The sequence below is a fragment of the Macaca nemestrina genome, chromosome 7, assembly GCF_043159975.1.
Source record: "Macaca nemestrina isolate mMacNem1 chromosome 7, mMacNem.hap1, whole genome shotgun sequence".
NCBI classification, from domain to species: domain Eukaryota; kingdom Metazoa; phylum Chordata; class Mammalia; order Primates; family Cercopithecidae; genus Macaca; species Macaca nemestrina.
Genome location: NC_092131.1, coordinates 89387125 through 89443621, shown reverse-complemented (window position 1 = coordinate 89443621; position 56497 = coordinate 89387125). Strand labels below are relative to the sequence as shown.

The following is a 56497-nucleotide window of genomic DNA, read 5'->3' as shown; positions in this document are numbered from 1 at the left end:
TGCCCCCATTCTCTCAGTATCCTTTTCTACCATATCATAACTGTTACCAAACATCCAGGTGCTTAGGAAGGTTATATAATCTGCAGAGTTCACGTATCAACCACTTCAACTGCTGACGAAGCTACAAAACACATTTCAGTAAATAAGCATGTTAAAGAGCCCTTAGAAGACATCAATAATGTTGACTACTGTAATCAATCCAGTAGGAAATAAAAATGTTTGTTATTGCCCAACTGCAGCTTACAGTTTAAAAAAAAATACTCTTCAAAATATTTTCAGGAGCCTCTAGTTTAAGAAAGTTACTATGGCTTGGGGTACAATCACTACAACTGATACCTAGCAGAATGACAACAGTAAAGGCTGAGGAAGAAGTTTCAGACGTTGTCCAATTTCTGATTGCTACCTTGTTTTCTTAGAAACTTACAACTTCAGACAAGAGAACATTAATGCATTAATGAGGCTACCAAAAAAAAAAAAAAAAGAAAAAGAAAAAGCCACATAGGCAGTGTTGTCACACATGGATTATAAAATTATATATTCCAGTCATAGTCAGTTAAAAGTACATAAGCAAATGTGATCTAGCAGACAGCCTGGGAATCTAGGGGACCTAGGATATCGTATCTAATTCCCTGAGTTTGAGTCTTGCCATCTGTAAAACAAAGAAATGAAAACTTTCCCAGAACAGTTAAGATTAAATGAAACCTGTGGAAACACTGGATACTTTGTAGGCTTTTAAGTGTCTGTCTAAAAAATAATAATTCACTAGGAAACTGCAAAGAATAACTGTAAATTTCCATGTTTAAGTCCAAATTGTGTTGTAAGCATATTTACTTTAAGCAAGCAAGCAAGGTAAACTATGTGCACAAGCATGATTTTTGTTGTTTAAAATGATTTTCAATGTATAAGGTGACTCAAATGGGATCTAATAAGGCACCTCACTTCACTTGGTCAGGAACAATTTCCTGGGTGTCTGACCAAGAAAAGAGATGAAGAGAAAGAAGTAGGTTTACAAAGGACAAAAAAGGAAGACACAGGATTAGAATGGGTTAACAAAGCAAAAAATAAACCTTCCCAAAGTGAGCAATGAAGCAAGTGGAAATAAGGAAGGTTGAACAGTAGATTAGGATCCACCAAAAATCCTCATGCTTAAAGGAAGCCGAGCCCCATTTGTTATACACTCAATACGCTCTGTTTGTGCTAACTACATAAAGAAGATGAGGCGGGGCAATCTGGACACAGACCTGGACACTCTGACCTCTGGCACAGAAGGGGGCTACAGGAGTGCTGGGGGAGAAAGGCAGCAGGGTAGTGGAGTCATACCAAGCAACAAGAAAGATAAGGTAGTACATTTTTCACAAATTTCAATTTTACTCCCTTCCCTCATGACACACACACAAAAAGGATGGGAGGAAGAAACTGAGATCACAGGGAAAATAGTAAGAGACATTCAAAAGGGCAGGTCTTAGAAACTTACTAGTTTGGGGAGGTCAGAGAACAGTAGCATATAAAAGAACGCTAAGACAGTTCCCAGGTTTAGGCATGGGAGACTAGTTTGATTATTTCATCTTGTCCCACTCACAATGACAAGGAGAATTATTGAGGGAACACATGATGGGGCTGATAGAGTGCTAGGAGGTGGATACATGAAAATGTAATTGTCATCATTTTGAACAGCCATGTCACTCCAAGTAAGATTCCCTAACATATATGATATACAGACAGATATATGAGTTTGAAACTCTGGAGATGAATGCGAATTTAGGAATCCCTGGAACACAGGTCATGACTTCAGTAATGGGAGTCAAAGATTACTCAGAGAAAGCACAGAATGAGAAGAGAAGAAAGAAGTAGGCCAAGGAAGAAGAGATCAGAGGAGACCAAGGCAGGGTGATAAGATCAAAACAGAAGAAAGGAATCTGATGGAGGTCCCATTAGATTATCATGTCCCTTCCCAGAGGACAGGGACATGCCTTTTTTTGTCTCTTATACCCAATTATCACAGGGCCTGGCACAGAAGCCACTTAATGTTTTTTTTAATTGTGTTCTACTATTCACAGTTTGCTGTATCCACCAGGTGAGAAAAAAGTAAGTATAAATAAGCACAGATACGGATTTTTTAATACTGTATATTAAAGGGGCCAGATTATACACAATATTTTATGCCTTACTTTTTAACTTAATATATCTTAGAAGTTTGCACATGCTTATGGAAGGACTGGCTGCATTTCTTTTGATCTACAACAGAATATTCTATTATAAAACTGCACACTACAATTTTTATTTAACCAACTCTTTATTGGTGGACATTAAGAATGGAGGAATGTTTCAACAAGGGAACAATCAACAGTATCAAAATACTGCAGAGGGGTCAATTTGGGGACTAAGAGAGGAGCCACTAGATATGGCAACTAGGAGATAAATTTTAGTGCAATGATGAGGGCAAAATCCAGATTACAATGAATTCAGTGAAAAAAGGTGAAGACATGTAGCTTATTCTCTCAAGAAACTAGGCTATGATAAACTGGCAAAGGCTGTAAGAGTGGGAGGTGAGTCGTTTCCTCCTTCGTGTAAATATATTTACTTTTAAAAACACTAGGCCCAATTTTATATCCTACTTCATTTAACTTTATGAACATGTTTATGTAATGTTTTAGACAGTGAAAAATAACTCATTTCTGCTATTATAAAACTGTTATCTTTAGATGTTCACAAGCAACTTCCTAAAAGGAGGTAGCAGTAATGGAGCTATGTCTATTATTCTTTCCCATCAACCCCCTTTCTGGAGATGTAAACATGTGTCTATCTAGCTTTTAATTAATTTTTACCTCTTATCTTCATGGCTCTCCATATAAACCTTAACCCTTTTTTCGTATATGTATATGTATATGTATATGTATATGTATATGTATATCTAGAGAGAGAGAGAGAGAGAAGAGGGGGTCTTGCCATGTTGCCCAGGCTGATCTCAAACTCCTGGGCTCAAGCACTCCTTTCACCTTGGCCTCGCAAAGTACTGGGATTATAGGGGTGAACCACTGTGCCCAGCCTCAGCCTTAACTCTTAAAATATCTTCAAACCCATGTTCTTCAGTTCTTATTTTTAAGAAATTTGTGTTTAAACCAACTATAATTTATTTTGACAAAAATTGGAGTTAAGACTCAAACTTCCTCAAATGGTCAGCTCTCCTAAGACTATTTACAGAATAATCTATCTTTTCCCTATTAAGTTAAAATACCATCTTTATCTTATACTAAATTATCATTAGCATGACTGGTTCTAAACTTCCATTGGCTTTATCTGTCTGGCCCAGGGCTATTCCACAATATTTTATTTAATATCTGGTTGAACAAATCTATTCTTTATTATTTTTTATTACTTACTCTTCTAAACAAACTTTAGCATCATTTTGTCAAGTTCCAAAAATAAATCTACAGGTTTTTTTTTTTTTTTTTTTTTTTTTGAGACAGGGTCTCATTCTGTCACCTACGCTGGAGTTCAGAGGCATGATCTCGGCTCACCGCAATCTCTGCCTCCCAGGCTCAAGTGATCCTCCCACCTCAGCCTCCTGAGTAGTTGGGACTACAAGTGTGTACCACCACACCTAGCTAATTGTCATCTACCTGCCTCAGCTTCCCAAACTTTTGGGATTACTAGTGTGAGACACTGTGCCCAGCAGAAATTACATTTATAAATTAATATGAAGACATGGTGATAACTAACATATTTATAATATGAAATCTACTCATCCAGGGACATAGAATGCAAATCTTTCATTCCACTCAGCAAAATTTTGTCATGTTCTTGATAAAAGTCCTGCACATGTAAGTTTATTCCTAGCTATTTAATTTTTGCTGAAATACTTGAAAAAATACTTTACCACTATATCTCCTATGTGATTATAGCTAATATTGGGGAAGGCTATTGGTTTTTATATAACAGAGCTTTTAACTAGCAATCTTAAAAACTGGGTTTTTTTTTTCGGTTGGTTCCTTTGGATATTTTTAGGTAAACAATCATGTCAACTTAAAATAATGATTGTTAGTTTTCTATAAAGATTATGACATCATAGGAAAATACAGTAAATGCTTTTTATTTTTTTAATTTTTAATTTTTTTAGAGATGGAGTCTTGCTCTGTCGCCCAGGCTGGAGTGCAATGGCATGATCTCGGCTTACTGCAAGCTCTGTCTCCCAGGTTCACACCATTCTCCTGTCTCAGTCTCCTGAGTAGCTGGGACTACAGGTGCGCCTGCCACCATGCCTGGCTAATTTTTGTATTTTTAGTAGAGATGGGATTTCATCGTGTTAGCCAGGATGGTCTCGATCTCCTGACCTCATGATCTGCTTGCCTCGGCCTCCCAAAGTGCTGGGATTACAGGCGTGAGCCACCACGCCTGGCCTAGTAAATGCTTTTTAAAAGAATATAAAACTATAGAGAATACGACCTCAATTATTTAAACATATGTATAAGGGTTTTGTATTTTACTAGCAAAGAAAAAATATATAAGGGTAGAAAATAGCCATCATGTCAACAGTGATTATATTAGGTAGAAAAATTATGAGAGACTTTATTTTTTTTTTCTTTTCTTTTCTATATTTTACAATAGATTGCTTATGAGTTTTATATGCTTATGGTTGCTTATGAGTTTTATAATAAAGGTTTTTAAAATTTTTGCAACATGGTAAGTTATACTTCTTTATATACTAAAAACAAAAACAAAACTTTCTATTTGAATACCTTTGACTTTTATTGCAGACTTACAGACCCTTGAAAGAAAAGGCAATTCCCTCATACTAGTTCTGGTGTGACTCTACCCATCTCTCCCTTCACTTCTACCTTGGTCTTTTTTCCACCTCCCACTTTGGCTAGTCGTCTCTACTCAAAATGCTTGCTTGGCTTAATGGTTAGAATTCAGGGAAAAAGAGACCTTGAATTTCTAATCTAAACTAAGGTTATACATGAGGGAAATAATAAAGGGAAACTAGGTAGTAAATAAGATTTGAAGGACTTAAAATACCCAGACTTTAATTCCTCTAAGATTATAGTCATTAATCATGCTTTTATATCATATTATCTCTTAACATTTAATTTCTAAATATAATGTTCATGAGGAAAAGAGAAAATAGCTTGGCTTCCTTCCTTACCGAATATTGTTCTTGGTATCTTCTAGGTGTTCCAGAAATGATGTCAGATTTGGCTCATCAGAGTCCACAAACCATATTGGTGAAGAAGATGCATAGGATTCCTGTTTAGCACAGAGACACCTTTGTTAAACGTTTACATACAGACTAACCCAAATATGCAATTAAACCACACCACTAAATGGCAAGATGACCATGGATTTAAACAAAATGTATGGGGGAAAAGGCAACACATTAAAACCCATGTGAGGAGCTGGACTTTTGAGACAGCCATTCTCCTTGCATAGCACTGTCTGCTGCTACAGCTCATAGAAGTCAACAATTTTCTTCAACACTGGTAGGCAGCCTCTAAATGGCCCCGATCACCCTCACCTCCTGCCATTCATACCCTTGTAAAATTCCTGCCCCTGGACCTAGTGACTCACTTCTAACAAAGAGAATGCAGCAAAAGTAATAACATCACTTCTGAGATGAGGCTACAAGGAGACGATTCCTGCCTTGGTCACCCTTCTCCTGCTCTCTCCATTGCTCCCTCTGATGGAAACCAGTTGCCATGTGATGAGCTGCCCTATGGAGAGGCCCACATGGCAAGGTATTGTAAAAGTCCTCTGACCAATAGCCATCTAGAAATGGAGGCCCAGTCCAACAGCCTGTGAGAAAAATCCTGCCAACGTGAGCTTGGAAATGGATTCTCTCCCTATCCTGCCTTGGGATGATCATAGCCACCACCAACACCTTCACTGCCTGGTGAGAGGCCAAGCCAGTAAACCCAAGGTAAACTGCACAGAATCCTGACCCACAGAAACTGTGAGATAATGTTTGTGGTTTTAAGCTGCTAAATTTGTTACAGAGCAATAGATAACTAATTCAAACACCATACAATTATAATATTTTATTCTATCACACAAACCAAATAATACTAAGAAATGCCATTACTATACATATATTTTTGGAACACAATTACATGTGATTTTTTTAAAAAAGCTAATGAACTAAGCTTTTACCCACTAACAGACATTTACTCTGTTAATTTGTATTGTTTTCAATTATAAATTGGGGAGAAGCCATTATTATATATTAGCTTCAGAACAACTAGGTTCAAGTCATGGAAAACAATTTTGCACCAACAACTTTAGGAAACACTGCTTTGAAAACTATAATCTGAATTATAGCTGAAGCCACAGAAGCCAAATATTTACCAAAGGTTCTTTTAAGAAAAGCAAGTTGGCCAGGCATGGTGGCTCATGTCTATAATCCCAGCACTTTGGGAGGCCGAGGTGGGTGGATCACGAGGTCAGGTGATCGAGACCATACTGGCCAACATGGTGAAATCCTGTCTCTACTAAAATTAAAGAAAAAAAAAAAATTATCCGGGCATGGTGGTACACACCTGTCATCCCAGCTACTCAGAAGGCTGACACAGGGGAATGGCTTGAACCTTGTTGCAGTGACCTGAGATTGCACCAGTGCACTCCAGCCTGGTGACGGAGAAAGACCCTGTCCCCCCGCCAAAAAAGAGAAAAAAGAAAAACAAGTTGTGTTGAAGGAGGACATCATTAACAGTATATCTCTTCAATAATGGTTTAGTTTACTATTCTCATTCTTCTCATTCCTCTCTTACTGTGTCCCAAATCTCTTTACAGGCTAAAAGAAACTCTTCAGAATTAATCCTATTCATAAAGAACACCACTTACTGAGTATTGCACTTTCTTCTTCAAATTCTTCAGCATACATTGGGAATACATCCTATGGATCATTTTTATGTGTTTAGTTTTAGGTTATTTATTTATTTTTTGTTTTGGCTAAAGAAACTGTAACTCGATTTAGGACCTCATTCCATTAGGTTAGTATTTGTCTAGTTAAGTTCAGCATAAGCAAAATAAAATACGTGTTGTTGCTCTGGACTAAAACCCCTCAAAACCATATTTTAAAAATTACAAAAAAAAATTAACTGAAATCATGTTTTTAAAAATCTTGCAGATGAAAAGATATGATATAAAGTAGGTTTAAGTACCTATTTCAATGGTTCCCAAAGTGCGGCCCTCAGACGCCCAGGTCCAAACTATTTTAATAGGAATACTAACATGGTGACATTTGCTGTAAGGGTGCAAATACAATAGCAGGTAAAAATGCTGGTACTTTAGCACAAACAAAGGCAGTAACACCAAACTACTAGTAGTCATGGTATTCTTCACTATGCACAGGAAAGGTTTAAAAAGGAAGGGCAGGCCAGGCATGGTGTCTCACGCCTATAATCCCAGCACTTTGGGAGGCTGAGGCAGGTGGATCACCTGAGGTCAGGAGTTTGAGACCAGCCTGGCCAACATAGTGAAACCCTATCTCTAGCTGGACATTGTGAATGTATGCCTGTAGTCCCAGGTACTTGGAAAGCTGAGGCAGGAGGATTGCGCCCAGAAGGTTGAGGCTACAGTGAGCTGTGATCATGCTACTGCACTCCAGCCTGGGTGACAGAACAAGGCCCTGTCTCAAAAATAAAAAGAATGTCTATGATGAAGCAGTGAAAATTTTACTACATTTTTATTCTTGAAAATGTCTTTTTAATATTTCAAGTGATGAAATTGGAAGTACACAGGAGCATTCCTACAGACTGCCTGAGAAAAAACCCTCGTGTCACTAAGTCGTGAAGTGAATTAAGCACTTTAATGAATACCATTTTTACTTGAAAGGATGACTGACAAACAATATTATTTCAACGTGGGTTTTTGGGAGACATTTTCTCAAAAAACGAGATTCTGTCATTTCAAGAAAAACAACAGACAGGCCATAATAAAATTCAATAATAAAATTGCTAATAATAAAATTCAAGTTTTTGAACAAAAAATTAGAATTTTAGAAAACTTATATCCACCATAGCTTTCCAAAAGTATTCTGATGAGATTGATGGTGATATTGATGAATGTATTTTGATACTGTATAATCAAATGTATCAACATGTAGAAGATCTTGGTGAACCATTATTTTCTAAATGACCAATGCATGATGTTATAATGTCATGCAAGGGTAAAAGATCCAAAGTTCAAGAAAAACCAAGTTTTGATGGAGTATCAAAAAAGAAGTCTAGGCAACATAGCAAAACCCTGTCTCTACAAAAAGATACACAAAATTAGCCAGGTGTGGTGATACACACCTGTAGTCCCAACTACTCTGGAGGTTGAGGTGGGAGGATCACCTGAGTCCCTGGAGACTGAGGCTGCAGTGAGCTGTGATCACACCACTGCATTCCGACCTGGGAGACTGGACATTGTTCACATTTTTTCAAGCAAATATCACACAATAAATTGAATGCAGATAAAAATGACATACCAAACATCAAAGAAATTTGCAAAAAATGTAAGATTGTGCTACTTTGGGTTTAGAAATTTTTTCATAAAAGCATTTATAACAAATGTGGTGAGCTTTTAGAGAATAGTTTAAGTATTTCCGATTTAATTTCTAGTGATAAATAGCAATACATATAACCTACATAAACCAAAGCTCCTTGGGCCCTCATATATTTTTAAGAGTGTAAAGGAGTCCTGATTCCAAAACTTTGAGAGCTGCTGCCTTCTCCTCCACTTTCCTTCCTTTCCTAGAATTTCTTCCTTGGAAGAAACATCCCTTTGCCATTCTATATTAACTTATAGAGTTCCATTGATGTCAGTTTTGCTACATCCCTCCCATCCTTCCACCTTTTGTGTAGACACAAAACCTGACTACAGGACTCGACCAGCCCACCCATTTCCAGTGATCAGCTGTCAAGGTGGGCGAAGCCAAGAAAATCTGGGTTTTCCCTGAGACTAAACTTCTCTTTCTGGGAGATCTGGAATCACAGGGACAAGGTTGGCCACCTTGGGGTAGTCAGAATTTATCTTGCCTAAACGGGGAGAGGTTAGGCAAGTTTCTAGAGAGCCAAACTGCTTTCTAGAAAATTAAAGATAATTATACTTTCTGCCACGACTGTGAGAATGCCCATTTTATTGCACACTTTCTAACATTTTTACCAAACTGATAAATACAAGTTGGTACCTGGAAGAAAAAATGCCAGGCATGGTGGCTCACACCTGTAATCCCAGCACTTTGGGAGGCCAAGGCAGACAGATCACCTGAGGTCAGGAGTTAAGAGACCAGCCTGGCCAACATGGTGAAACCCCGTCTCTATTAAAAATACAAAAATTAGCTGGGTGTGGTGGCAGGCACCTGTAATCCCAGCTACTGGGGAGGTGGAGGCAGGAGAATCACTTGAACATGGGAGGTGGAGGTTGCAGTGAGCCAAGATCATGCCATTGCACTCCAGTCTGGGCGACAAGAGTGAGACTTCATCTCAGAAAAAAGTTTCCATATAATTTGTTTCGTCTCTAGAAACCAATTCAGCAGTGAGAACTGAAAGCCACCACTTGGAAGGTTTCAAGCATTTAGCTGTACCTATTGATGTCTAAAGCATTAGTTAAGGTAGAAACACACACACACACACACACACACACACACACACACACACACACACACCATGTATTCAGTACCAGGAAACATGACTGACTAGACGGTATAGTTATCCAACAGAAAGCGCACAATAACTGAAGCCACTGTAGAGGAGTAAGTTATGACACAGATCTACAATATTGTTGAGTGAATAAGCAGATTACAAAAAAAAAGTCTGATTTTTCAAGGGAGAGGGAACATATACAAGCATAGGAGAAAAGATGAGCAGATGACTGGAAAAATACAAAATTCTGATAGTGGTACTTTCTGAGTGGTAGAATTATCAGTAATATTTTCTAGTTTTACCTAAAATTTTTCTAAATTTCTTAAGAAGGTTTTGTTGTCCATATTATAAAATATCCACCACCCCAGGAAACTTAACCTTCAGCACAAACTCTGCAATATGTTAAAAGTTTGTTCAGTTTTATATTTAAGAGACAATCTATTTTGAAAGACATCTAAAATGATGACCAATATTTAAACCTATGCATTAATATTTTTTAATCATATGCTTTAAATTTTGTAATTTTGATAAGGTTAAGCTTCATATCAATCTTGAAAAGGTAAGTTTTCCATTTGTCTTTAAAATATGACCTGCAATATGCCAGTTTTTAAACAGCAAATGGGGCTCAAAAATCGCAATATAAATTCAGGCAGTGTTCCTTACATAGAATGTTTAAGTGCTTCTAACACTGCTCTTTTTCCCCAGTTATGAAAACACATTACAATTATCTAGCATCTAATTATTCAAGTCCTTTGTTTCTCCTCCATTCTATTAGTTTTATAGTAATTTTAAGGCCTTTGAGGATGAAGTTGTCTGTGACGGCTACCACAAAGGTTACTGTAAGTGGACAAATTTCAAACAAGTTTATCACCACTACCATCCCCACTATAAAACTGTCTTAATCAAGGGCAACACATTTCAAGGTTAACCAAGACAACCTCGTTACCGGTCACTGCTTAAGAAAAGGATTTTTTGGTCTTATTTAGAAATAACTTTTTGTATCTATTTTTCTCTATAAATCCACTGAGACCAATGTGTGGCTCTATCTCAAGCACCAGCAAGCTAAACTGCTTGCCAGAATGTTCAGTTTTTGTATCTTTCCAAAGGTAGGACACAGCTCTCTTTTGATATCATAATTTTTTGAAAATTGATGCACAAACAACTTCTTGGAAGTTCAGCCAGGCATGGTGGCTCGCACCTGTAATCCCAGCACTTTAGGAGATTGAGGCAGGTGTATCACGAGGTCAGGAGTTTAAAACCAGTCTGGCCAAGATGGTGAAACCCTGTCTCTACTAAAATTACAAAAATGAGCCAAGTGGTGGCAGATGCCTGTAGTCCCAGCTACTCAGGAGGCTGAGGCAGGAGAATCGCTTGAACCTGGGTGGCGGAGGTTGCAGTGAGATGAGATTGTGCCACTGCACTCCAGCCTGGGTGACAGAGGGAGAATCCGTCTCAAAAATAAATAAATAAATAAATAAATAAATAAATAAATAAATAAATGTAAAAGAAAAGACAAGACAAGAAAGTTCAGACATACAGCAGCTGTAATTCTTCTGAAGGCTGGTTATGGGACGCATTACTTTCATACTTTGTTGTTCAATAAATGTGGGGTGGAGAATAAAGTAAACTGACAGAACTACCACATAAACTAAAATTCTAAGTGCTCTGACAACAAAAGAAACTTAAAAGACACACACACACACACACACACACACACACACACACACACACAGACACACACACGGTTTTCCCTGCTAATCATTTTACAACTGAACAATCAAGTAGCTAACCCAGAGCCCGCAAAAGCAGAGTAAAAATTCTAACACTTGGTGAAGTAAAAATGCACATATTCCCCTCTGAGCTAAAAAAAAAAATGCTTAAGTCTTCAAAGATAGCAGCAATTATAGCTACTGAGAACATCACTGTAAGCAAACTGAGGCAGAGAAAACAAAGGTGCTGATGAGGAATTGAACCACCTAAGCTGCAGAAACCCACTGGATGGTTTCCTAGGTTCGGAGTTGGCATTATCTTTCAGAATGATTTCTGAAAGAGACACATAATACTGTTACAAAGGATCTGGAGAAAGGGATGCTTGCTTTATCACTCTGGCTCTCCAATCATGCTTTACATTTTCACTTCTTACACTCTCTTTCATATGAAGTCAATTTACAGATTTCCATCAAGCCCTTAGAGATCTTTTTGTACACAAGTTCTTGATGTTATCTCTGCACTTTTGACAAATTCTTAGCAGCTAACTTACAAGGCAGTTAAGATTTTTGTTCAAGTACAATATAGTTAGAATAGGTTCATATACTCAATAAAACAAATATTTACTAAGCATTTATTGAGTGGAAGATAAAAAGCACAAAGCATAATTATAAAATATTTTCCCCTGCCACCATTAAAAAAAACGTAAAAAGGCTCACAGAATATAGCATAACATGACCAAAGCAAAAATAGCAAGGACTAAAGAGGGGAGGAAGGGAAAATATCAGCATGAACTGAATATGACCCAGAAGAGCCTTGATGGTCAGACATGTAAAGAAAAATTGGGTAGGGTTAAGGGGTGGAGGTCAGGGACACATTCTACAGGGGAAAAACAGCTGACACAGACGCCTGAAAGGAAAAGTGGGCAGAGCACCTGCACAGGATTCTTACCTGCCGCCTCCACGGTACAATGGGCCTTTCCAGAACACAGCAGCGCAGCCAGGCCCCAGGGAGAGGGATCACTCAAACAGCACCAGGGGCTGCATTCCAACTTTTCCTCCGTCAACGACTCCGTTTTCATTGTTAGTTTCTCCTTAAACACAAACTTAAAAACAACTGGCTGAATACGGGGGATCAAGGAAAACCTGACTGAAAAATGAGGCCTTAAAACTTAAGGGCCTTGGGTCCTAGTGCGGTGGCTCCTGCCTGGAATCCCAGCGCTTTGGGAGACAGAGGTGGGTCATTAAAGTCAGGAGTTCGAGACCAGCCTGGCCAACACGGTGAAACCCTGTCTCTATTAAAAACACAAAAGTTAGCCAGGTGTGGTGGTGGGCGCCTGTAATCCCAGCTACTCGGGAGGCTGACGCAGGAGAATCGCTTTAACTACTGAGATCGCGCCACCGCACTCCAGCCTGGGCGACAGAGACTGTCGCCCCCCCCCCCCCCAAAAAAAAAATTCTACCTCTCAAGTAGCTGGGATTAAGGCGCCTGACACCATGCCCGGCTAATTTTTGTATTTTTCAGTAGAGATGGGGTTTCACCATCTTGGCCAGGCTGGTCTCCAACTCCTGACCTCAGATGATCCGCCCGCCGTGGCCTCCCAAAGTGCTGGGATTACGGGCGTGAGCCACCGCGCCCGGTCAAAAAACCCGAAAATCTTAAAGGCCTTTTGCCTTCTGCGCCTGGGCTCAAACGACGCCAGAGCCGCCCTGCCCCGCCCTATCACGGTCCCGGGAGCGGGCCGGCTGACTGAGAGAGACCTTGAGTCCCTAGAGGACTCCTGCCGCGCGGGCTCCCACCTGGGGGAGCGGCGACCGGGGCCAACTCGGGCCGGCAGCCCCCAAGCCAGCCCCGCGTGAGGAGCCGGAGAGACGCGCCCTCTGCCTCCCATCCAAGCCTCGCGCAGTCCCAGGGGCCAGGGCCGGGCTAGTCGCGGGAGAAAGAGGCAGGGAACCGGAGCCTCTCCCAGGCAGGCTCCCCTTTGTCCCGGGACTCCGGGCGCCCCCTCTCCGCCCTCGCCGTGCCCCGCGAGGCCGCTGCCAGGCGCCTCACCCTGATATTGCAGTGGAGCCCTGAGCGGCGGCTGGACTCCTGGTTCTTGTGGAAGATAGAACAGCCAGCAACTTCAGTTTGGCCTTGAACCCTGACACCGACATCTTCCTCTCCTGTCCAGCGGGAGGGGCGCGGAAGGGAGAGCCTGTCGGGGGCAGCTGTCATTGCCGCGACCACCCAGCGACCGAGCTCTGGAGGCTCCGCCTCTCCCAGCCGCCTCGACCTTTGTGGGAGCGCAGATGGAAAACGGCAAGGGGCACAGAGGCCTCCGCGGGAAGCTGTGTGGCGGCCTGGGGGGCTGCTCCCTTTGTAACCAATTCCACCAACAGGAGGGGCGGCTCCTGTCATGCCGCAGCTTAAAAGGGCAACAGCACCACCGTCCCCGCCATCGCCCCTGAAAGGGCTGCCCCCACCCTGCCACCGTCCCCGTCACCTCTCACCCCTCACCCCTAACCCCTCAACCCGGCGAGCCCCGCGCGCACGCCTTTCACGAATCCAGAGCGTGAGCGGGCTGCCTGCTGCCCCCTTCTCCCCTTGACCCAGCACCTTTCTGCCCGACCCGTCTGGTCCCTCCCTTCCTCACACTGGAAGCTCAGGGCGGCACGACCACCAACTCGTGTGTGTGTGTGTGTGTGTGTGTGTGTGTGTGTGTGTGTGTCTCCCAAGGGAACAGAGCACTGCTGAGTTCAGCATGATTTTTAGCTCGTGGACTGTCAGCAAAATACAGTCATAAGAAGGTATATGCTGTTTTGTCTTGCAGTGACATCATGTTGCTCATGTTTTATGTTTTTCAGAGTTCATTAGTTTCTATTTGTTCTCAGTTAATATCCAGCTGAATAGATTAAGTAGAATACCCCCAAATTGAAAGTCACTTACATAAAGTCACTTACATAAGGTATAGTGAAAAATATGTCATCCGCTTAAACTATAGTTGAAGATGTGTATACGTTAGTTTTGTGTAGCCAACACTGGATACTGGGTAAGGGCACAGGATCCCGGGGCTAGACTGCCTGGGTTCAAGTTCCAACTTAGCCACTTGCTGGTTGTGAAATACTTGATAGCTTTAAGCCTCAATTTCTTTTTTTTTCTTTAAACGTATTCCCAAATGTGATAGTTTCAGTTTCTTGATCTGAAAAACAGAAATTATTCAATCAGAGTCTACAAGAAAACTAAAGTTTTTGAAGCCACTGCCTGGCTCAGGAAAGTCCTCAGCTTTAGCCGTTATTAGCTATGATTATTATTGTGTTGGCTACATGTGCATTAATGAGTCAGGAAAATGCTCAAGGATAACCAAGTATCCAAATTATCTCACCAGACTGAGAGAGATGCATGTGTGCATGTTCATATTTCAGCTCAGAGCCTTTTGACTAGAAGGTTCTTGAACTCAGAGGCCCAGGCACTATCAACTTGACTTGGCAGTGGAGCCATCACTTTTGTTGATCAATAAAATTGATATAATGCTCTTTTTATTTTTCTTTTTTTTTTGCACCAACCATGTGCCTAGAGCTAGCTGTGTCAAGAAGAGCATGCTTCAGTTGGCTGGAGTGAGCAATTCAACTTCTGAGGAATGAGAAATGTTAGAGTTGAGACAAGAAACACAAAACCTCAGGGTAAGGTAGGAATCACTGAAAGTCAGGCAAAGGAACTGGCATCCAGTAATGAGTTAGGCTTTGCCGGCGTCTGGCCCTACAGATGGCTCTTTGGAGAAGAAAAAATTAAGCCAGGCCCGAAGGCACAGATCCTAAGGGAATGCTGGCAGCTCTAGGCTGTCTATGGAAGAGAAGCAGAGGGTGGCACCTGGTTGAAAGAGGGGTCTGGGGGACATAGCTTGATCCTGTGTTTATAGATGGAGTCTGCTGATTCCTGCGACTGGGGAAGGAGATCATGCCCGGATCAGGGGACCTCAAATCAGAACTCTTCCCACCCACACCCCTTCTTTTCAGGGCATCTTTCATTGCAAACAAAAGATAAACTAGTTGGAAAGCTCAGCAGATTCTCACGGTGGTGCCTAGCAGGCCAGGCCTAGCTGCCCTTTAACCTGTGACTGAGGATAATGCCACTGGCCTGTAACCACACATTGGAAAATCTTTAATCCATGGACACGCCATGCCCACAGAGATAGCAGTGCATGGTTCTTCAGGTTTGGGGTGCTGTTCTGGCAGTTGCCTTATAAATATGCAGGATTAAAATGGGAAGCCCTGGAACTTAGCTAATCTTTACCTCCCCCCCCCCCCCCGCCAAAATGAAGGGGCGCTAGTTTTGTTAGCTTTATGAAAGATGGATCTGTCATTGTTTTTAGAACTTTTGGAGAAAGATTTCTTGGGAGGAAGCTATCCTGAACCCCCAGAGATTTTCTCATTTACTGGCATACCAGCTTTAGAGTCCTAGGTCTTCATCCTGGCTCAGCTACCCTCCAGCTGTGTGGCCTTTGAGAAGTTGCTTGACTACACTGAGTCTTGTTGTCACCTATGAGTGGAGGTTGCTACATTGCTACTGTGTGGAGCACCTACCCCCAGGCAGTCTTATAGGGTGATGGTGAAGATTAAATGCAATAGTAAGGCTGAAGGAGGAGGATCACTTGAAGCCGGGAGTTCAAGACTAGCCTAGGTAACGAAGCCAGACATATTTCTACAAAAATGTTTCTTAAAAAATTAGCTGGACTTCGTGGCTTATGCCTGTAGTCCCAGCTACTCGGGAGGCTGAGGTGAGACTACTTGAGCCCAGGAGTTTGAGGCTGCAGTGAGCTGTGATCGTACAACTGTCCAGGCAACAGAGAGAGAACCTATCTCAAATAAATGAATAAATAAATAAATAAAATAATAAAATAATGCATGCAATTAATACATTAGTACATGATCAGGCACATGATAAATGCTCGATAAATGGTAGCCCCAATAAGCTTTGTAATGTTTTGGGAGAGAGTGTCCTTTGGACTCAGCCCAGTGACAGAAGCATTTGAAGAGACTGATGTGTATGATGGCTATTTCCTACAGGTACAAGCCTGAACCTCCAGGGACCCAAGGCATTGGCTCAGTGGGGCACCTTGTTCTATTTACTCTTGGTTTGGTCAGCACTGATTGCCCTAGGGCTGAGCAGGACTGCCACCACAGATTGCCAGGAGTATCCCCCTCCCCAAGCTAGTCATAGGAAAGCCACTTGCATCATAAGACTACAGGAAATCAAAGGGAATAAAAAGCAAAATTTAGTCACCTACTCTCCAGTTGATGGGCAAAAGGTTTTTGTTATTTTGAACAGAGCTGTTAGGAACATCCCTTGTCCACATACCCTGTTTTATATAGGCAAGAATTTCTCTTGGATATAGAGTAGAATTGATGGGCTGGGAGGAGTGTGAATATTTAACCTTATGAGATGGAGCCAAACTGTTTTCCAAAGTGGTCATACCAGTGTATACTCCCAGCAGCAGTTCTTAAGAGATCTCAGGATCTCTATCTTCTGGTGAGGTCACAAGCAGTCAAAAAGAATGAACGCCAGCTATAAACAACAATAAGAATCTTAGCAATATAATATTAAGTGAAGAAAACAAATTCTAGAAGGATGCATGCAGCATACTTTATATAACTTAGAAAAGAAAATGTGTATATAGGCCAGGCATGGTGGCACATGCCTGTACTCCCGGCACTTTGGGAGGCCAAGGTAGGAGGATTGCTTGAGGCCAGGAGTTCAAGACCAGCCTCAGCAACATAGCAAAACCCTGTCTCTACAAAAACTAGAAAAATTAGCCAGATGTGGTGGTGCAGGCTTGTAGTCCCAGCTACTCATGAGGCTGAGGTGGGAGGATCTCTTGAGTTTAGGTGTTTAAGGTTACAGTGAATCATGATTGCACTGCTGTACTCCAGCCTGGGCAACAGAATGAGATCCTGTCTCTAAATAAATAAATAAATATATAAATAAATAAGTAAAATTTAAAAACAAAATATGGGCCGGGAGCGGTGTCTTACGCCTGTAATCCCAGCACTTTGGGGGGCCGAGATGGGCAGCTCACGAGGTCAGGAGTTCAAGACCAGCCTGATCAACATGGTGAAATGACATCTCTACTAAAAATACAAAAATTAGCTGGGCGTGCTGGTGCACGCCTGTAATCCCAGCTACTTAGGAGGCTGAGGCAGGAGAATGGCATGAACCTGGGGGGTGGAGCTTGCAGTGAGCTGAGATCATGCCACTGCACTCCAGCCTGGGTGATAGAGTGAGTCTCAAAACAAAACAAAACAAAGCAAAACAGCAGCAAAAAACAAAACAAAACAAAACAAAAAAAACCAAAACTCAAAGATCACTAGTGGCTATTACCAGCAACCGTATGTAAAGAAATAGGAAAACCTACTAAAAATGGGTAAATTTCTGGACACATCCAGACTACCAAGATTGAACCAGGATGAAATCCAAAACCTGAACAGATCAATAACAAGTAATGGGATCGAAGCAGTAATAAAAAGTCTCCCAGCAAAGAAAAACCTGGGACCTAATGATTCACTGCTGAATTCTAGCAAACATTTAAAGAAGAACTAATACCAATCTTACCCAAACGATTCCAAAAATAGAGAAAGAGGGAATAATTCCAAACTCATTCTGCAAGGCTAGTATTATCCTGATACCAAAACCAAAGATACATCCAAAAAAGAAAACTACAGGCCAGTATCACTGATGAATATTGATGCAAAAATCCTCAACAAAATATTAGCTAATTGAATTCAACAACACATTAAAGTTGGGGTGCAGTGTCCCAGGTTCACCCAACACTTCCCATTTTTCTCGCTGTGTGTGTCTACTTTGCTATGTTCCCTGGTGGCAGCGGGGGTGGCAGTGTTGGTGTGTGGGCCTCCCAGGACAAGGGGAAAGTGAGTATGCCCTTTTCTTGCCTCCTGCCAGGCGTCTGCAGCCTGGCACAAGCTCTGACCAGGTCTTCAAGCAAGGGACCTGGAGATGTTCTTTTCCAATTTATGGATTGGTAACTTGAGGCAAATTCTAGGCACTAGAGTCACAACTAAGAGGACACTTGAATTAGGGGGAGTCTGGGGTCCTGAGAAGTAGAGTCCTGAAACTGTCTACAGCATGTGGGGAGCTGGGTGTGTGTTCAGGCCAGTTGCTTCTCTCTGTGCCTCAATGTTCCAGGTACCCTGGAGGGGCTGAGATCCTAGGGATTCCTGGAGCCTGGCTGCATGGCCTGGCCACCCTGATGCCCTTGTGTTCTCCATGACAGGACAGCAAGGCCAAGAAGAATGGCTCCAACAGCTTCATGCACTCCATGGACCCACAACTGGAGCAGCAAATGGAAAACACCCAGAACCTGGTGGACTCCTACATGGCCATTGTCAACAAGACTGTATGGGACCTCATGGTTGATGTCATGCCCAAGACCATCATGCACGTCATAATTAACAATGTGCATGCACTGCCCCCTGGGGCCTCCTGTGGCACTGGAGATGCTGGTGGCCATGTTGGCCTGGGGAAGATGCCAACCAGCCCTATGGGACCAGGTTCAGGGAGGGAGGCATGGTCCAGACCAGAGCTGTCTTATAGAAATATAACATGGGACTGAGGTCAGTGGCCCATGCCTGTAATCCCAGCACTTTGGGAGGCCATGGCGGGAGGATAGCTTGAGCCCTGGAGTTCAAGACCAGCCTGGGCAACATAGTGAGACCTGGTCTCTACACAAAAATTTTAAAAATAGCTGGGCTTGGTGGTGGCACGTGCCTATAGTCCTAGCTACTCGACAGGCTGACATTGGAGGATCACTTTGAGCCCAAGAGATTGAGGCTGCAGTGAGCGGTGATTTCGCCCACTGTACTCCAGCCTAGCAACAGAGCGAGATCCTATTTCCAAAAAAAATCAACAACAACAACAACAAAAACAAAACTAAGTAGACAGGTGTCATGGTGGCATGTTAGGTCCAGGGTCCCCTCCCAGATCTGTGACCTTGGACAAGTGACTTTTCCTCTGGACCTCAGTGTCCCTATCTGAGTGAGAAAAGGGCAGTGGGGAGGCAGATCTTTCAGTCCAAGTGGTGTAAAAGCCGCATCTGAAGAGGCATACTCAGGGCACAGTCCCAGCAGGGACCAGCAGGAGGCCAGGGCAGCACAGGCATCAGGTCCCAAACTCCTTCCCTCTTTGCCCACTCTCAGATGGAGGAGTTCATCTTCTCGGAGCTGCTGTCCCACCTGTACTCGCGTGGGGACCAGAACATGCTGATGGAGGAGTCAGCAGAGCAGGCACAGCGGCGCGATGAGATGCTGCACATGCACCATGTGCTGAAAGAGGAGGTCAGCATCATCAACTACGTCAATGCGACCACCATCAGCACACCCACGGGGGCCTGTGGACGACTCCTGGCTGCAGGTGCAGAGCATCCTTGCCAGATGCAGGTACCAGGGCTGGCTCCCACGGCCCCAAAACTCCCCAACCTCCATGGCTGAGCCTGCGGGCTCTGGGAACAGGCTCTGTGCCCAAGCTGGAAGACATGGGTGTTCTCTGGAGTCATCAGAGAGCTCGTGGTTTATGGTGTAAGGGCTGAGAGCTTGGAGAGGCTTGTGTGTGGGGTTGTACTCTGAGGTGGCCAGAGGCCTAGGAATGTCATCCTGGGCACACCGTACTTGTTGTGCAGTCTGAGTCATGCTGCCAGGGGAGGCCATCCAGCTCCCAGCCTGGGAGTGCTGAGAGCCAAATCCACTGCAGAGTAGGGGTGATAGTCAGGGTCTCACCTCTTCTATCTGTCGGCAATTCAGTGGTGATTGAGGATAAAACCTCGAGAGTCCCATACACATGATCAACCCACAACACACCTCACAGGCCAGGCAGGGACACACAGCCCTCTTCTCTCCCTCCCAGGTACCATCATAGCTGCTAGCTTGTGACTGAAGGCAGGGTCTCTGGCCCCCTCTGATGCACTACCGCCAGCCAGCAGAGTCACGCACCTTGGCCTGTTGCTCCTAGAGGTCGCCTCTGCTATTCAGCCAAGGGGACCACAGTGCCTGCTGGCCCGGCTGAGCTCCGCCCAGCAAGCCCGCCCACCTCCCTTGCCATGGAATCTCCCTCTTCTGCTTTTCCCAGCAGGAAGGGCCCAGCCTCACTTATGCAACCTGCAACCCCCAACAAGCTGAGGCTCCCCTCTTAGACTTATAAGTCTATAGCCAGTGGCATCCGGCTGCCTGCCCTCCCTGCCGTCCCCAGGGTCCTTTCAGAGGGTCCTGGGCTTTCTGACTGCCCAGAGGGGGCTCCAGCGATCACCCCAGCCATCCATCCCTTTTAGCTTCATAGTCCTGGTGCAAGCAGTGTTCCTTCTCTATCAGGCCTTGTGGCTGCTGCGTTGGGCTCCCAAATGCGAGAGGTGGCCCAGGGCCAGTGGGTTGGAAGACAGGGTGACCAGAGAAGAGGGAAGCCCGATGGGCTGAGCACTGGTCTGAACGGTGGGTGCACTGCCTGGGTGCTGTGGAAGAGGCCAGCGTGCGTGGGGTGGGGAGGGCCGCTGCAGCTCCCAGGCACTACCTGTGAAGCTCCGGCTCCTCCCTCCATCTTCCTCCCCTCTCCCCTTCAGCCCCTCTTTTCCAGGAAGCTTGCCACACCCGCACCTGCGCCCTCCCCTCCCCAACCCTCCCACAGCTGCTGTGGCACACCTGTGCTCTGCACTTACCTCACCAGCTCTCTGCTCACTTTTCTCTCTCCTGTTTTCTCTCTGCTTTCTCTCCAACTGCCAGCCGATCGGGTCCGGCAAGTCCATCCCATCCTCAGAGCCCAGGCACCTCTTTGACCTCTAAACAGATCCCTCCTCTTCTCAGAAGCCTCCCTTTCCAAGCTTGCCTGGGTGGCTGTTCTGTGACTCGACAGTGGCTCCCCCAGCCCCAAAGCCAGCCCCCTACATCTGTGACTTAGTCTGTTGTAGTGGTGAGCAGACACATCCAGGTGTGACCATTGCCGAAAACTTGTGCCCCCCTCTGTGGTACGCCCCTGCCCTGGTCTATAAATATCTATAAATACCTATATATATATATATATATATATATATATATATATATATATACACACACACACACACACATCTATATAAATATGTATAAATACCTATAATATAAATATATATATACACACACACACACACGTACACCTACATGTGACTGACCATCTCGCCTCTAGTGCTGGGAATCAGTCACCGTGCTGTCCTTTTGGACTCTTGTGGCCCAACAAGAGAAAGCTGTCCCCTGACATTGCCCCTCCAAAGTGCACCACCTCCAGAGAACCTCCCTGTCCTGCCCGACCTATGGACAGCCAGCCCCTGCCATCCCTCCCTGTGCAGGCAGCTGTGTGGCTTGACAGTCTCTACCAGTCCTGCTGTCCCTCGGCTGAGAATCAAACCCATTTCTGGACGACGGGGAAATGTGTTCTCTGCTGACTGCGTTCTCTGTGGAGCTCAGAGGAAGGGAAAGGCCAAGCCATTTCTAGGGTGCTTTTGGGAGCGGTGAAAAGGCCATACCCTTAAGGGACACTTCCTGGAAAGCCCCTGGAGCTTAGCTGGCTCTTATCCTGTGAAGCCGGCTCTGGCCAACAGGGGGCAGGGCCATGAACTCAGCCTGGAGGGAGCCTGTGAGGCAGCCAGCGGACACTCTGGAGGGACAGATGGAACAGGCCACCAGGTGCAGACAGGCGAGGGAGGCGAGGGGATGGAACGGAAGATGCCTGGGGTGGGTGGAGGTCAGTGCCCTTAGGTGCTGGTACCTGTCTTCCCGGCCATGGCTAGATCAGGCTTCTGAGCCTGTTGTCTGTCAGGGCCGGACTGTGCCCCCTAGGTGCCATGGTAGTCCTGGTGAAATCCCCTAGGTGACACCAGGCAGCATACAGGTAACACGCCTGAAAGGTCCACAACAGCCCAGCTGGACATGTTCAGACACTGGGACTCCTCCTTCAGTGGCACAAACTCCAGGACCCAGTGAGGGAAATGGGAACACACCAGGCTGAGCGGTATGACTAAATCCATTTATTCCAAATAAAAAGCAAAGTAAACAGGAGTCGAATCACCAGGGAGCCACAACCCCCTTCCCGCCTCCTTCCTCTGTCCTATGCCAGCAATAAATGAGTTTTCTAGCCACAAATAATTATTAGACCCTCCTCCCCATGTGCCAGCTCCAACCTCTGCTAGGTACGATACAGGGGTGGCTCTACCCTCTGGAATATACAAAACATTACGCAGACACAATATGTACATCGGGGAAGGGGGCCACCCCAGCAGCCTGTGCCCTCACTTGGTCCACAGTTTGCCCCACTGTTCTGCCTCAGCTACCTCTCTGAATAGGAAGATGAGAGACCCCCTGAGGGAAAACTTGCTATGGTGAGAGTAAGGAGGCCATCAGGCTTCCTCCGAACAAACCAACTCCACCAGCCTCTGGCTCTTAAATAACAATCATCATCATTCAGAAATTTAAGGACTCAACCCTGGTCAAGGTGGCAAAGGGTCTGTTTGTCTTTCCCCATTAGACAGAGGTCGTGTGTTGCTACCCTAATTGTAACGGGGTGACTGGGAAGGGGTGGTAGGGACATGGTGGCGGTGGAGACTCCAGCCCCACTTCTCCAGGCTTTGCTGACAGGGGCCTGCTTTTAATTTTTATTTTTATCCCATGACTTTTTCAAAAATCCCGTGACTTCTTTTTCATAACTTTTTTTGTAACTTTTCATAAAACATTTTCTACTTTTTTTGCCACAACTTTTTAACACTTTTTAATCCCATAACTTTTTTACCCCATAACTTTTTTAATCCCATAACTTTTTTGTGTTCTTTTAATAAACACTTGCATAGTTATATTACAGTTTTGCAAAAATGAAAGGGTATCTCATGCCAAACATGGCCAGTGTTTGCTCAATATCAATACGTTTAATACTATAGTTTTCAAGACACACAAAATAAAATTTTTAGGCAAAAACAGCACTTTTCAACAATTTAATAGCTTATTACATTACAGTAGCATCACACCAGCAGTCAATAATGCCACTTTAGGCAAAAGTTTTTCAGTATTTCCATTATACATTCTGTTTACAATAATTCATAAATTGGTAAAATTTATTCTAAGAAAACTTGGCAACTAAAGCTTTGGACTGGAATTGGCACTTCTTTCTCTACTTTTCCTTCCCACCATTTCTTTTAAATTACAGCATTCATATTTTAAAATGTTTCAACTTATTTCAGAACGTTAAGATAGCAGTTACTTTTTAAATAGTTATATATTTTTAAATGACTAAGATAAAGTTTTAGAGAAACTATATTATGGATAGGGCTGATTTACATTTTCAAATTTTCTAAAAATCATCTTTGCTTTTAGAACTATTTTTTTTCCATTTCTGGAAAACCTCGCAGGTTTAATCAAATACTTTAAAAATAATTATTATATATTGCAATTTTCAAATAGGTGTTTTGATTCTTCCTACAGAAATTCAAATTTATTCTGTTGAACTCACATTTAAAAATTCTATGTTTCTGATAAACTCTAACCTTCCAATGTTGCCTTCTAAGCAAATCAAAAGTGACCTTATACTGAATGAGGTAGAGCACAAATACTTGGCTGAATGAGGTATCACAAAAGACTGCATGCACTTTGAAGAAAGACTTAAGTTATTGTCATACAATTTCCATTGCTTTTAGCTTTCTCTTAAATATACGACAAATGCCTACACAAAGAGTGATATTTCAGTTAATATGGTAAATTTATTTTCCAGACTGACATTCAGCTTAAATATGCCAGTATGTGATTTAATCCATAGGCAGCTGATGAACACATTATTGTCAGATTGGTTACAGATGCTAAATGCTATCTGAAGGTCATTCCTAGTCATTGATATTTAACAGGGTAAAAGTGAAGTGATTTCAATGATAAAAGTACCTTTGAAATAATTTATCAATGTATTGGATAAAGCCAGTTTCAGAATGATAAAGAAAAAACATTAGACCAAATAATGTGGCTAATTAACAGTGATACAATTCCAGTCTGAGGGTTTAAAATGGACTTAAAGTAACTGTCTTTAAACTGAACTCAAAGAAGGCAAAAGTGGCAAGTTCAGAAAATAAAAGTCAAGAACAGGACATAGTTCACCCTTCGTAAAGAAGTTTGTGAGGAAATATAACTCTGTGATTGTATAGACATGTTTCCTGATAATACATTGACATTCACAAACAGTAGATTGCACTGCAGTTTGTAAACATTTTAAGTTGCATAAACTTCTCCTTGACTTTCAAAGATAGTATAATACTGTCTATTAAAACTTCTTTTTGTTTTAACTAAGTACTCTCACACATATTAGTTTATAATAATGTTTGTTATTATTTTTTAAAATGTTTTCCACTAAAGGAAAAGAAGTAAATTCCTATGTCAGAGTAACCAAGGTGGTTGAAGAATAAGTATTAGCCAGAGAGATCTAGATGGTAAAATCAATCTTCAAGCCTCAAAGACGCTCCGTGAACAGAGAGGAATGCCAGGTGTCACACAGCTTTCCTTCACTCTAATTCATCCTTGACTAGAGTCTGTATACCTGTTCCAGGGACATTTAAACTCTCAGAGGATTTCTTATGATCTTTACTAAATACATTAAGAAGAATGCCAACCAATGCCCTTTTGTGTACTGGGACATGTAGTCATGTGATTAAAACAGGTAACATGAACTCTTTTAAATGTATTATAGATACAAATGCTCTAAGCTAGGAAAGGTTTTCCACATCCACAGTCAATGATGGGAGCCTTTCATTCCTCAGAAATAATCCCTTTTTAGGTAATCGAGAAAGAGCACAACTGCTGCAGCTCATGGTGCAACATCTTCATGAGCCCAGAGCACACACAAATCCTGAGGGAACTACCACAGTACAGCGCTCATTCTTGGCACCGGAACAAATGAAACGCACTCTATCCCGCACACACCTGCCAGAGCAGGCCACTTTCCTCTTCTGTGAGATTTAAAAAGCTCCCCCAAAATGTTATTACTCCCATCATCAATACACAGAAAATGGGGGAAAGGCTGTTTCCAGTACTCGGCCTTTAAACAACTCTAAATGTCAGTACTCACAGTGGCATATTACAAAGTAATAAACAGTGCACACTTGAGGGAAAACCACATATTGAGCTAATGAAGGGCTCACTGTGACTAAGATTAGGTCAAACAATAGCAGAACATAAGCAAATTAAATTCTGTAATGAATATACGTGCTGCAATAACATTAAAAAAGCATGGCAGGCTATTCCAAACCAGCAACAATAGTTTTGTGCAAACAGTGGGTCTTTGTGTGTTTGACCTCCCACCATGTAAGGGCAAACTCGATACGCATGCTAATGACCTAAAATTATGAAATTAAAAAAGAAAAATGCTAAAGGATGCCAGAGTGAACATCAGTGAAAGCCACTGAGACCCACTCTCCTTTAACTTTTTACAAATAAACTTAAACTATAAATTAGAAACACAAATAATCATGAGTGTCTCTAACATTCAAATGAAGTAAATGAATGGTATAGGGAATTAACCCCATAACTTTGTTTCCTTTTGTAAAATTTCTTGACCAGCTCTGATGATGGTGATGTTTATCTCCTTCTCAGCAGCCAAGTCCAGCAAAAGCCCAAGCCTGGGTGCTCCTGGTGGTCCTGCACGATTGGCTGTGAAGTACGGTTGCCATGGGGAGAACCGTCCCTGGCCTCTCCTTGCGCAGGCTCCACGCTGTCGGTGAGGCTCCCCTCACAAAGATCTTTGGGGAGAGGGAGGCGGGGATCTGAGCACAGTGCGAGCCTCCCCTGCCCCTGCCTGCCCATCCTGCCTGAGGACTCTACTCACCACCATGCTTGTTGGCAGCCCCAAGCTCCTGGGGGGCTGGGGCTCCTGGACTGGGCTCATCAGCAGGGTTCTGGGCACTGGCCAGGAATTTGCTGTGCTCCTTGTTGTAGTCACCACAAGCCACAGCATCATCTCCTGCAGCTCCAGCAGCTTCACCTGGAGGGAGGGGTCCTCAGCTGTCATGCTGCTGCCGGTGCCCACCCTCACGCCCACCCTCAACCCCCAACCCCGCAGAGATGTTGCACACCCTACCTTCATCTCCTTGCTGTCCTGGGCCAGCCTGATGAAGTCCTCCTCCCCGTGCCGCATCTTTGGCACTACCCCCTGGCTCTATTATAAGGTGATGAACTTTCCTGTGGGAGGACAGGGCTCAGACGCTGAGACCCCTCTGATGGCCCTGCAGCTCCCCCTGCCATGCCCTGGCCTCCTGCTCACTGATGGCGTCTGTCTTTCCAGTACTGGATGAATCGAAGTTCTTGTTTCTCCCCCAGCTCACTCAGGTCCGTCTTCTCCTCCAGGAGGTCCATAAAGCCGCTCTGGAGCCAAAATAATGGTGTCACATCTTGGCAGCGACCTGCCCCACCCCTGCCTTTCTTGGACCATGCCAGGACTCACTCACCTCCAGCTTCTCCATGACCTCCTGCAGGGCCTGGTGGGTCTCCTCACTCACAGACTCGCCTCCAGTCACTGGGGCTGGGATCACTGCATCTGGCTCCTGTTGGGCAGAGGCCACCAGGTGAGCCAGGCACTGGCAGCACACTCTGTGCTCTTTCACCTGCTCTCGGAACTGTGCCTGCTCCTCCTGGGCACTGGCTCCAGTGGACTTGAAAAATGCCACCTGAGGGCAAGAGGTGAGCATTCTTGTAGGGGCATACACAGAACAAACGGGCAGAGAGGTGGAGTGCAGCCCCTTTCCTTGGGGCCTCAGAAAGTGCACCTGTTGGTCACAGGTGAAATGGTGTCTGACCACTGGCACCCAGAAGGGGTGAGGGTCCAGAGAAATCAGAAGGCAGGGAAACCAAGAGCATAAAGGGGTCTTGGAGGGACCACAGAAGAAGATGGCAAAATGGGTGCAGGGGGAGTCAGGCTCACCATGGCCTCCCAGCTCTCCAGGTCCTCCGGGACGGTCGGCATGGGCTGAGGTGCCTCCTCCTCCTCACTGTCCAGATGTCCTCCTCCATCTCCTGTGGGGGGTGGCCAAAAGGGTCCTTAGACAACCTAACAAGGGAGGTACTGTGGGCCCACCTCTACCTCCACCATCACTGTATAACCCTGAGCCAGTCCCTACCCAGAGAGGAATAAGCTGCTCTTCTTTACTTTTACTTCAAAGAACCAAGATCTTGCTATACTGCCCAGGAACAGTCCCACTACTGGTTGGTGTGGGAGTTCTGACCTGCTCCCTTTCTGACCTGGGCCAGTTCAGCCATCCTTAGGAAACTTGGTGGACCCCACTCCCAGGTGGTCACCATATTGATGCCGAACTTAGTGCAGGCACCGGGTCAGCATAATGACCAGCTGTTCTAAAGGTCTTTTCCAACTCCTCAATCCTATGTTGCTAACAGTCCCCCCTTCCTCCTGGGCTCTCTTCTCTTCCTCTGAGCAATCTCCTATGCCTTCCCCCAGGGAGAGCCCTCATGAGGCTCAACTGGGCCTTTAGCTGCTGGTTCTGCAGCCTAGCAGCTTCCAGATGCTCCTAAGGGCCCAGGAAAGAGTGAGAAGGCACGGAGTTTGCCAGGTCATCCCCCTCACTGCCCGTCCTCAGCAGCTCCCTGCCCCGGGTGTCCTGCAACTTTTGGCAGGCCGTCTCAGCCACCACTTTGCCCCAAGCTTCCTGCTGCTGCAGGTAGTTCATTAGCTGGGTCTGCTGCAGTAACTGCTTGTGCAGTGCCTCCTTTTCAGTGGTCAGTTGCTGATAGGCGGCCACCTGCTGCTGTTAGGTGGCCACGTACTGCTGCAGGTGACCCAGGTAATGGTCTGGCTGCTGCTGCTGCAGACTCTGAGCCTCTTGGCTCTTCAGCTCCACCTGCAGGAAGACCCTGGGCATGAGGGCATGTGGTGGCTGGCTTCCAGATTCTGGGCCCATTAATAGGGTAGCGAGGACCCTGGGGCTCTATCGCCTGCCCAGGCCCCTGGCCCCTTGCTCCAGGCCTAAGTGACGGCCTCCCTTTCCTAGAACCCCATGCCTCCTTCCCCAGCCTCGAATCTCATACCCTCTTCTCACCATTTAAACTGTAGGCCACAGACTGGTGGAAAAGCAGTGGGAGCCAACCACCATCTGCTAAGTGTGCTACATCCCTAGTGTTTGCCATGTATTATGTCATTTAATTCTCAACTCCTCTGTAAGGAGAATGCTAACTTCCTTTTGAAGTTAAAGAAACAGAGACTTAGAGATGCAAAGTACTTGAATGGTGACCAGTGGAACCAAGGCTGGAATCCAGTTTTAATCTAAGGAGTCTTTCTGTTTTGTTTGGAGACAGAGTGTCACTCTGTGGCCCAGGCTGGAGTGCAGTGGTGCAATCTCAGCTCACTGCAACCTCCACCTCCTGGGCTCAGGTGATTCTCTTGCCTCAGCCTCCTGAGTAGGTGGGATTACAGGCATGCACCACTACCACCGGCTATTTTTTCTTTGTAATTTTAGTAGAGATGAGGTTTTACCAGGTTGGCCTGGCTGATCTCAAACTCCCGACCTCAAGTGATTCTTCTGCCTCAGCCTCCCAAAGTGCTGGGATTATAGGCACGAGCAACCGTGTCTGGCATAAGGAGCCTCTTATACCACTGTCTCTTCCCCTATGACTGGGGCCTCCATGCCTCTAGCTGGGATGATGATGTCCAGACCTGGGAGGAGCCCAGGGCTACCCACCTCTAAAAGTCAGAAGGCAGGAAGCAAGAAACAGTCATAGGACTGCCCTCAAGGGTGCTGGCGTCACCTGCCCCCAGGCTGGAGCTGCCTCTGGCCTGGCACCTCCCCTCCCCAGAGGCTGGTGCTTGCTTCCCAGCCCTTCTTGGATGGGGCAGAGGTTACCGTTTCCTTCACCTCACCCAGCTTCTCCTGCAGCTCCTTTACCTGCTGCTCCAACTGCAGTGCGCTCTTGTTCTCATTGTTCTGGACAGAGAGAAGCAATCAGCAGCCACCCACTGCAGCTGGAGAACCAAGAACTTGGTGTCTGCCTCCCATGGCACCGGGAAGAGTGGAGGCAGGTGAGAAAAATCATTTCCTCTCTCCCACAACCACCAGAGCAGAGCTCTGGCTCACAGGTGCCTTTAGAAGTAACATTTCACATGAGGGCTACACTGCCCCATTTTACAGGTGGGGAAACAAAGGCCTGGAGGGATAGGGAGGAGGGCAAGCTCCCCAGGTGGGGCAACGCACCAGCTCCTCGAAGCCACTCCGTGGCTCGGCCAGCTGCTGAAGCCTCTCCTCCTGCTCCTGAAACCTCTCTTTTTGCCACCAGTTCAGGACACTCATGCGCTGATTGTTTTCCAACTGGGCTTGGAGTTCTCCTGCCATTCTCTCCAGTTGCTTCCTGAGGTTCTGCAGCTCCACCTCGGAGGGCACTGCTGGGGGATCTGGGAGCAGGGGTTCAGCTGAGAAAGGAAGCAGACAATAAGGGACTCTGGACTCCCCCCTGCCAAAAAAAAAAAAAAAACCCTCCTCTTGGTGCATAGCTCCTCTCAGGCTCCCCAAACTTGGACTCACTGCAAATGTTTCCCTGCACCCAGATGGTAGCCAATCTTCCAAGCCACTTTCAGATAGAGAGCACTGTGGGTGGCTGACACTGGGCCCTCTTTGCTGATGGGGACATTGAGGCTTATGGAGATGACAAGACTTGCCATCCCCTGGCACAGAACTCTTTCCCTCTGCCTCAAAGCCCTTCCATCCACCCACATCCCTGGGGCACTCTAAGCCACCCCCAGGGCCCTCTGATGACAGGCCTGCTCCTAGGTCATTCCAGCCCCATCTTAGCCCTCTGGTTTTTGAGTTTGGACAAGCTCCTCTCCCGCTTCTCTACCGGACATGTATCATGCTTCTTCTCCTTCTTCAATGTGCAAACCTGCCCAAAGCACAGTGGAAAATGGCCCTGGAGAGAGGGGCTGGTGGCTGGACAGGCTACCATCTCCCTCTCTGCCCCCACCTCCACAAAACCCAGACCCATGACCACCTCCGGCTGTACTATTCCCACTTTACAGATGCCCAGAAAGATCCAGTGACCTATCTAAGGTGGAGGGTGGGGGGCTGAAGAGTCAGATCTCACCTCCTGTGACATTTTCCTCATCCTCTGCTGCCACTGCTCTCCTTTTATATGTTGAGCATATTCATCTCTCTCTAGCTGGACTTGTTTAAGCGACTCCTTCAACTGCAAGAATGGGCAGAGAAGTTAAGAAGGGCTGTCACTGGTCCTCACCTGCTCCTCACCACCTGGGGTTATCTTCCTTCCACATCCCTCCCTCTGCAAAACCTCACCCATGTCAGGTGTGCTTTCAACCATGCCTTCTCCTGTATGGACTGCTCTAACTGCCACTCAATAAGTGCTTTACTGAGGCTCGAGAACTGGATGGTGAAGAGTGAGAAGTTTCGATCTGGGGAGCCTGGGCCATTCCACACACTGCCCCCTAAAAAGGGCTAGGGCTAGGCTCAATATACAACTTGGTCAGTAAAGATCAAGACATTTCCAAGCCCATGGTCTGGTTTTTAAAAGAACTCAGTCAAGTTGGAAGGGACAGGGAAAGAGATCGAATTTACAGCTGGCTAACGGAGGCCCAGAGAGATCAGATAATATTGCTATTGTTATTACTGTTATTATTACCACTGTTTGAACCTTTATGGAGTGCTTCACCAGGTACCATGCTAGCAATCCCATTTAATCCTTGCAACCAACATAGGAGACAGTTACTATGGTTACCTCTATTGTGTAGATGAAAAAAACATGGAGTATTTGAGGTTAAGTGCTTGTCTAAGATCACTTAGGCAGAGCTGGGATTTGAACACCCAGGTCTATCTGATTCTCTAAGCCCGTTTTTCTTGCTGGAGGTGGTGGCACAGATAGGAAGGGGAAGATTAATCTTTTGTCCACTTTTTGAAAGGATGATACCTTCGCATAGCCCAAAACTCAGAAGGTACAGAAGGGAAGTATCTCCCAGCCACACTGTTGCTCTCTCCTGAATTTTTTATGAACCCTTGCAGACATGTGTTATGTATATTATCATAGTGTGTACACACACACACATACACACACACACGTTTCCTCTCTCTACAGAAATAGTAACATATTAAAGATATTCTTCTGTACTTTTGCAGTACAAGTACCCAATACCCCATCTAGGACTTGGCCAAGACCACAGCCAGGTAAGAGCTTGGCCTCCAAGCTCTGCGTCCAGTGCTCAGTCCCCACAGTGCCCCTCAACTCACCCATAGCAGCTGAATCAGCCCCAGGCTGTCTCTAACAACCACACACAAAAGCAGTGGGAAAAGGCCATGCTGCATTCTGGGCAGGACACTCCATCCTGCAAAAGGGAGCTTTAGGCTCACTCCTCCATCTGTGAAGCCAGGCTCTCAGGGGACAGGGCAAATGGTTGAACTCACACTGATCTCCTTCTTCTCCTGTGTGATGGTGACAGCAGAGAGCCTGCTCTAACTCTGCTATACGCTGCAATGAATGTTGCAGGCAGCCGGCCACATCCTTGGACTCATCTGTAATGAGAGAGTTGAGATGGGGCCCAAAGGACTCCCGCTAAAGACATGTCAAAGTACCAGGTTGAAGGATGACAGGGTGCCCAGATTCCTACCTTCATAGTATCTGAGAGAACGTTTCATGTGATATAGGTCTGTATTTAGTTTCCCTTTCTGTGTGTTCAATCTCTGGATTTGAACCTTTGGGAGAAAAGCCAAGCAAGTGCTGAAAAAGAAGGAAAGAAACATTCTCCGGAGGACAGGAGGGAACTGCACAGCCTCCACTCACCTCTAGCTCCCTTTTGGCTTTGTTTCTCATTGTTTGATTTCTTTTCCTATAGGAAGAGGAAGACAGAGCTCTTACCAGGGGGAGGCAGAGATGGCACAGCAAGAGACAGGCCCCCAGAATGCCACCAATGCCCCAGGACAGGCCCACCCATGGAACCAGGTTATCAGGGACCCTGTGGGGATGGGGTGGAATCTGAGCCTTCTTCCCCAGGCTGGGAGTGGGTGATACAAGACTGGGGCCTCTACATCTGAGTGCCCCCCAAACCCAGCCGTCATGTCACGAGGAAACAAAGAAATCACGTTACTACTTCCAGCTGATGTCCCACTTGTTTCTTCTGTTGTTTCTTTGGGGAGAGTCAAATTAAGGTGACGGATGGTGGCACCCTCAGCTCTATTCCCCAGACCAGGAAGAGTAGGCAGGGGCCAGCAATGTATTTTAAAGGCAAAGTTCTCAGACATAATGGGAACACGAACTAGTAAACTCTCCTGAAACTCCCAAGGACAGAGGATTTGGGTCTTTGTTGGTTTTTGCCCACAGCCACAGAACTCAGTCTGAATCTGGAATCTCTTGAGAGGAGAGTAACATAAGCCTCTAGAGATGGAGTTTGAGAAAGGCCGCCCCTTCTGCCAGCTTGTGATTTAGAAAAGTGCGTTCATTAATAAACATTTACTGAGCATGTACGGACCAGGTACGGTTCTTCACAGCACATATAGGATGGAAAAGGACAGACAGGAGCCCTTGGTGCTGAGATTTCCATTGAAGGGGGTCTTTAAATCTCAGGCTCTGAGAGTTAACAGAGACCTTTGATACTCACTACCTCCTCTGGAAACACGAACCCAAAAAGGAGAGGTGGCTTGTCCAGAATCAAACAGCAAATTAGGGACCAAGTCACAGCAGAAATATGGGGCCCCTGACAACCAGTCAGGCCAGCACTTCCCCGAGAGGCAAAAACCCCAGGGTGTGTGTAGCAAGGACTGGAGCAGGGGTATCTGGAGAGGAAAGAGTCGGCAAAGAGGACAGTAAAAGAGAGCCGTGCTGCATGCTCTGGGGTCCCTCCAGGTGAGGCCTGGGTGCCCCAGTTCCCATTTTGTACTTGGAACCAGGGTCCCCCAACCCCTTTCTTTGGGACCCCAAGGGGAAACAAGCCCAGGATTGGCAGTGTGGAATCAGGGGACCCCACTGTATTCTTACCAAAGATTTGATGGTGTTATTCAGTTAACTGATTTTTATGGACCTCGAGCCCAGGACTACTGCTAGTTCTTGGCACAGGCTCTGAGGCACATGCAGCGAGGAGAAGGTGGAGGAGGAGTGGGGGTAGAGATAGAGAGAACAATCATTAGGGCTGGGGTGTGTGTGGGCTGTCTCAGCTGGCAGAGGGACACCCAGTCCCCGCTGTGGGAGGAGGCTGGAGGGCTGGCCTGCAGGGTCACTGCACCTCCACCCAGAGCCACTTACCTCCAGATCCTTCAGGGTAGCAGATGATGTAGGGCCCTCCCCGTGGATACCTCTTGCTGACTGCAAGAGATGAGAGTGCACATGGAGATGTTCTGTCCCCCTCAATGTCTAAGCCCTCTGACTTCCTTTCTTCCCCATCAACTGGCAACATTTTCTTTTCTGCCTATCTTGGGCCCTTTGTCCCATAACTCTTTTGTGCAAACTTCTCTCATGGTTCTTATCTCCCACCATCCCACCCTGGGACCCTTTCAGTGAGTCCTGATGGCAAGTGGCTGTTCTCATTGTCCTGGCTTCCCCTTGAGACTGGGCATGGGGAAAATCAAAGAGCAATGACCATATCCTGGGTGTCCTGGGTGTTTACAGCAGGCCATGTACTAGGGATTAACATAAAAACAACAATAACAAATCTCATTTAAGCTTCACAAATGGAAGTAAAAAAATACCACCTCTATTATACAGATGTAAAAAGAGAGACCCAAAGAGTTCAAGCAACTTTCCCTAAATCATATCCCTAGCAGTCGGAGAGGCAGGAATCAAACCCAGAATTCCTTTTTTTTTTTTTTTTTTAAGATAGAGTCTTGCTTTTTCTCCCAGGCTGGAGTGTGGTGGCGCAATCTCGGCTCACTGCAAGCTCCACCTCCTGGGTTCACGTCATTCTCCTGCCTCAGCCTCCTGAGTAGCTGGGACTACAGGTGCCCACCACCACGCCCAGCTAACTTTTTTTTGTATTTTTTAGTAGAGAAGGGGTTTCACCTTGTTAGCCAGGATGGTCTCTATCTCCTGACCTCATGATCCTCCTGCCTCAGTCTCCCAAAGTCGTGGGATTACAGGTGTGGCCGATCGTGCCCAGCCAAACCCAGAATTCTTAACCAGTACCCAACAGTCCATCCACAATCTTAACAATTACCCTGTACTGCCCCTTGGGCCCCCTGTCCCCAGAAGTCTGGCCAGCCAAGACTCCATTCCCAGGTGAGTGGCAACCACCAGAAGTGGCTGTCTCAGGGCTACTGCCATTTGTTTCCTGTTCCTCTCTGCTCCTGCTGGAACACCAGGGTTGTTTCTCTGCCAATATTCTTTTAACTGTGGGAAAGAAGAGCAGTAATACTCTTGAGAACTATCAGCCCCTACGGCCACATCTTCCTTTACAGTTTTTACAAAATACTCTTATATACCACCTGATTTAATGATACCAACAACTGTACAAGGTGTTGTCACAATCATTTAGTGACCGAGAGGGATTGGTATCATGGCTAGAAAAAAACAAAAAAGAAAAAGGCGATAGTGAAACTTTGAAACTCAAGTCTTCTGACTCTAAGCTCTGGGGTTTTGCCAAGAATCAGCAGCTGCCAGGGACCAAAACCAGAGGCAGAGGCAGAAAAGTAAACATTAAGTGGCATGAATTGTATGTCATGTGGTTTAGAGCCATACATCCTCACATGTCTGTTAGTGTGGAGAATTGTGACAGTACCTCTCAAACTTTTATATCAATGTGTCCTCATGGCAGAAGGAAGCCTTTCTGTTAAATCTGGGAATTTATCAGAAAGAAGACAACCCAAACCTCATTTCAGAGAGAAGTCTGGTATACTCTTAGAAACCTATGTGACGGTCATCCCTAAATACCTTAATGTTTTTTCTCTTGATCTCAAGAGAATCAAGGGAAACTGATGCTTCAGAAAGATGTCCCACATTTATCCTGTGGCACTCAGAGTACCCCAGGTTCAGATAATATGAGGAAGATTCAAGCTGTCAAGTTCAGTTTCCCAAGATCTATTCCACAGAAGATGAGCAAATCTCACTTCAGAGACCACTGAATGAAGGGCAGTCTGGTCCCAGACCATGGAGAATTAGAATATGAGGTGGAGAACTCAGAAAAAAATAGAAGTAGAAGCCTGGAAAGTAAAAGCCTGGGAGAAAAACCAAACCAAACCCATCCCCCATTGCCACCCAGAGACACTGTTAATGTTTTGCACTCACGGGGGAAGTGTAGGCTTTCCCCATTGTCAGTGTCTATGTGAAGGGAGTAAGGCAGCCTGAAACCTCTTGCTCCTGGGTCCCATAGTCTCCATTCCCCTTCCAGCTGGAAATTTGTGCTGTGACCAGAGGAACCAGAAATGGGGTGACAACGCTTAGGGGACTGGATTGTAAGATCAAAGGCTGGTCTTGCAGTAATGACAGTTCCTAGGCAGATTGTGACCTCATTACATTCCACTCCTCCTGGTCGGGGGTAGGGACCACATCAGCACGATGTCCGCATTGCCACTCTACTATGGGGGAGGGAAACACCAGGTTGGGACCCAGGTCCTTGGAGATGCCAGTGCAAAGAGCCCAGGGAGGTCGACCTTGAGGCAGCAGGAGTGGAAGGCAGAGTCTGCAGCAGGGAGCCCCAGGAGTCACCAGCCCAAAGTCTCCCAGGGACAACTGGCCAGAGTGGGGCCTGGGGCTGCGGGACCCAGGTCCTTGGAGACGTGAGCCCAAAGAGCCCAGGGAGGTCGAGTTTGGGGCAGCAGGAGGTGAGGGCCCAGTAATGGAGCAGGAAGCCCCAGGAGTCACCCACCCAAAGTCACCATAGAGTGATTCGCGAGCTCAGGGACTGGGCTGCTTGCTGAAGGGTGGAGCTGACTGACAAGACTTTGGTGGGGGGATCCCAGAGGCGCCCGGGTTGGGGGGCTCAGTCCGGTGTGCCTCAGGAGTGGTATGGATCCTGGCAGTCTGGTCGTCAGAGGGGATCTGTGGCTGGGTTGGGGGGCCATGACCTGGTGCATTTTTACCTTTTCCTTTGCTGCAGCCAATCTGCTCTTTCGAGTTTCTTCTGCCACCGCTGGGTGGAGAGGGAGGCAGGGTTGGGGCCACGTCAGTGAAATCCCAGTGAGCACTGATCAACACCTCCAGTCGCCTAACAGGCAGCTGTGGGACTGAGCCAGGGGAGGCGTAACCAGGGCCCCAGTAGAATGCAGAATAGGGGCGTGGCCTTAATGCTCCAAGCCCATTGATCAATGAGAAAGATGAAAGGAAAGGGGGCGTGGCCAGGCAACAGTGTGTCCAGAGGGACCTGTGGCTCACAAGGAAAGCTACCCATGCAACCGCTGTCCCCGCCCACTCTGGGAGAGGGGAAGGGCCAGCTTTTGCTTTAAAACCTTTAAAACTTAAAAAAATTTATGTATGTATACTTTCTCTCTATATATGTGTGTCTCTGTGTGTGTATCTATGTGTGCCTCCAGAACTGTCTTCATTACCCAGCTTCTATGCAAGGTCTATGATTTTGGCCTATATTTTTCATCTTCAAATACAGCACAAAAATTACCAGTATTACCTTAACTGAGATACAGATCCTATAAAAATGGAAAATCCATAGCATGCTTGATGATTAATGAAGTAGACTATATTATCTAACATTCTAATAAGACAAAGTAATCACAATGATTTCTCTTTTTTAGAAAAATGTTTCTCTTATTCTCCTAGGTTATTGTTAAGATTTTTTTTCTTAAACAAGAAATATGTCTAATATCTGTAAAAACACAAAGCTTTTGGGCCAGATGTGGTGACTCATGCCTGTAATCCCAGCATTTTGCAAGCCTAAGGCAGGTGGATCACCTGAGGTCAGGAGTTTGAGACCAGCCTGGCCAACATGGTGAAATCCTGTCTCTACTAAAAATACAAAACTACCCAGGCATGGTGGTGGGTGTCTGTAATCCCAGCTATTCAGGAAGCTGAGGCAGGAGAATCACTTGAACCTGGGACATGGAGGTTGCAGTGAGCCAAGGTCATGCCACTGCACTCCAGTCTGGGAGACAGCGTGAGACTCCATCTCAAAATAAATAAAATAAAATACAAAATAAATTTTAAAAGCTTTCAATTTAATAAGCACTCAAAGCTCTTTACCGGTTTAAAACAAATACAAGGCCCGTTTCTCTAGCATCACCTGTCCTCTCTAAGCCTTGCAAATGAAACTAAATTTCTCACTTGATACTTGGCTATGACTTGCAATCATGAAAACTAAGAATTGTGTTATGTCACTGTGTACTGCTTGTTACTTGAATTTCTCACAAAGCTGGGATCAAGGGTTGAATCTCTCATGATTTGCTCCATAACCTGTGTGCTTCTTATCCCAGACCAAACTAAGCTTTTGTCTAGAGTTCTACAATTTACAGTTAGTAGACAAGAGTGGTTCTCAGTAATGTAGTCTCTGGACTAGCAGCACCAGAAGCACCTGAGAACTTTTTAGTGCAAATTCTCAGGCCCTACCCTGGACCTGGTGAATCAGAAACTCTGGAGTAGGGCTCAGCAATCTGTGCTGCAGTCATCCCTCCAGGTATTTAAGAACCTCTGCCATACAGCAGGTAGAAAAATGTGTTTCCTTCTGTAGGTCCAAAGCCAAGGCTACTATATGTTCTATCTCGATATGAAACAATGACATGCAATTAAAACACATAACTCTCCTTCCTACTCACATCCTCCATCCAATGTGTTTTATTTTTATGAGTTCAATAAGAAAACAAGTGGCAATCAGAAGTTTAGTCTAAAAAGTATATTTACAAGTATTAGTTCTCATCCAGCCTGATCTCATACAAAGCAAAGGTGAAAAATGGAAGGGGGAACCTGGAGCTCTGTCCCTCTTGGTGGGAATATAAACTGAGCCACTTTTCCTGGAGGATAATTTGAAAATTTCTATTAAAGACTCTAAAAATTATTACCCTCCAGAAATTCTACTTCTGTGAATTCAGTCCAAAAATGCTTGCTCGAGTCCATTAAAATATATATATAAGAAAATTCACCTCTGGGGTGACAATGATTAACTTAATATACATCCAGCTATTAAAAATGATGATGCCAGGATATATTTACTGCCACAGAAATATGCCCAAAATATAGTAAGTGACAAAAGACTATCTATTATGATTCCACTTTTTAAAATGTTTACATGCATAAAAAAGTATACAAAGCAACAAACCAGAATGTTTTGAGTGACAAATTAAAGATTTTTCATAATATTTGTCATCCAAATTATTATAAAAAGAATGTGATTTCCTTTATAATCAGGGAGAAGTGTTATTTTCATTTATTTATATTTAAATCTCTTTTCTTTTTCTTATTTTTTCTCCCATATGTATCCCATGTAGGCTAGAATCCCTGTCTCTTGAGGGAAATCAGTCCATTTTTGGGAAGTGCACTACGTAAAGCTGCTCCATCTTCCTTTCATTTTAAGAGATCTGGAGACATTTTTATTTCAAATTGTTTTATTGTTCTCAGAATATATATTTTTAAATATATGAAACTGAGGAAAAGACAAAGGAAAGGCTGACTCCCTACCCTTCTAGGGGTACTCTTCCAATATTTGCTGCTATTGTTATGTATTAATATTCACTGGGTACTAAAAAGATGGGCAGCCCCTTAGATCCTTTTTTCTTATCTCTTTCTCATAATCCTACTTCATTCCTTCATTCACTTATTTTTAAATGGGTCATGTGTACAAATACAAAGTTCAGAAAATTTGTAAATCTAACTATAAAAGTATGTGGCAAAATTCCATTCACAGTCTTATTCTCCTTCCACAGCCAAACACTTTTAATTGGTTTCTTACATATCTTTTCAGAATTTATCTTTGCAAATACACATGTATATTCTTATTCTACTCTTCTCTCTCAACACAAAAAGTAGCATACCATACATACGATACCATTCCTTCTCCCTTTTAAAAAACACACACTATAGGTTCAAGTTCTTCTGCATGACTACAGAGGTCTTTCTCATTCTTCTTTTCAGCTGCAGAGTATGCATCGTTTGGATGTACCACCCTTTACTTAACCAGTTCCCAGTTGGCGGACTCTGAAATCGTCCCTATCATACTATTACAAACAATAATGCCAAGCATAACCACCCACACACACCAAGTTCATTTCTGAATCTGCCTTTCATGAAGCCTCTGTTTGAATCACCACAAGGTCACAAGGCTGAAAAGTTAGCCCTTTTTTTAGTTTTCATTATGTACAGCAGCATGTAGCAAAAGACTCCCTCGGGCAAAGCAAATGTACTCTTTGGGGATTTACTTCATAACAATAAATGAATAAACAGAATACCAAGGAGAACCATTTCTATTTAACCATGTGCATGTATGTATGCAATACATGCATATGTATAGAAAGTATAAAATAAATAAATCTATCAAAGCATTAAGCATTGTCTCAGTATGGTGGATCTATGGAGTGCTTTGTAGACTACGCTCCTTGCCTATCAATTCTTTCTAATTTCACAACAGTAAATATGTACTACTTCTGCAATATAAATTTTCAAAAAACGTTAAATTAAGCTGCATAAATTCCTTCAGTCTGTCCTATATTTGCATGGTGCTCCAGAGTGCTCAAATATCACTTCATTAAAAAAAAATTATTTATTTATTTTTCAAATATAGAGATGGCAGGGTCTTGCTCTGTTGACCAGCCTGGTCTTGAACTCCTAGATCCTCCTGGATCCTCCCATTTCCACCTCCCCAAGTGCTGGTATTACAAGTGTGAGCCATCATGCCCGGCTGGCTTCATTTTAGAAATCTTTCCCCAGCACTCCTTATATTATGAATAATTCCTTTGCTCTTCTTTAGATATCATTTTAGTCATATCTCTATTACCTCACTTGTCACATGATAATCAGTTGCTTACCCATCCATCTCCCTTGATTGCTCATGAGCTCCTTGAGAAGAGTCTGATTTTCAGCACCTTGAACAGTGTGCTGTTCATGCTTCACACATGCTTCATACACAGAGAAGGAAATGATTTCACTACAGTGTAATTATTCCCAGAATTCAATACCTGTATTTCTAAATTGTTTTAGACACTCTGCCAACAACCGGAGAATGTTATGTTTTTTTCCTAAAATTTCCATCCATTACTGAGAGTCTGTGGTCATAGTTAATTGCAACGTGACCTCTTGCTAAGCCCATTTATAGTTGTTTTTTTTTTCAGGTGATTTTTATTTTCAATTTTTGATTTTGATTGTTGCCTTTTTGTTTTTTTAATCTAGTAGTGTTTAGTAAACTTCAACATCTCTATATCCCTGCGTCTTTGCACCTGCTGGCCTCTGCTTGGAGTAACGTTTCAAGGTTTTATTCACCTGGAAAAAACTTGTACTCACCCTTAAAGAATCAGCTTAAATAGGCCGGGCATGGTGGCTCATGCCTGTAATCCCAGCACTTTGGGAGGCCAAGGTGGGTGGATCACCTGAGGTCAGTAGTTCAAGACTAGCCTGCCCAACATGGTGAAACCCCATCTCTACTAAAAATACAAAAAAATAGCTAGGTGTGGTGGCAGATGCCTGTAATCTCAGCTACTCAGGAGGCTGAGGCAGGAGAAGTGGTTGAACCTGGGAGGCAAAGGTTGCAGTGAGCTGAGATCGTGCCATTGCACTCCATCTTGGGTGTCAGAATGAGACTTCATCTCAAAAAACAAACAACAAAAAATCTTAAATAATACCTTCTCTGAGAAGACTTTGTATCTTCCTATTCTTTCAGGAAGAGTTGAAAATTCCTCAACTTTTGAAACATTTGTGCCTCTATTACTATGTATCAGGCACTGAACTGAATGCCTAGGATAGAAAGATGAAACTGTAGACCCTGCCCTCATGGAGCTCGTGGTCTAGTATGGAAAACAGACATATGAACAAATAACCACACTATAGGTCTTCAGAGCTCAAATCCTATCCTAAACACTGCTAAACTAATGTTCTGTGAGGTTTTGAAAGTACCAGGGCCAAAGACAACATGGCTGCTTGGATGACTTTCCATACAAGTTAACATTCAGCCCTCATCATCAAAGGTGATATGTGTGTGCCTCTTCCTTGCAAACCACCAGGGTCTAACACATCATATCACCACTTCGGAAATCAGGAAACAGGCTCAGAAGTCCAAGAGCTTGACCAAAGTAACTCAGCTGGTAGGTAGCAGAACCAGGTCAGTATGATTCTTCTTCAATATCCTGCTAGTAACATGGGCAAGTGGTCTCAAAATCAACAAAAGACAAGTGGAGGTTGACATGCATCAATGGAGAGAGGCTCAAAAGGAACAGTTTATACACAAGAATAGAACAGAAATGTTCTGGAGGTATGTCTGGGGATGTGAAGTAGGAGGGGGCACACCAGGTTTCACCTTGGTCAAGTTAATCTGTAATTCCAACCTGGGCCTCACCCGCCGAGTTCCAGACTTAACTGTCTTTCTTACTCTAATATAAAATTCACAGGGCAGGACCTTAATCTCTAGCTTGTTCATCACAGATTAAAGCAGAGCCTGGTTTATAGTAAGTACTTAATAAATACATGAATGAATAAATAAACTATCAAAGAAGCTAAAGAAACATTCCACACTCTTGGGGGAAGGGATTACCATGAAAACAGACCCTAGCAGTCACTTACAAATACAGTCGACCCTCATTATTTGTGAATCCCATATTCGCAAATTTGCTTACTTGCTAAAATGTCTTTGTAATCCCCAAATTAACACTTGTGGAGCTTTCAAGGTGGCTCCTGGATAGACACACATTAGTGAAAACTCTGTCACTCCTTGCACATGTCCCAAGCTAAGGTCAAATAATGTGACCCTTGGTCTTCTTGTTTCAGCTCTCATGCAAACATGACCTGAGGACAGAGACACTAGAGGACAGTGCAAGGTAGTGGAAGAAGCTGTGGCTTTGGGGCCAACTGGGCAGGGTCTGAATCATAACTCTGGCACCTGTTAGTGGAGTGGCCTCAGGCAAATCACTTAACACTTCTGTACTTCCTTTATTCTTTCGGAAATAAAGAAAACGCAATCTACCAGGATGAGTTGTTTTTAGGAATTAAGATTATAACCTATGTGAGATACGTATGTATGCACATATTTACCCTGGAAACAAGGGTTTAGTGTTTGATTAATTCAGTGTTCCAGGCAACTTTATAGAATATTACTACTGCAACTAATAAGAATTGACTGTAATTATTTATAAAGAAATAACAGAGATGTAGACAAAACAATTATTTAGATGAGCTAGAGGCAGGCTTCAAGAAGCTTCAGAAGAAAGAGAACTTTGCCAGGCGCTTAAGGTGTGGAAAAGGCTTGCAAGGAGAGAGAATGGTGCCTACAGAGAGAGGTCCAAATGGTGGAAAAGAACAGGTAGGGTCAGGAAATGGCATTTCAGGAAGTCTAGAGCAGTAGAAGATGAGGCCAGAACATGGTGCCACAGCACTTCTCTGCACCCTGTATACACCCTGTACCACAGAACCTCACCCTCTGCATTAAATTCTTGGTTTCTAGTTCTCTCTTCCATTAAACTATGAGTCCCTCAAGGTCAAGGTCTCTAAGAAGAAGTCATAACTACAGTCCTCTAAATTTGAAAACAAGTTATTAAACACAGATACACCCAAAAAGACTGTACAAAAATAACGTTGGATTTCAACTGCAGTCATAGGAATTCACAACTGGTATACATTTGCAATCTGTCCAGGATTTTTCTCTGATGACTGCTGTAACTCTGTCATAAACCCTTTTGTTTTAGACACCCAGACATTTGTTAGAATGTCTCAGAAAGACATTCTAAAAGAGCAAGAAAGATCTTCATCTTTTTTTGTAACTCATTGATTAGTTGATTGACTGAGATGGGATCTCATTATGTAGCCCAGGCTGGTCTGAAACTCCTAGATTCAAGCAATCCTCCTGCCTCAGCCTCCCAAGTGGCTGAAAGCGTGCCACCAAGCTGGGCTCTAGTGTGACGTATTAACAAGAGTTAAACATACGGTCCATTAGACAAGGCTGCCACCTCAGAGTAAAGATTTTATATTAAAAATTCACTCTAATAGACTTATTTATCTATATGCAAGATACAATTTTACCATAGTAAAACACAAGGAAGCATATTGATATACATATATGTTACAAATAGGACAAAAAAATATAATTTTCTCCACAAAAACTTGCAAAATCCTGGCCAAAACACAGTAAACACGATGTTAAACTCATAGCTTACATTTCTTCCCTGAGACCTAGGAAAAACAATGCCAGTTTCTGTACAGTCACAAAACTAAGCACTGTGAGAATTTAAAAGATTTGGTAAACTTGTATATTCTCCCCACCCCCATACACAAGTAGCCAAAGGAGCCTAGCAGTCTTACCCCAAAACTACTATTCCAACTACTACTCAATCTATTCCAACCTCCAAAATAAAACCCTCACTGTCCAATATCTGAATTTACATTTTCAAACATCTAAAATCTTAATCAAAACTAAGAGCAGCGTGTTAGATTTTCCCCCATAAAATTCTTGATATAATTTTACTTACGTACAACACAGATTGTACTGTTACCTAAAAACATATGGATAGAACCAACATTACTAGAAACCAAACAAACATACTATGAAGGTGAAAAGGGAATAGGGAGTGTTGTTTTTAAACAGATTCAACACTGTTATTCTCCACTCATAGGCTGGGTGTGATCAAATCACATCGTGCTGTACGACTAAGTATGTCCTATATTTTATGACAAAGCAGGGTAACAAATTATTTATTGAGGACCTGTTGGGTACACAGAGGCATGCTAGAAGCTGTGAAAGACTTGATTCTTGCTCTCAAGAAACTTCCAAGGTTGTAGACAGCCTGGTAGAAGGTAGTCAAAAGCAAATACTTCAAGCACTATTCATTACAATTACCGTAGGTATTTACTTTAGCCTTTTACAAGCCTCTGAATATTTCAAGGCCCCCTTTCCTATCTCTGATGGGCTCTATGGCTCAACATTCTTCACAACCACAGGCTTTCATGGACTTCATGTTATTACTGAATCAACATTTCTCACTATCTGCCTCTTTCACCAATTAAAATTCCACTTTATATCCAACCACCACTTTGGCTTTGAAGCCACCGCCTGATACTGACATTTCGGAGATGTAGTATGACTATTCTTACATGTCTCTGTCTACTGATGAGGATCCTACCCTTTTAGGACAAACAGTACCATTGACTTCCAATCAGTTAGTTTAAATAATCTTCGAAATATCAGATAATGTCCAATGATGCTTCCAAAATACATAATGAGTGATGTTCTCTCAAATATACGTATAATCAAATGTGAAATTGAGGAGAAGATGGGGAGGACCTTAGACTCAGAGACTGTATTCAGGCCTTTGTAGTGAAATTTATTTGACATAATTACGCATTTAAAAAATAAGTTAAATTGTCATCAGATCAATCTGAAATTTATAGAGGCTTTTGTTGGTGAGAAACTTTTTTTTATATATAATCATTTATCCATAGGAATGTTTTTGATTAATGTTATCTGTTAAAGACTTCAGTTCACACTATTTCCCGTGTTAACAGTATATATCTTTTTGTAGCTAATCTGGAGAAGTCGAGGACCACGTGTTAATTGCTATCTGATATTATTCTGGGAGGACAATTGATTGGCTTTAAATTGCGGGGGTTGGAACTTGAAGGTGGGTCTGAGTCTAGAGATCTTGCCACTGACTTTTGGCAAGTTTGTTGATTCTACCTTTGGAAGTGCCTTTAAATGTCTTATGGAAGACTGGGCATGGTGGCTCATGCCTGTAATCCCAGCACTTTGGGATTATTGATTAATAAATCAATTTTTGAAATGCTTGGTAAATTCAACAGGATTTCTCAGAACAATGAGTTTACATGGCCATGATTTTATTTTATTTTTTTTCAAAGAGCATTCACAAGACTTTCTAGTACAACAGTTTGGGAACTGTTGGTGCTGTTGGTGGAGGAATCAGGGTAATTAGGATTTGGACTATTCCAGGTGGAGGCTGTCACTGTACTCAAGGAATTGTTCTTAGTCTTTAGTCTTTGTATATATCAGAATTACCTATAGTAATTTAACAGGCAGAAATATAAGAATTGCACCTTGGCTCAGGCCTAACAAATCAGAACATCTGAAAAGTATGGGTGTGGAAAAGCTTCTAGGTGATTCCATGTACTCCAAAGACTGAAAACCGCTCAATTACAATAGGCCTTCTTGCCACTTGCTAACTGAATTGTTAATCTTAGTTGAGTATGGTTCCATTTTGTTTTCTTGGGCCTGGTCCAGGGACTAGACTGTTGCTGTAATTAAGTTCAATTTATCATTCTTCCCACAGTATCTGTATCCCGATTTTCAGATTCCATTTTATCAGTGGGGCAAATTTATAGGTCATTATAGGACAAATTTTAAAAATTAATGGAAAAGACATTGTATTATATTGATATTGTCCTTCTAATCTGGCAGCCTTGAATTTCATTTAGAAAATGCCTCTATTTCTAAATCTACCTTGATTTTGATATATTTTATTATTAGGAATCACATAAATGATTTTTCTCTTTTCCTTGATTTCCGTGTCAACTATTACATTTTTGAAAGCTTCTGGTTAACTTTTTTTTTTTTTTTTTTTTTGAGACAGAGTCTCGCTCTGTCGCCCAGGCTGGAGTGCAGTGGCCGGATCTCAGCTCACTGCAAGCTCCGCCTCCCGGGTTTAGGCCATTCTCCTGCCTCAGCCTCCCGAGTAGTTGGGACTACAGACACCCGCCACCACGCCTGGCTAGTTTTTTGTATTTTTTAGTAGAGACGGGGTTTCACCATGTTAGCCAGGATGGTCTCGATCTCCTGACCTCGTGATCCGCCCGTCTCGGCCTCCCAAAGTGCTGGGATTACAGGCTTGAGCCACTGCGCCCGGCTCTGGTTAACTTCTAATTACGGCCGGGCGCGGTGGCTCAAGCCTGTAATCCCAGCACTTTGGGAGGCCGAGGCGGGTGGATCACGAAGTCAGGAGATGGAGACCATCCTGGCTAACATGGTGAAACCCCGTCTCTACTAAAAATACAAAAAACTAGCCGGGCGTGGTGGCGGGCGCCTGTAGTCCCAGCTACTCGGAGGCTGAGGCAGGAGAATGGCGTAAACCCGGGAGGCGGAGCTTGCAGTGAGCCGAGATCGCGCCACTGCACTCCAGCCTGGGTGACACAGCGAGACTCCGTCTCAAAAAAAAAAAAACAAAAAAACAAAACTTCTAATTACAGGTAAGTTCCGCTTTCCATTGCTTAACAAGCTCATTGAGGTTTTTTTTTTTTTTTTTTCTTTTTGAGACGGAGTCTTGCTCTGTCACCCAGGCTGGAGTGCAGTGGCACAATCTTGGCTCACCACAGCCTCTGCCTCCTGGGTTCATGCCATTCTCCCACCTCAGCCTCCCGAATAGCTGGGACTACAGGAGCCTGCCACCATGTCTGGCTAATTTTGTTTTTTTAATTTTTAGTAGAGACGGGGTTTCACCATGTTAGCCAGGATGGTCTCCATCTCCTAATCTCGTGATCCGCCCACTTCGGCCTCCCAAAGTGCTCAGTATCACTGATTATCAGAGAAGTGCAAATCAAAACCAAAATGAGAAGCCATCTCACACCAGTCAGAATGGCTATTGTTAAAAAATCAAAAAAATAACAGATTGCTGTGAGATTGCAGAGAAAAGGAACACTTATACACTGTTGATGGGAGTGTAAATTAGTTCAACCATTGTGGAAAGTAGGTTGGCGATTCCTCAAAGAGCTAAAAGCATAACTATCATTTAATCCAGCAATTCTGTTACTGGGTAGATTCCCAGAGGAATATACATCATTCTACTATAAAGACACATGCATGTGAATGTTCACTGCAGCACCATTCACAATTGCAAAGATGTGGAATCAATCTAAAAGCCCATCAATGACAGATTGGATATAGAGGATGTGGTACATACACACCATGGAATACTATGCAGCCATAAAAAAGAATGAGATCATGTCTTGCAGAAATATAGTTGGAGCTAGAGACCATTATTCTTTTAAAAAAAAAACTAATGCAGGAACAGAAAACCAATTATCTCATGTTCTCACTTATAAATGAGAGCTAAATAATAAGAACTTACAAACACAGGCTGGGTGTGGTTGCTTAAACCTGTAATCCCAGTACTTTGGGAGGCCAAGGTGGGCAGAGACCAGCCTGGCCAACATGGTGAAACCCTGTCTCTACTAAAAATTCAAAATTAGCTGGGCATGTTGGCTCACTCCTGTAATCCCAGCTACTCGGGAGGCTGAAGCAGGAGAATCACTTGAACCTGGAAGGCAGAGGTTGCAGTGAGTTGAGATTGTACCATTGCACTCCAGCCTGGTGACAAGAGGGAGACTGTCTAAAAGCAAAAAACAAACTTATGAACACAAATAAGGAAACAATAGACACTGGGGTCTACTTGATGAGGGAGAGTTGGAAGAGATGAGGGAGAGAAAAGCAGAAAAGGTAACTATTGGGTACTGGACTTAATACCTAAGTGATGAAATAATATGTACAACAAACCCCCATGACATGTGTTTACCTGTGTAACACATTTTCACATGTACTCCTAAACCTAAAATAAAAATTTAAAAAAGCTATGTTTTTAAATTTCAATTAAAATCAATTTACTTATTTTCTTTGAGATTTTTTATTTTGTTACAGTCTTCAATTCAGATGAATTTTGTTGGTTTCCCTCTATGTGCTAATGCCAAGAGGGGATCTTTCTTGGGTCTTCAATGTTAGCACCTGGTGGTGTACCTGGAGTTAAAACCACAAAAATGTGGACTTCTCACAGGAGTTTCTCACTGTTACACTTGTCCCACTGAACCTCTAGCAATTTGTCAAAGTTACCTCATACATGTGATATGGTTTGGCTGAGTCCCCACCCAGATCTTATCTTGAATTGTAGTTCCCATAATTGTAGTTCCCATGTGTTGTGGGAGGGGCCTGTGGGAGATAATTGAAGGATGGTGGGGGGAGGGGTTCCACCATACTGTTCTTGTGGGAGTGAATACAGTGAATCAGATCATGAGATCTGATGGTTTTATAATGGGAAACACCTTTAACTTGGTTCTCTAATTCACTCTTGCCCACCACCATGGAAGATATACCTTTCATATTCTACCGTGATTCTGAGGCCTCCCCAGCCATGTCGAACTATGAGTCTATTAAACTTCTTTTTCTTTATAAATTACCCAGTCTCAGGTATGTCTTTATTAGCCTCGTAAAAATGGACTAATTCAGTATGTTTCTATCTTTGTATGATTTCAGCAGCTTCTGCTCCAGGTAAGCAAAATCTCTGCTGCAACTCCATGAATTGGCCTCTCTCTCTAAATTTCATGGTGGTGGTTTCCTCCGCAACCTCAGTTCTGTAATGAAATAAAAAAAAGTGATTTTCTGCTTGTTCATTTTTTTTTCTTCTTGTAAGGACAGAAGTGACAGCTTACAAGTTGTTAACTTACTGGCCTTTTTTCCCAGGCCTGCCTCAACCTCCCCCTGAAAGCTTGTCCACCTGTCCCCATCCAGCGGGGGCGCTTCTTGCTGCTTTGGGGTGCCCCTGGGTGGAGAGACACGCACCCCAAGTGGGAGCCAGGGACTCCATGACCGCCAGGTTGGGCGCGGGGGCTGCTGGAAAGGCCCTGACCTCTGGCGGGGCACCCCGGCCTCCTCTTTGGCCTCACCGCTTTTTCCCAGCCCTGCCTCAACCTCCGGCTGAAAGCCTGGCCGCATGTCCTCATCACCCGGGGGCTTCTTGCCGCTTTGGGATGCCCCTGTCGGGGAAGACACGCACCCCAGGTGGGAGCCAGGGACTCCATGACTCCCCCGGGTTGGGCGCGGGTGCTGCCAGAAAGGCCCTGACCTCAGGTGGGGCACCCCAGCCTCCTCTTCGGCCTCGCTGCTTTTGTCCCAGGCCTGCCTCAGCCTCCCCCTGAAAACCTGGCCGCCTGTCCACGTTTCAAGTGGGGCTTCTTGCAACTTTGGGGTGTTTTCAGGGGGACAGACACGCACCCCGGCTGGGAGCCAGGTACTCCACGACCCTTTCTGTTCCCAAAATGGAGCTTCCAGTGACAGACTTATAGAGTAGACTGTTGAATTGGCCAATAATATACACACTGGCTACCATTTTTTTTGTTTTCTAATTCTTCTTTGACTAGCCTTCTAAGAGTTATTTTTTTGAGGAAATTTATGAAAAATAAATAACATATCTTAGTCTTCTCCATAATACTTAAGCTCTTTATGGAAATGATAGAAGTCTTTGTATCTTCTAGGTGCATAGTTCTATGACCTTTCCTGTGTAGATGTATATTAAATAAGTAATGAAGAGTTAATAAAAATGACTACATACTATATTAGAAATCAAAGTACCATATTGTACTTGTACTTCCTTTCCTAATTTATTTGCTTCAATTCAATAAAACCACCATGGATTGCTACCCAGCAATATAATAACTCACATCAAATTTCAATATTTAATTATTTCATGGATAACAAAAATTTGTATAAATTTCATAAAAATAGAAAAATTTGAAGCAATAATTTATTTCACAGAGGTTATTTTGGTGTCCTGCAAAAATTGTACTTTTGAACAGTAGAATTAAAATTCAAAAGAGAAAGTCTAAAACACTAGAAATACACAGCAAGCTTTCTGGAAGTTATTTCATTATGAAATTCTTACAGAAATCCAAAGAATTAAAAGTTGATGTAATTACCGTGAATTTTACTGGAGATACCAACATTTTGCTTTTAATTACCTAAGTATAAATTGAGAAAGGGAATCTATACGCTAAAAAGACATTACGTTGTTGTGTATAAAAGAACACAGGTCCTTTGCTCCAATGCTCTGGTTGCATACTCTCCTCCTTTGTCAAGAGGTAAATGGTTTAAAATGACATCTTGCTTAGTTTACAATGGCAGGCTCCCTAGGTTTGTAGGAAGAATAATTTGAACGCTCTGTTTGCTAAAAGAAAAAGAGTTCTTAATAGTATCTAACTGCTTTTGCTAAGCCATCAGAAGGCCCCTATTGAAAGCAGTTGAACTAGTTAATCTTTTTTTCTGGGAATAACACCCCCCTTCTACTTTGTTGAGTAAGTGTGAAGTTGGTGAGCATAATTGTTTGACTAGATATGACTGTAGCCAGAATTTAAATTAGCCAGTATTAGATAATATTATTTTATTTGTATTCTACCTCCTTAATACTGAAATCAATGATCACTTATTAATAGCAGCCAGTTTGGGCAAACAAAATCACTACATAGCGTGCATACACTTGACTTTTATTGTTTTCTAACAATAATTACAAACTTGTAAATAAGCAGTGAGATACAACTTTTTTTTTTATTTCTACAAAGCAATCAACATGTGAATCTAAGCATTCTTCACATTTCTAGTCTATAGGTTTCTGAGAGATTTTTGAGCCACATTAGTATTTTATAACATAATGGTAATATACATTTTTGGCTTTTTGTTTTCTTTATGATCTTGACCCCTTTTGTACCTTAGGATTGTCAGTATAATATCCAAGAATATCAAAGCGTATTGTTTTTGTGTGTGTTTGCTTGTCTTTGTATTTTCTATTTGGTTAGGCTTCTGGCTGAGTCAAAGTGGAAGCCAAAAAACTTCTCATGAAAGTCACTTAGAAGCTCTTGACAAATCTGTAAGAATTTTGAAGTCAATTAAAATCTATCCCTGGGTTAATTGTGCTCATTTGGAATATCTTATTTGTGCCATAGATGACTCATAGGATGAATAGAAGCTCTCCTCATGCTTTTCCTCCACTCAACTTAATGCAAGTTTTGAGATTTATTCCTCATTGCAGCAGCATAGCTCTGCTTGTTTTTCTCTAAAGAATAATTTACTCATGCCTTCTCAAATCTTTTGAATGATTACCTGAGAATGTTAAGTATGTCAAATTTTAACTCATTATTTTCAAATCAATAGACAACGGTAGCTACGACTCAAATTTGCTATTTCAATGTAGAAGTGCTGTGCTGTATTCTCATATTCAACTTTACCTAACACATTTCTATGCTATTAAGTTTGCAAAGTTTAAGACAAGATGCCTAAAAAAAATGGTATTGAACCACTGAAATATTAATGGTAGATGTTTAAGGATTTAATGGCTATATGAACTACCTTAAAGTAATTTAAAACATATGTAGTTTTTCAAACTATGCATTAAGTACTATAAAAGCAACTTGTAACCCATTAGCATGTTAAACCAGGGGTCCCCAAGCCATGGTCAACAACTGGAACTGGTCCGTGGCCCATGGCCTGTTAGGAACTGGTCCGCATGGTGGGAGGTAAGCAGCCAGCCAGTATTACTGCCTGAGCTTTGCCTCCTATCAAATCAGCAGTGGCATTAGATTCTCATGGGAACACGAACCCTATTGTGAACTGCGCATGTGAGGGATCTAGGTTGTGTGCTCCTTATGAGAATCTAACTAATGCCTGATGATCTGAGGTGGAACAGTTTTATCCCAAAACCATCCCCCAGCACGGTCTGTGGAGAAATTGTCTTCTGTGAAACTGGTCCCTGGTGACAAAAAGGTTGGAGACCTCCTTGTTAAGGCATTCTAGAGTCATTGTTACATGATTATACAATATTTATTCATTTCTTCTTAATGAGTAAGTAGAAGAGAAGATGTAGATTCCTATCAATAAACTGTAAAAGTATAATACAAATGCTAATAGAGATATCATAAACATTCTTATTATTGCTGATTTTACATTATTTTGCTGAATGATAAAGGGACTATTCACAGAGCTAATAATTTCTTCAAAAGAAACAAGCACAAATATATATATTAGCAACTTTCTCTGTTGGAAAAAATATTTATTTTTCTTTTAAAAATAAAGGGTATATGAAACTCTGTTGGTCAAAAACAAATTAGTTAGCAGTATTGTATTACATATGAGTTTTCCAAATAAACGTTTATTCATTTAACTGTGTTATTAACTTGTCCAATATTCATAATGTTCTATAAATTGCTTTATATTTGAAGTGTGAGTGATTTCAATTAGAAATTACTAAAAAGGAAGTTAAACAGAAAATATGTTTTCAGAATAGCTAATATTTCCCCCTTTATCCTCCTATTTTAGTTATCTTATTTTTTGCCTTCTGATTTATACTCATGTTTTCTGATTGTTTTAGTGTTAATTTCAAACAATTAAAGATAAATGGGTTCCTGACAGCATGGAAATTGTTAGTCATGTTGACCTCTGTGTCACCAGAAACTAGAAACAGTGCCAAGCACAGAAGTGCTCAATAAAAAGTTGCTGAAAAACGATTGAGGGAAGAATGTCTTAGTACCATCTGCCCAATGATTCAAAGCTCATTTTCACAAACAAAATTGGACAAAAGCAAGATAATTGAGCTCTGTACCCAGCAGAATGCCTTGCACAAACGGAATGCATAATATTCCTTGTATTTATACAATAAAAAATTATTAATTTTTAAATTCCAATACGAATTAAGACCTTGAACAAATATTCGGTTAATAAATAATCATTCACAGCAACTGGGTAATGGATTACATTCTTATTCCTAATTTACAGAAAGTAACTGAGGCCTAAACTGAATGTCTTTCCCAGGGTCTTGGCATACTGGAACTGGGAATTGAACCCAATCTTTGACAGAGTCCGGTGTTTTTTCTACTAAACCAACATTTCCCCAAGATAGCTCAACAGAAGCTATCTTAATAGGGATAAATATATTACCCCTAAGTATGATCATCTTAAATTCTTTATTAAGGTGGTACATTAAAAGTACATCGTAGATAATATACTGTAAATGTATAGGCAGTCCTCACTTAACATTGTCAATAGGTTCTTGGAAACTGGGAGTTTAAGCAAAACAATGTATAACGAAACTGATTTTGCCATAGGCAAATTAAGTTCCTATGGCATATTTCTGATTACAAAAATATAACTACACTTCTAAATAAAGACCAAAACACTTCCAAAATTAAACATTGAAATAAATGTGAGCTACACATGCATTTAAGAAAGAATAATAAAAACAAGACAATTATTTACCTGCTAATTCCATCCAGTTCAGGCGCATGGGTGGCCAGAGCCTATCCCAACAGCTCAGGACACAAAGTGAAAAACAACCCTGGAGAGGATGCCATCCATCGGAGGGCACACTCACACACTCCCTCCACTCGCTACAACTGGGACAATGTAGACACACTAATTAACTTAAAGTGCACATCTTTGGAATGTGGGAATGTGGGAGGAAACCAGAGTACATGTAGAAAACCCGTGCAAACATGGGGAGAAGTGCAAACAACATAGGCAGTGGACCCAACTGGGAATCAACATTTTTTTGTCATCATCGTTATAACTGAATAACATTGAATGAAACATCCCTATTAGAGGACTTGCTGTACATGTAAGTGTAAATATAGAACCCATTTTTAATATTCAAAATTTTCATATATTCCTTAATATGAACATTGAGTCTGCAAAGTCAGATAAGTGAAATTTAGATTTAAATTAAAAAGAGTGAATTCTTTTCAAAGCTGTCTTGTCCTTGTGCAAGTATTTAAAGCTCCTAATATTCCATATTATATCTTATATCTTATATATTATATATAAGATACATAATATATATAAAGATATATACATATCTTTCATAGGGATATTAAATTAGTAATATGAAACTGGTGTTTAAAATCTCTAGACTCTCATATCTCTGTCAAGTATTTATAAAGTCTATTAAACCACTGGGAAAAAAGAGTCTACATTTACATGTCCTCTGTAATCACACATTTATTGGAAAGTTAGGCGCAAATAGTTAAAAGGAAGGTGGCTGGAAATTTCTGGTGTTTTAGATTTGACCTATCTTCCCTTAGTCTTCTGTGGTATCCTTCCAAGTGTCAGAGAGAACAGATGGAATTAAGTGTGTACACACAAAATAGATCGATAGAGAATAGACAGATTTATATAGATTATGACTAAAGTATATACCAGGTCTCTTTACCTAGGAAGTATTTGTATATCTAAGTTCATTATTTCTATTTAACCTATTGTTCACCCTTTGTGTTCTGCACTGATGCCATGCAAATCCACTTTACATTTCCCAAATGGGAACTAACTTGCCTGTGAATTATTCTACCATAAATTTGATTTTGTTTCATATAAAGGTGTCTATTTAACTGTATATAATTAAGATGAAAAAGATCATTGTAATCAAGGCAATCACCAAGAGAGATGCATGTACAGTTAAACTTTGCATTCATTGCTATTTTTTGCGAAACTCCAATTTTGAATCCCATTACCTAATCTATTTCAAAACAATGTCATGCTAAATCATTAATTCCCCCTAAATTTCCTGTTTCAACCCTTTTTATATTTATTAAAGCAGTGAGAAATTTTTCTTCCACTGCCAAAATATATGTGGAGCTATATCAACTTGGAGATCATTTTACAACTGGGAAAACAAAGACACCGAGTCTCACAGTTCATGAAGATCTTTGTGTACTTAGTATGAGCCAGGTGCTCTGCTCCACTGTGTGTGGGTCATTTGGATGGGAATTGGTTATTTGGATCGGTCAGTTGGTTGGGAAATCTAACACAAAGAGACCCCCTCACAGCATAAAAGTGTATGAGTTAACTCATATCATGTTTACTCAAAAGTATATGAGCAAAAGAAGTCATAGTTTTCCCAGTCAATTGTGTGTTTTCTTATCTCAGAGACAAGTATCTCGATAATTCTCACTACATAAAGCCATACAAATTTCAGAGTACTCAATATGATAAGCAGTCAGGTGAATATAAAATTCAGCCACATATTGGAGAGAGTTCACCCTCCTGTCTCCTGATAAATATTCTTGAAGAATAAAATTTTAATAGAGACAACTTCTCAATTACTGGACACTGAGAACCATTTACTGGCTATAATATTATTCATCTCTTTGCAGATTTTTAAAAAATCTAATTAGTATTAACTTCCACTGCCCATTTTCTAGTTAGGATTTGAATAATAAATTTGAAGAGCAAAAATTATGCTCTTGAAATTCTCTATAAGATACAATTTTAGTTTATGGGTAAATATCCCAAAGCAACTGAATTAAGCTATTTTTCTGAGAGTGTGATGCTAAATCAGCTCTTTCTTGACTCACTTTGAAACAGGGAGACATAGAAAATTGAATTCATCAACATTTCTTTCATCTGTTTCTAGGCTGATATACAAGAGTAAAAATTTATTAAAGATACACTATCCAAATTATGTGTGAAAGAGGAAGATTCATCATAAAACTACTTTTAATGACTTAACTCTTTGAATAACTTCATTCCTTTCCTTAAAGGAAAAGCCACAAAGTTGTTTTTAATCACTAATTGATAAAGTGGCCCATTGGTAACCTTGACAAGATATTCTATAGTTTTCTAATGTGATTTTGTGTTTGAGATATTAAGCCAGCTACTCCTAAGTTAAATTAAAGAGGCCATTATTTCATGTATAGTCATTATTTATTTCCTTTTTAGATAATAAATCCAAGTTTATAGTAAGAATTTCTGAGTTTATTCTCTTGATACAACCTTTGGTACTACTTCTTGAGACATGTGTCATAATAACTCTTTTTCTCTATTATTCATCAATAAAATTGAATAAATAATGTCTCATTTTTCTAACATGTAGCTACACAAATTGGTACATAGCATTGCTCTGCATTTGGGAAATGCAAATTATTCTCAAACAAAATTCTTTTAAAGACTTGAGAAAAAGTAGAGAGAAATCTGATAGAAAACATGAAGACATAAAAAATGTCAGTAATGATTATTTGATTAGTCTTATTTTATTACATAATAAATTTAAAGAGGCAACTATGAATGAACAAGATAAAGATAATAACTATTGAAAAGTAATATAAGTTTAGGAAAAAAATTAACTTCAATCAATTTATTTTAGGTGAGTAAAAGATTGGTCTATAAAGAAAAAGCCCAAATGTAATGTTCATGGATCTTAACAAAGCACTTGATGTGGCTCATAATTAATTGAACTTAATTATTGTCTTGAATATTAACATGATTGCTTACATTGAAAACCAGATGAAGGATTTAATAACACTACCAAGTTAAAGAATCTGCCCAGAGCTTTA

The 56497-nt window shown here is 42.7% G+C and overlaps 1 protein-coding gene and 1 long non-coding RNA gene across 3 annotated transcripts; one reads left to right on the top strand and one right to left on the bottom strand.

Annotated features, from left to right (window-relative positions):
- The first annotated feature begins 19742 nt into the window (after positions 1-19742).
- On the top strand, positions 19743-33417 carry LOC112423164 (uncharacterized). Of its 2 annotated transcripts, XR_011626051.1 has the most exons (5): positions 19743-19756; positions 25952-26075; positions 26675-26919; positions 29295-29381; positions 29636-30114. It is a non-coding gene; the product is annotated as an uncharacterized lncRNA (long non-coding RNA). The 2 variants fall into 2 exon arrangements; XR_011626050.1 differs by lacking the exons at positions 29295-29381; positions 29636-30114 and adding an exon at positions 32193-33417 and having other exon boundaries at positions 26675-27034.
- Positions 23302-35711, bottom strand: LOC105499236 (golgin subfamily A member 8C-like). The gene is given in 17 exon segments (XM_071100547.1): positions 23302-26097; positions 26184-26339; positions 26436-26536; positions 26619-26719; positions 26854-26912; positions 29202-29286; positions 29554-29772; positions 30152-30235; positions 30437-30538; positions 30646-30732; positions 31765-31798; positions 31800-31872; positions 31968-32052; positions 32141-32162; positions 32164-32186; positions 33596-33655; positions 35570-35711. Coding segments are annotated over 17 exon segments (1476 nt in total). The 5' UTR covers positions 35594-35711; the 3' UTR covers positions 23302-25936.
- Positions 35712-56497: the final 20786 nt, after the last annotated feature.